The 72,089-nt window shown below is 42.2% G+C and overlaps 1 protein-coding gene across 1 annotated transcript; it reads left to right on the top strand.

Moving 5' to 3' along the window:
- The first annotated feature begins 13,042 nt into the window (after positions 1-13,042).
- Positions 13,043-63,673, top strand: Rab10 (RAB10, member RAS oncogene family). Its single transcript, XM_027424532.2, has 6 exons — positions 13,043-13,709; positions 46,781-46,841; positions 54,913-55,051; positions 57,419-57,508; positions 58,113-58,214; positions 61,282-63,673. Exons 1-6 carry the CDS (start codon positions 13,583-13,585, stop codon positions 61,363-61,365), a joined length of 603 nt encoding a protein of 200 aa, XP_027280333.1. The 5' UTR covers positions 13,043-13,582; the 3' UTR covers positions 61,366-63,673.
- Positions 63,674-72,089: the final 8,416 nt, after the last annotated feature.

Genomic DNA, 72,089 nt, shown 5'->3' with positions numbered 1-72,089 from the left:
TTCACTCTGGAAACAGCAATTGACAATCAGCCTAGAGAAATGCTGGGTCACACATTCTTTGCCCTGGGAAGTTGTACTTCAGAAGCCTAACGTGGATCCAAGAGCCCCTTGGTAAATATAGAGTTGGGCTAAATACCTTAAAAGATTGTGGTGCAACGCTGTGGCAGCCGGATGAGTCATGCATGAGGACAGATGTCACTTGCCAAACAGAATTCTGCCTTGCACAGCGCTGGCGTCTCTTCCCTGTCTCTGTGGGAGAAACACTGACAATTTGTCTTCTCCTGTCCAGTGCTCCTTATTGACCACAGAGCTTCAGTGACAGTGTCCAAAGGTCACATAGTGTCCCTTATGGTTACAGTTTCCCACCAGAGCTTCTCAGTGGCCTCATGTCAGTTTCACATATTCTAAAGACCAACTGTCCACTATCTGAGATGAAGAGCCTCTCTGCACTATACCTCAGCTTTGCTATCTTTAGAAAATTAAAAGGAGACAGAGAGAGAGAGAGAGAGAGAGAGAGAGAGAGAGAGAGAGAGAGAGAGAGAGAAGCTGGTGAGCTGGCTCAGCAGTTAGGAGCACTTGTTGCTTTTGCAGAGGACCTGAGTCCAGTTTTTAGCAGACACATGGTGGCCAGCAACCATCTCATCCCTGGTTTCAGGAAACCTGAAACCCTTTGCTAATCTCCACAGGCATGTGTGAGCGGTACATATACATACATGCTGGCAAAACACTCATACACATAAAATAACATAAATAAATCTAAAAAAAATGAAAAAGAAAGACCCTTTGCTTATATCCCAGTAGGTCAAGGAAAATAACAAAACCTGAAGAAAAGAAATATGAGAGGTTCAGACCAGAAGGTGTGGTACTGCACCGGGAGGCAGAGGCAGAGGCAGAGGCGGAGGCAGAGAGATCACAGCAAGTTCCAGGCCAGCCAGGGCTACACAATGAGTCCCTGTCTCAATTATACAAACAAACAAAACAACAGCAGGAATGGCTTAGAAGTTGTGATTTAGCGATAGGGGTGTGGCTCACTGGCAGAGGACATTCTTAGTATGTCTAAAGGCCTGAGTTCAATCACCAGCATCCAAAGCTAAAGTAGATGCTGAAGAGATGGCTCAGCAGTCAAGATCACTTGATGCTCTTGTGGAACACCCAGGTTTGGTTTCTAACATCTACATGGTGGCTCACAACCATCCATAACTCCAGTTCCAGGAGACCTGATGCCTTACTCTGATCTCTGATCTCACCAGGCATACATGTAATACACATATATACAGGCAGGCAAAACCTTCATACACATAAAATAAAACATAAAAATCTAAAAAATATTTAAACAAAAAATCCCCAAAATAAAACAGAAAAGGTATGACCTAACAAAGTTATATAATGGCTTTACTATGAACGAGCTATATTACATTAACTCATTTTATCAGATACCTAGACAAATACTGTGCTCTTTTCTTTATATTTTTTATGTGTATTTCTTGCACATAAGTCTATGCACTGTATGCATGCCTGGTACACTCAGAGGCCAGAAGAAAATACTGGATCCCCTGGAACTCAATTTACAGAAGGTTGTAAGTCAACAAATAGATGCTGGGAATTGAGCCTGGATCCTTTGGAAGAGTAGCCAGTTGTCTTAACCACTGAGCCATCTCTCAACCCCAGTATTTTGTTCTTAATAAGCATTCAGGATTCACCCATTAGTTTTGCGGGGGGTGGGGGTGGGGGCTGAATCCAGGGCTGGGATGCTAGGCAAGTATTGATGTATATTTCTCCAGAACTCTTTTTTTTTTGAAACTTTTTTTTTTGATACAAGATCAGGTATATGTGACTATACCTGTCTATAATTTGTATTTGGGATGTGGAAGCAGAAAGATTTAGAGTTCAAGGCCAGCCTTGGCTACATAGCAAACTTCAAGGTCAGCCTGGGCTACTTGTGATTGTCCAAGAGGAAGAAAAAAGAAGAAAAAAAGAAAAAGAAGAAAGAAAGGGAGCCTAGGCTGGTCTTGAACTCATTTTGTAACCCAGACTGGGCTTGAATTTACGATAGATCCTTCTGCCTTCACCTCCTTAGTGCTGGGATTATACAAATGTGTACCATGCCCAACAAGGCTTCATGTGCACCAGACGAGCACTCTCCCAACTGAGCCGCATCTCCGGCCCAAGAAATATTCATTATGGATATGGCCCTGTTACTATGGGATGAATATAGGTATCTCCCCTCCCCCCCCCCCCCCCCGTTTTCTAAGTAACATTTTGAAGAAAAACAGATGGTTTTCAGGCAAGCACTGGGCTTTTGTTGAATGTAATATATAATTTGAGAGCACAACTGAATAGACATAAACATGAATTTCAGAAGTTGGGGGTGTCCAGCTTCACTCCATTTGGATGTGGATATCCAGTTGTGTAATTTGTTGAAAACATTCTATCTTCCCATTGATCAGTAACTGCTTTTTGTTTATTTGCTTTTCCACCCGAGAAGAGGAATAGATAAAGAGAGGGGACCTTGGAAGAACAGGTCTATCTTGTCACATGGAGGGATCTAATTAAGTGTTGCTCCGTAGTATATGATGTAATCCTCCTTTCCATTTTCCCATGAAGCTTTAGTAAGCTTCCTCAGTCACAGCTATGTCTGTGTTTGAACATACGGGGTGAGGTGGAAGTGGTGTGCTCACTCTGGCTTGGAGGTGTTTGTGGGGAGGGAAAGCAAAGGCCAGTGGCCTTCTGCTAGAAACCAAGAGAGAACAATGAAGGGACAATGAAGGCTTTGAACAGAAGAAGCCCAGCAAGGATTTGGTGCTGGGGCTGGAGAGGTGGCTCAGTGAGTAAAAGCCATTTGCTGCCTGCCAATCCTGATGACCTGAGTGGGGTCCCCAGGACCGACAAGGTAGAACGAGAGACCTGACCCCTGCAAATTGTCCTCTCACTTCTACACGAACACTGTGGTTGGTGCAAGCGTGCACGAATACACATGCCAAATGTAATCTTTTTAAGATTATATTAAAAAATGTAATTTGATTCTCAGATTGCCCCAATCTTGGTCTCTTCTAGGATTCAACCTAGAGGTGGACTCTTTCTTTGTTAAACAGGATTACTCTCATTCTCCTTTTTAAATTTATCTGTTTGTTTACTTACTGTGTGTGTAAAAGTGTGTGGGGGTGCACACGTGTGAACATGTGTGTAGAAGCCAGAGGTCAACCTAGGCTATCACTCCTCAGGTACCATCTCCTTTGTTTTTTGAGACAGGGTTTCTCACTGGCCTGGAACATGCTGACTAAGTGGGCTAACTTACCCTCAAACCCCACGGCTCACCTATCTTGCTTTCCCAGTGTTGGAATTACAACTGTGCATGCCACCACATGAAGCTTTCAAAATGTGTGTTCTGTGGATCCATTCAAGTCCTCCTGTTTGCCTTGCACAACTGACCAATCTCCCCACCTGAAGGGTGTTTTACATTTACTTCTGGTATTCTTCTAAGCCAATTAATTCCACAGACAATCCAGAGAAGGGACAACTTGTCAAATGACAGGAGATACTGGTGTCTTGATTATTCTTTCCATCCAGGAACTGTTTTCAGAGGTCTGTGTCTCCAAAGACTTAGATGGTCATCTTCTTTTCTTTGTTTTTTCTTTCTTTCTTTCTTTCTTTCTTTCTTTCTTTCTTTCTTTCTTTCTCTCTCTCTTTCTTTCTCTTTCTCTCTTTTCTTTCTTTCTTTTTCTTTCTTTCTTTGTGTGTCTTCCTTCCTTCCTTCCTCTCTCCCTCTCTCCCTCCCTTCTCCCTCCCTCCTTCCCTCTCTTATATTTTTGGTTGTGAGCCTAACCTTTAACGGCTGAGCCATCTCTCCAGCCCCCCTCCTTCCCTCTCTCCCTCCTTCCCTACCTTTCCTCTCTCTCTCCTTCCCTCCTCTTCCTACTCCTCTTCCTCCTTTTTCTTTCTAAGACAAGGCTTCTCCATGTAGTCCTGGCTGTCCTGGAACTCACCATGTAGACCAGGCTGGCCTTGAACCCAGATATCTACCTTTCTCTGCCTCCTAAGTGCTGGGATTAAAGCTGTGCACCACCATGCCTGGCTTTGACTTGTCATCTTTTAGTTCAGTGAATCTCAAGCTTCCTAATGCTATTACCCTTTAATACAGTTCCTTGTGTTATGGCGACCCCCCAGCCATAAAATTATTTTATTGCTACTTCATAACTGTAATTTTGCTACTGTTGTGAATTGTAATATAAATATCTGATATGCAGGGTGTCTGATCTGTGACACCTGTTGGGATGGAGACCCACAGAGTGAGAACCACTGTTTTAGACCCTCTTCAGAGCTAAAACCCAAGACCAAGATTACGGCTCTGGATGACAAGAGGACAAGGATGGGAACCATAGGTCAGAATCACATAGCAGGTTCTGTCCACTGAGGAGGATGCTTAGAACTGGGCAGAGCCAGGCTGGCCCAACTTGTTCGACAGAGCCAGGAAAGGGCAAGTCAGCTCTGGCTCCCAGGGGAGGCTGGGAAGGGGTGTGGTGCTGACTCAGGCCTTGGCAGGTCTGGTGACAACTCAAGGACAGCTGTTGCCTGGGTGTTTTTAGAAAACTTTGGCTGCCAAGTACTGTGTTGGGCTGTGTCTGCACCTCTTCCAAGGCAGGCAGAAAAATCGAAAGTGTGCTCTTTATCACTGCTCTGGCCAGGGGTATTACTACCTGGATACTTATTTATAGTCAGAATTTCACTACAAAGCCTTGGCTGGCCTGAAAGTCACTACGTAGACCAGTCTAACTTCAGACTCATAGAGGTCTACCTACCTTTGCTTTCTGAGCGCTGGGATTGAAGAGTGCACCACCTACCTGGCTCCTTTCTGTTTGTTGTTTGAGACAGGCTTTCCCTGTGTAGCTCTGGCTGTCCCACAACTTGCTCTGTAGACCAGAGCTGTCCTGGAATTATTCTGTAGACCAGGCTGGCCTCTAAGTTACACTCAGAGAGAGATGTCTGCCTCTGCCTCACAAGTGCTGGGCTTAAAGATATGCACTACCACCACTGGTTTTTTTGTTTGTTTGTTTATGTTTGTGTGTCTGTGTGTAGGTATGTGAACATGTTAGTTCGATTCACCTGGAGTTGGAGTTAACAAGTGATTGTGAACCTTGGGATGTGGTGCTGGGGACAGGACTGAGGTCCTCTGCAAGAGCAGTTGGCACTCTTAAGTGCTGAGCCATCATCTCTCCAGTCCCTACCTATTGTTGACTGAGGAAAGGAAGAACAGAAATTAGTTAACAGGTTTTGGATTTCCGTTGATTTCTCTGAATATCGCTTACCAGTTCTACTTGGTTTTTTTTTTAGGGACCGTGCCAAAAACCCCATGGAGAAGTTGAGAGAGCAGACACTGAAGCTAGGAGCCTGAGACGGAGAACTCATATGATTTATTACTAGTTTGGCTTTATAAAGTTTAGTTTTGTTTGTTAATTAATTTTGTTTCCTGCTCCTGGGAATTTAACCATTGATCTCAGGCTTACTAGGCAAGAATTCTACCACTGCGCTACATCCCCAGCCCTGAAAATATTTTTAATAATTGAAAAGTTGAAATATAGACAAAAAATTTCATATAACATAATGACTTTCCATATGCCTATTATGTGTCTGGAAAGATTATCAGTCCATGGCTAATCCTGCTTCATCTCTACTCTGCTTTCCTTCCTTTTACTCATATATTATTTTTTAAATATTTAAAATTATTACTGTGTGTATATTGTATAATATGTGATATTATATACAATATATATACACATATATGTCTATCCATGCATTTTGTGTGTGTGTGTGTGCCTGAACGCGTGTGTGATATATCAGGAGTGTGGAGGACAGAGGACAACTTTGGGGCATTGGTTCTCTCCTGCTAAGTTGAGTTCTGGGGACTGAACTTAGGTCATCAGTTTTGTGAAGCTCTTTGACCTGTTGAGGCGTCTTTCACCCCCAGCCCCTTAAGTTCAAGGAGATCCCAGGCATCAATTCATTTTGTCCTTAACTTCTTTAAACCCTTGTTTCCTCATCTAAAAATGGAGAAATTACTATCTTCATCTTAAAGTATTTTAAGTAATCTTCTTTATACTTCATGTGTGAGTGGAAGAGGCCAGAAGAGGGTGATGGATTTCTTGTCACTAAAGTCACAGATATTGTGAGCTGAGTGGCATGGGTTCTGGAAACTGAACCCAGGTCTTCTGGGAAGAGCAGCTGGCACTTTTAACCCATGAGCCATCTCTCCAGCCCTACCCCAAAGCATTACTGTGAGTCATGCCTGTACAATGCCAGCACAATGTGGGAACGAAGTAACAAACTTGCATTATTAAAATGTAAAAATAAGAAGTTTCTACTTCCTGAGTCTCTGTGCCCCTTGCCTCTTAGTGACCCTGGGGAAAGTCTCCCCTGAGGCACTATGCTGAGATGTCAGGATGGGCTGAGGACACAAATGCCTGAGCCCAGATTGGGGTCAGAGGAAGCAGTGAGTGCAAGGAGGAGGATAGAGGCTACACTGGCCCTAGGGGAGGGTCTGGTAGATAGTTCCAGTGTAGGTGTAGCAGGTCCAAGTGGCAAGGTCAGCAAACCATGGGAAGGAGAATATGAGCACAATGCAAACGCCACGGAAAGTTCTATCAGAAACAAGTGAGCCAGTCAAGTTAGCCAGTCTTCATGGTAACACAAAAGGACTTTGGCATTTAGAAGTAACTCATACATTGATTGACAGGCTACTACTGAGAAGATCTTAGATTTATTGAAAAGCCAGAGGACTTAACTCTGGAACTGGGGATGGGGCAAGTCCGGAGAGCCAGCACGATGGCACAATTGACTAATCACAGTGCAAGCCTGATGGCCTAAGTTCAATTCCCAGAACCCACATAAAACTGAAAGGAGATAGCAGACTTTACAAAGTTGTCATATGATCTCTGTATGTTCCCTGTGGCATGGCTCCTCCCAACACTCTCTCTCTCTCTCTCACACACACACACACACACACACACACACACACACACACACATAGAGGGGGAATGTGAACGTGGTAAATGTCGGGAATGACATTGGTGGCAAAGAAATATTATCTCTATTTGGCTGTCCCTTTGTGGATAGCAGCAACCAGAGACTGGCAGAAGGCAATAGAACCCTGAGAGCACAAACAGAATCAAGAACTAACCTTGGGGGACTGGAGAGATGGCTCAGCAGTTAAGAGTACTGTATGCTCTTCCAGAGGACCTGGGTTCAATTCCCAGCTCCCACACAGAAGCTCATAGCTGTCTGTGACTCCAGTTCTAGGTTTCTGACACCCTCACACAGACATATATGCAGGCAAAAACACCAATGCACATAAAATAAAAATATATTTAAAAAAAAAAGAACTGGTCCGGGCTCTTTTGGGATATTTAAGACAATAACGATGACTGCTTTCAGATACTGTCTTGGCAGCGTCAGGCTCTCTTGGCATGTTACATGAGGAGTTTTGCTATTCTCTACTTCTCTGTCCCTGGCTCCAGGAAAGGGGTGGGGCAGCTGCAAATAACCCACTGCTTCTTTCAAAGAGCCCAGAGCAGACAGGGCAGGGCAAGAGCTGACAGCTGTCCACTGAACACCACACTTCAGGAACATACAGGTCCATGCAGTGTGGGCTCTCATGATCAAATAAATCTGTCCTGTTTAAGTTTTGTATAACTTTTGTTAGGTTATGTACTTGTTAGGCATAAAAGATATTTATGTCACCATAAACTGGCCAGGTTCTCTGGAACCAAGGAGATATGCTATAAGAGCTATAAGGCTCTGTCGCACTGGTCCATCCAGATATTGACTGTGCACAGTTTTGTGTTGCAGACCATGTTTGCAGTATCTTAGTGCTTTGCCTTGTCTAGGTGACAGAAACAGAGCAGTTACTGGACAACTTTCAGGGGTTAGTTTCTGGGGATCAAAGTTAGGTCATCAGACACAGTAGCAAGTACCTGATGTGCTGACTTGTCAGCTCAATAACTGTTTTTAATAATTAGCTGGTTAGGCATTACGGAGTATGCTTGTTATCTCTGTACTCAGGAGGTGAGGGTAGGTGGATCAGGAGGCCTAGGCTAACCTCAGCTACATAATGAATTGAGATCATTTTGAGATGTACTAGATAAAAACAGAGACAATGATGACGATAGCAACAAACCCCCAAATAGCGGTGTCCTTCTAGGTTACATTTTTCTAAGTCAACGATGCTAAAATAGAACTTTGTTTTTTGTTTGTTTGTTTGGTTTTGATTTTTTTTTTTTTTGAGGGCTGGAATATAGCTCAGTGGTAGAATTGTTGCCTAACATTACTGTGGCCTGGGGTTTAATCCTCAGCATGAAACAGACAAAAAAACCCAAACAAGAACAGTAACAGCATAAAAGCATTTCAGAGCAAAACACTGCATCTCATTTAATCCCCACACAATCCTGTGATTGTTTCATTCTCAGACAGAGAAAAAGGATTAGAGAGGTTGGGCTACTTACTCAAGGTCTCCTTTCAACAAAATGATCTAAAAATAGAAGCTTAGGTCTAGAAAACTCAGGGCCATGTTATTTGTGTGTGTTTGTTTTATGTGGACAAGAGCCTGCGTGTATATGGTATGTGTGACCATGACACACACATGTGGAAATTAGAAGGCAACTTTGTGGAGTCTGTTTATACAAGTTCTGAGGACTGGGCTCAGGTCATAAGGTTTTTGTATCAAGCAGTTACCTATGAACCACCTGGCTGGCCCAAGGCCCTGACATAAGCAAGGAGAGCTGGTGTTCAGCTGCTGAAGCCTGTGGTGTGGGTATTTTTATTGGGGGCTGGGAGGTTGCTGCCTTTAGCCATTGACTTTCCTCTGGTCTCATCAATCCTTTTAATATTAGTAAATCTTTGCAAACCAAGTCAGTTAAGTTTCTCTATTCTCTCTGTCCTCCTAACATTTCATTTCTGCCTTTTCTGACCATTTCAAAACCCTGTCTCGAAAAACCAAAACCAAACAAACAGAGAAACAAAACAAAAATGACTTTTTAATTTATGTGTATGGGTGTGTGCCTGGATAAGTTTGTGTGCACCATGGGCATGCAGGGGCCCATAGAGATCAGAGAGCATCACAATCTCTTGGAACTGAGTTACGGGCAGTTGTGAACCACCTGATGTAGGTGCTGGGAACCAAACCTTGGTCTTCTGCAAGAGAAGGAAGCACTCTCAACTGCTGAGCCATCTCTCCCCTCTCCTTCTCTCCCCAGCCCACATTTCTATTCTTTCCCCCGCCCCCTTTGGTTTTTTGAGACAGGGTTTCTCTGTGTAGCTTTGGAGCCTATCCTGGTACTTGCTCTATAGACCAGGCTGGCCTCGAACTCACAGACATACTACCTGCCTCTGCCTCTGGAGTTCTGGGATTAAAGGTTTGTATCAACGCCACCACCACTGGGCAGTAATTTTTGTTTTCTAATGTGTAACGTTTTTGCTTTTTTTTTTCTTATGGTATAACTCATTTCATCTTAATCTAACAGAAATAACTTATCTTTGCATACTTTTCTGGCTATACAAAGCATATTAGCAGGGATCATCTTATTTAATTTTGGAACCATCTTGTGAATACATGAGCGAGATAGGCTGAATGAGTCGTCCCTTATTACAGAGCTGGTCACTGCAAGCTAGTTCTGGAAGATGTATGTCTGGCTGCAAGCTCAGTGCATTCTGCTGAATCACAGTTGCCTGATTAGACAACACTGATCTTATTTACAGGATAAATAAACCTTTCAGGGGATTTCTTCATGTATATCCTAAAATTAATATTTTAAAAGATGGAAAAATTATTCCAAATGTGTTGTTTCTCCATTTGCTCTATAAATCCCTTAAAAACTTTTATTATAAAAATAAAATCTGAAAATAAGCCAGGCTGTGGTGGTACACACATTTGATCCCAGCACTCAGAAGGTAGAGGCAGGCAGCTCTCTGTGAGTTTAAGGCCAGCCTGGTCTAGAGTTCCGGAACAGCCAGAGCTGCTACACAGAGAAACCCTGTCTCAAAAAACCAAAAACTTTTTGTGACTCTTTTTTTTGGGATGGGGTGGAGTGGGGGGGCAGGGTCTCAGTATGTACCCTGGCTCACCTAGAACTGGCAGCAATCTGCTATCTTTAACCTCTTGAATGCTTCTGGCATTACAGGCATGAGCTTCCATGAAGTTTCTAAAATAAATATTTATTAATTGTGAAATTAATAAATTAAAATACATTTTTTCCTTGTTGTTTTTTGAAATAGGGTCTCACTATGCAGCCCTGGCTGGTCTCTATCTTGAACTTACCTTGATCTTCCTACCTTCTTATGCCTCCCAAGTGCTGGTGTTATATAGGCTACACTACCACACCCCACTGAGAAGTACTAAAAGAGTTAGGGGGAGACACAGCTACTCATAGTAGGAGTTGCTATGGTGAGGACATTTAAGCTCAAGGTTGAAGAGCTAGCAAGTGATTTGAGGTACATTTTACAAGAAGAGAGCTACATTAAATTAACCTTGAGATCTGGAAGATACAATAACTGTGGGAGAGAAAACTCTTCCTGCTTCCTAGAGAGGTGTAGGAGCTAGGGGAGTTCACTGGGCCTGCTGTCTCTTCAATGGCAAGTGCCAACTGGGAGTCAGGCAATGATGATAAGAACAGTGGTGGCCTCTTGGCAGTCAGGTCAGTCTAATGAAAACCTTCCCCAAGGAAGTCCCTGCAGGAGATTGTGGGTGTGAACACAGGAAATGGGCAGTAGTAAACAGGCAAAGTCCTAGAGACTGGAAGAGGCAGGTTTTACAGTTAGGTAATGACACATGGAGGCCTATGAACCTTTCAAGCAAAGATTCTACTCTAAGGAAGAATAAAGTGACCAAGGGGTGGAGCTTAGACCTAAGAACAAGAAATCAGGTAGAGAGGTTGAATCCTCCCCCTACTACGTACAAGGGTTAATTTCCAACGGGTAAAGAGTAACATCCTTTTTCAGTTTTGTGAGGACAGGGTGGGACAAGGTGAGTGAGACAGGGTCTACAGCTCAGTCATTGCCAGAGTCTGGCTTTGAACAGCTGATCCTTGTGCCTCAGCCTCCTAAACATTAGGATCACAGTCATTCGTACTACATCCTAACAAAATTACGATCTCAAAGATGGGGCAGCTCTAATAGTTCATGATCCTGATTTAAGAATAAAAACAAATATTAATAAATATAACCACACAACTTGCAAATTTTCAGACTATGGATTTTGAAAACAACCAGGATATAGAATGAGTCTTTTTTAAAAAATTAATTATTTTTAGCAGCCTGTTACTTCGCAAATTTGTGATGTCACTGCTTTTTTCTAGACAGGGTTTCTCTGTGTAGCTTTGGAGCCTATCCTGGAACTCGCTCTGGAGACCAGGCCCGAACTCAGAGATCTGCCTGCCTCTGCCTCCCGAGTGCAGGGAGATGGCACTGCTTTCTAAATTCAGCTACCACAAAAACAAACCCCCGGAACATTGAAGCAGGTGTGGTAGCACACAGTGCAAACTCAGAATGGGGAAGGGGGAAGCAGACTTGGAACCTGGAGCTTCATTTACACTAAGCAGTCATTCTACAAAGTGAGCTACATCCCCAGCTCCTTGAAGGTTTTCCTGGGGTGCTAGGGTTTACTTGCAATTCACATAATATTGTTGACTTCCGCTATGGTTAAGACATTCCCATTGGGAGGAAGAATGATTCGGACGATATGTCTTAATGATAAAACTAAGACCGATCAGTGAATCAACTGGAGGGAGATGGCTTAGAGAATGCCAACGTCTCCAAAGCTTTAGGGGTGCTTAGAAGGAAGAAAAATCTGTCTAAGAATATGAACACAACTGTGATGGTCACAAAAGAACATGACCAAAGGCTTAGGTTACACACGAAATGCAGATTTTGGTGATGGTGAGTTAAAATGAAGCTTTAACCTCTCTTAAAAAAAAATTTCTATATGGTTTAACCAGCTCACCAGTTTCAACCACTGTACCATCACATTCTGCATGTGCTGGAGTGATGGAACCTACTGAGAAAGGTAGGTTAGAAATGTAGCCATTTCAACTACAGAACGGAAGATGAGAAAAGGGAAGTATAAATAAAACACAGAGAGAGGAAAGAAGGGGGTAAGGCAGATGAGAAGACATGGCACGGGTTTGGCGGTGCAAACCCGCAAGAGAAGCACTCGGGAGCTGCAACTGGCAGATCATGAATTGGAGGCCACCATGGGGTACGTAGCCAGACTTTGTAACAAAATAACCAACCTACAAACAAGTGAAAAAGTTGGGATGGGACAAGCTTTCGGGTTTTCGATTTAGTGATACAACTTTGGCAAAAGTGACCCCGTCCGCCTTCTCTGTCTAGAGCGTTCCGGCTCCAGGGGATTCCAAGGGCTATTTAGGCCTGGAGCAGCGAAGCTTCCATTTGCAGGGAGGTTCTCCCCGCACCCGGTGTTCCTCAGGCCGATGACATCATCCCGATCCCAGGAGTGCTGCGATCTTTCAATTTGGAATTCCAGATCCTTCGAACTCTGGCTCCTTAAGAACACGGCGATGTCACGACCGGCCCACAAGCGAGGGCCCTTCTGGAGACGTCTAGTTTTAGTAAGGAGGTTCTTACTAAATGGCCCAGGACACTCCTTTCTCTCATCTACGAAACACACACCACACACACACACACACGCGCGCGTGGCCACCCACGCCCGTCGCTCAGCCAACTTCCTTCGCCCCACAACCAGAGACTGAGGGGGAACAGAAGATCCCAGCAATCAGCAGGGCGCCCCGGAAAAGGCGGGGGGGGGGGAGAGCAGGGCTTCAAGGCAGTAGTGCGCCGGCGCAGTTCCCAGGCCTCGCCCCCCCGTGGGGCGTGTTCGTCAAGCCACGCACCCAATCAGAAGGCCGCAGGGAGCGCGCCCGCGGCCTCGCCCTCTCTAGTCCCACCTCCGCGTGCCCTGCATGCCCTCCCGCGCGCGTGCGCAGAAGCCGGCCGCAGGGGCGAGGGCGCGAGAGAAGGGCGGGTGTACGTCCTTGCGTGCGTCTCAGGCAGCGCGCACGCCGGCGTGAGAGGGCACGGGGAAAAAGGTGGCTCTGGCCGGGGCGGCTCGGTTTCCTGGGGTTATGTAGCAGGGCTCGTCGGCTCGCGAGACCTCCTTCGCTGCCCTCGCCCGGGTCCTAGCGCGGAGTATCTGCTCCGGGCGGAGGCCGTGTTCAAGCCCGCCGCGCTCCCTCGACGTAGAGCTCGCTCGCTCGTCCGTGGGAGCGTCCCGGCCGAGCCGCGCTGAGGGGGGAGGGGAGGCCATTTTGTCCCGACCGACTCCCCGGAACCGGGCGGAGCGGCTGGGAGAGGCTGCGGAGCCGCGGGCGCCGCCCCTCGGAGGCACGGGCGCCGCCACCGTCGGGGCTTCCTCGACGAGGCCGTTCGGAAGGTCTCCCGCTCGGTCTCGAGAGTTGCTTTCTCCCTGGCATACGCTTCTCCGCTGCTGCGGCCCCAGAACGCCCGGGTGAGGAGTTGGCCGTAGTGAGCAGCACCGATCCCTTGGGGCTACCGGCGGCGAGCGCCCGAGCCGCTCCTCCCAATGGCGAAGAAGACGTACGACCTGCTTTTCAAGCTGCTCCTGATCGGGGACTCGGGAGTGGGCAAGACCTGCGTCCTTTTTCGTTTTTCGGATGATGCCTTCAATACCACCTTTATTTCCACCATAGGTAAGACCTGTGGGAAGATGATGTGGGGGGCTCTGTAGCCGCGAACCTTTTTCTTTTATTCCAGACATCTTGCTTCCCGGAATTTACGCCTTTGTTCCAGTGATTCCGATTCCAGACGACAGACCTGAGTTACTGTTGGAATCGGAATAGCGCTTACTGGGGCGGGGTCTTCCCATGCTTTCCATCCGGTCTTTGCTTTCAAGTCTCCTTCTCTGTTCGTTGCCTGCTGGCACAAAATATGCAGCATTTAGCAGCGTTCCAGAATCCTGTTTCTTTAAGTGACTTGAATGGCCTTTCCATAATCGAGTGAACTTACTTGATGTGATACTTGTAATAGGCATATTTTAGTGGTTGAGACTGAAGCATTACTGGCTATGTGGTAAAGGCCCAAATTTATATTTGGGGTCACAGAGAATATTCCGTCTGGCTGTAACTTGGAGTAAACTTGAGAGTTGCAGAATCATTAAAGAAAATGAGAGGGGCCGGGCCGGGGGGGGGGAGGTGAGTTGGCTGTCTTGACTAAACCATTGATGTGTCAAACAATTGGAGGCTCTTCGTGCTTGGGGTGGGAATCTGCCACGATTGGCTCACAGTGCCTTTACAAGACCTCAACAGAAATAATAGACTGAGGGAGATGTTCGGTTTCTGTCTTCCACACGATGGAATCAAGTCAAGCTCTCGTGTTTTACTTGACACTAGAATTTACAGGAAAATGTTTCGCCGGTCATGGCCCTAAGGACTTCTAATGTACTTTTACCACATATTTTGGAATTACTTGGTATAGAAGTAAAAGTTGAGGGGGTGGGGGTTGACCTTTTTAAATGGGTTTCCTGTTTCGGAAATGAAAAGGGAAGGTTCCAAGAAAGTCGTTTTGACTCTGGCACCAACATTAATTTTGTCAACAAACAAACAAACAAAAAGCTGTGCATGATACATCTCCCCCATCCTTGCCCCCAGTTTTTGAAAGTATCCTGTGTCTGTCAGTTTTGGACATCAGCTTCAGTATTAGGGCAGTGCAGGAAAACTTGCGATAAATGTAACAAATTTTATGATGAGATTATTTAGGGAAGCAGCCTTAGTGGTTTTTCAGCTCTTAAGAATTGTAAAAATCAAACTAATTTTAACCAATTTAGAGTATTATTGAAATCGGCTTGGATTTCTTTATGACACATATTTATCAATAACTTAAACTCATTTGTATAAAACAAGCTTACTGAAATTAAAGTGAACAAGTTTTTAGTTAAAATAGGTTGTTTTGTTTTATCTTACTGGTGGGAGGGATTGCCAGAATTTCATGAAACTTAAACTTGCCCTCTGCTTTGTGGGTTAGCACTGAGTTTGCTTTGAGGTGTAACTGGGTGAGTCAGGTGGTTAGATCAGCAAATATTTATTGAGCACCCAATGCTAGGCACTGCTAAAGGTATTGGGAATAAGTGGTGGATACAATAGACCCCTTGACCATTCTGAAGAAGACTGTCACAGTAGTGCGAAAAGCACTACAGTGAGGAGAGGGAGGAAAGGACTAGTCTGAATTATGGGGAATCTGAGTAGCTTTCCATGGATAGTTTAAAATGAAGCCTGAAAGACAAGTACTGGATCAGAGGGGAGACAGCCTTTCTGAAAGAGAATTTAATGTGTGGTCAGTTTTGTAAATCCTGCCATTGAGAAGGGTGAGGTGGAAAGTAGGAAGCAAAGTTTTTTCTCCCTGCCTCCCTCCCTTGTTCCCTCTCTCTCTCTCTCTCTCTCTCTCTCTCTCTCTCTCTCTCTCCCTCCCTCCCTCCTCCCTCCCTCCCTCCTCCCTCCCCTCTTTCTTTCTTTCTTGTGAAAGGTGACACTCAGCTCCCTAGCTACCTGTACTCAGGTAGTGGGAATCGACTAGCCTCATGCTTGGTAGGCAAGCTGCTGAGCTACATCTCCAGTCCTGATTCTGTAGTCTTTGTTGTTCTTTCACTTGGGAATGGGTTGTTTCTCATGTAGCCTGTTGTGTTGGAATCCGTGCTCCACAGGTTGCTAACTACAACTTTGGCTACAATGTATTAAATAGTATTAAACTGTGTACAAGTACTGTGTGTGGTGCTTGTGAGGATTTTATAGGTCTTTGAGAGCAAAGTCTTTAGCAATGGTGCCAGGTACTTAGTAGGAGTTGGTGTAGATTTGTACAGAATTTATGGCCTTTGTGCTGTTGGTGTATGACAGAATATGTTGCTTTATGGATTGAATGTGTCCTGTACATAATGACCACTTAAATATTTGTTGGCGCTCTGCTAAATAATTTCATTGTAACCTCTGACATTTACACATTTTGATATAAAGACATTTGCTGTTTTGATATGAGATGTTAAATAAAGTAGCCTGAGAAAAAGAACACAATGCTGACAGTTCTGAGTTTGACTCAAAAACGTGTATGTATTAGCTCTGTGCAGAGATTTTGAAGTCTTCTTCTGTCTTAAAAGAGTGCTGTCTGAAAGAAATGTGAGCTACCCATGTAATTAAACTTTGGTAGTCACAAAGGAAAAATTTAATAATATACTTTAACTCATCAAAGATGTACTTTTATGCAGCCTGTTTCAGAGATATTTTACATTGTTCTCTAGTGCGGGAGCTGGATGGGCCACTCACCTCAGTTTACATTAGGCATATTTAAATTGACTGTCAGATGTGGCTACTGGCTACTATATTGACAGTGTATGTCTAAACAACAGAAAAGTTGTCAATTGATATACAGATAACTAGAGTATTAAGTATTATCAGTGGGCCAGAGTCTTGTCTCCTCTTCTGGGTGGGTGTTCTACCACTGAGATACATGTTAAGCCTCAACACCTGCAATTATGAAGAAGTAATCACCTTACAAGTGTTCCAAAGGACCAAGCTACAAGTAAGGCAGCCACTCATATTCCAGCAGGGTCATTTTAGCTTTTTACTGGCTGACTCTGAAGGAAGGCTTTTTATAGGTTAAAGGTTGCTAGAGTGTTCACCAGGGAGGGCTGCTGTTCTTGCTTTTCTGTATACTTTCAATTCTTACATATTCATATTAGAAATTATGTAAGTTTTTATGATTAGAGTTATTGAATATTTACAAATATTTATAAAAATAAATTACTGGTATATTTCACATTTAACCAACTACAGAGTGAACCTAAAGTCACAGCTGGGTGTGATGGCTCATGTGTCTAATTCCAAAACTTGAGCGGCTGAGGCAGGAGGACCACGGGATCAAATAGCAAGACCATTCACAAACAACAACAAAAAAGTGAATCTAAGATCATTTGAAAAATAATTTATACGTTTTTGCCTGTAAGTGCTAAGCACCTAAAAGAGGTGGGCCATGAATAATGAACACAGGTGTGGGGGAGATAAGTACAATAAAATTCTCTTTATATAGAACATACTTTTCATTTGCTTTCTGAGTATTACAAAAATAAATTGGGATCAGATTTTACTTAATAATAAATACTAGCTGGTCGGATAATTGAGTAATGTGTGTGTGTGTGTGTGTGTGTGTGTGTGTGTGTAAGGGTGGTGAAGGCCAAAGATGAGGTCAGGTGTGAGCCTCTGTTGCCCTCGATGTACTTCTTGAGATGGGTTCTCTGACTGAACCCTGCCTGAGCTTGTCCATTGGTCAGAATGGCTGTCCAGCAAGCCCCAAAGATCCTCCTGTCTTATTTCCCAGCACTGGGATTCCTTGTGCCATGCTGGCTTTTTACTTGGACACTGGGAATCTGTATGCAAGTCCTTCTGCTTGTGCATCAAGTATTTAGAGCAAAACTGGTCTTAGAAGTTCCATGATCATATGGAAACTAATTAAGAAAGCTACTGGTTCTGGTTGTGCAAATTTCAGAAGTGGATTTGACTATAATCTTCTTGGCAGTATGAGCTCTGTAAAATACTACTTTATGATAGTGTAGTTGCATGAACTTGTTCTGATAGCACATATTCCTTTGGTTTGGTTTTGGTTTTTGTTGTTTTTTGTTTTTGTTTTTCAACATAGGGTCTCTATGTGTAGCCCTGGCTGTCCTGAAACTTTGTAGACCAGGATGACTTTGAACTCAGAGATCTATCTGCCTGCTTCTGCCTCCTGAGTAGTGAGATTAAAGGCATGCGCCACCATTGCCTGGCAACCCACACATTCTTAATGTATTGTTTTCACTGTATGTACTATCACTTGGTCCTTAATTCTCCCTTCACACATGTTTTTCCCCCTCTAAGGACAGTATCTTCACTGAATAATGTAGTCCCTGGCCTCCATGTAAGAACTTGAATTGACTTGCCACAGAGAGGTGTAATGAGTGTCTTTATTGTCTGAGTGCATTAGCTTAGCTTTGATAGAGTAAATCAAGACTTGTTGATTGGGCCAGCAAGAGGACTCAACAGTTAGGGTACTTGAATCAAGGCTGGGGACCTGAGTTTGATCCCTGGGACCCACTTGTTAAAAGGAGAGATCAGATCTCCAAGTCTTCCCCTGACCTCTGCATGTATGCTGTGATACTTAAGTGTGTGCATGAACGAACACACACACACACACACACACACACACACACACACACACACACACACAGAGTCAAATCAATCAATATGAATTATTATCTCCTAAGTATCAGTTGATTTAACTGGATGTAGTGGTGTATGCCTGTAATCCCAGCATTCAGAAGTCAGAGGATGTTAGTAAGATTGAGGCCATCCTGGTCTACATGGACGATTCCAGGCTGGCCAGGGATAAGCTGGATATGTTGGCACAATCCTGTAATGCCATCTCTCAGGAGAGAGGCAAGAGAATTATTGCAAATTGAAGCCAGCCTGGTTTATGTAGCATGTTCCAGGCTAGCCCATACTACAATGTAAGACATAGTCTTCCTAAATAAAAGGAAAACAGCAAGCCAAGCGATGATGGTGCACACTTTTAATCCCAGCACTTGAGAGGCAGAGGCAGGTGGATCTCTGTGAGTTCGAGGCCAGCCTGGTCTACAGCGGAGTTCCAGGATCCTAAGCAATACAGAAAAGCCTTGTCTCAAAAAACAAAAAACAAAACAAAAAAAAAGCTGGTGAAATTCAACAAACTCCATTTTATATAGTGTCTACTTTTTAAAGAAATGAGCCAAACCTTTGTCATGTAAAGCATGTAAGAGTTGTGCTGTGACAATACTCAGAGGCATGCTGAAGGAATGCTGGAATGCCTAAGGAATTCTTCTCATTGAAGCATATGCTTTTAGGATAGATTGAAACTGTAATTTGACTCCCCCCTTCCCCAGATGTGCAAATGGTTTATAAACACATGAAAAGATATTCAGTGTTATTAATAGTTAAATACAAGTCACTGGGCGGTGGTGGTGCGCCTTTAGTCCCAGCACTCAGGAGGCAGAGGCAGGCGGACCTCTGTGAGTTCGGGACCAGCCTGGTCTACAAGAGTTAGTTCCAGGACAGCCTCCAAAGCCATAGGGAAACTCTGTCTTGAAAAACAAAAACAAAAACAAAAAAACAACAAAAAAAGAAATGTAAGTCAAAGCAACAGTGAGATGTTATTTTAGTCATTAGAATGGCTATTCTTTATTAGACTACAGTGGCACAGGCCTGTAATGAAGCTGAGGCAAGAGGATTTCAAGTTCAAGGCCTGTCTAGTCTACAGAGCAAGAGCATCCTGACCAAGTTAGTGAGAACTTGTTCAAAATGAAAAGAAGGAAGACTGGGAACATAGGGAGCTTAGCCTCTGTGAGGCTCAGCAACATAATACACAGATGTGTGTACGTGAGAGAATAAATGACTGTTCTTACAGTACCCCACAGAAACAAAAGCAAGTGTTGAAGAAGTGGAGGGTTTGGAGCTCTGGCGTGTTGCTGGGACTTCAAATAGTAGAGCCACACTTTAGCATAGTTTTTCTAAAATTGAATACAAGTGAGCCTGGTGGTATGGCTTGTGACTGTAAACCTAGACTCATGAGGCTTCAGTAGGAGGATTGCTGTGTGTTCAAGGTCAGCCTGGGCTACATAGTGAATTCTATGCTAACCTGGACTACAGTAATACTCTTTGAAAAATTGCAGCAAAAAAAGGGGCTCTCAGTTGGTAGAACACTCCTCTAGCACAGAGGAGGCCCTGTGTTTAATCCCAGCACCTCATAAACTGAGTGTAGTGATGAACATCTGTAATCCCAGTGCTCAAAAGGAAGAGGCAAGGGGATCAGAAGTTCAAGGTCATTCTTGGCTACATGGGGAGCTTGAAACTAGCCTGGACTGTAGACCCTGTTTTTATTCTTATTATTTTATTTTATATATTTTTTTAGTTTTTTGAGACAGGGTTTCTCTGTGTAGCCCTGGCTGTCCAAGAACTCGCTTTGTAACCAGGCAGGCCTCTAACTCACAGAGATCTGCCTTTATCTACCTCATGAGTGCTGGGATTAAAGGCAAGCACCACCACTGCCTGGCTGTTTTTATTTTTTCAAAGGGCAACAAGAAGAATATTATCTGGTAAATATGCTTCTAAGTTATACCCAAGACAGTTAAAAGCAATTAAAAAAAAATTGTGCTAGACCTCTGAGCCCCAAGGCCTTGTGCATGCTAGGCGAGACCTATTCAAAGAGTGTGAAGTAGGGACTCACAGATGGTTGGTTGTATGCCAGTGTTCGTAGGAGAATTATTTACAATATCCAAAAAAGTATAAATAGCTCAAAATCCATTGATGGATGGATGATTAATAAAATATGTATGCATGCCATGGATTATTCATCCTTGAAAAATAATGAAGTTCTGTGAAGTGCTGTAACATAGATGGGTCTCAAAGACATAAAAATAGCCAGTGTGATGATTCACAACTTTAATACCAGCACTCCAGAGGCAGAGGCAGGTGGAACTCTGAGTTTAAGGCCATCCTGGCCTACATAGTGAGTTCCAGGACAGTCAGGACTATGGACTAGAGACACTGCTTCAAAACAAAACAAAACAAACAAAAAACCCAAAGAAGCATAAAGTTAAGTCAGATGTAGGAGGACATTAGGTACTTAGAGCAGACAGACTTGTAGAGAAAATGAAATAGTGATTACCAGGAGATCAGTGGCAAACACATGCAGAGTTAATGGTTGATGGGCATAGAATTTTTCATTTGAGATGTTGAGTAAGTGTTGGAAGTGATAGGGGTACTGTTGATCCTCCAGTCTCTGCCTCCCTTTCAGCTGAGATTACAGGATTGCAACACCAAGCCCAGCCTAAGTACAGTTTTTAAAAGTGACTAAAAATGATAAATTTTGTGACATGTGACACTCACTACCAAACAATCTACAAGACTGTCTAAACGAGCATTTGATCATAGAAAGCCCCTTCTGTTCCAGGCGATAGTTAATGCTCACAGTGGCTGGTGAGGAAAGAGGAACCTGTAAGTGGGTTTCACTTAGAATCCATAACTGTTCTTTTCAGGGCTCTGTTCAAGGCTATGCTTCTCCTTCTGAGAATTTCATTGTCACATTGTACCCCATCCCCCAAAGTACTGGTGGGGTACAATAGTTCTACTCATTAGTTTCAATCTGAAGAATGGGGTTACTTGGGAGGGGCAATGTTTTGACTTGGGTTATTTGTCCTTTTTGTGATAGAGTTGTCTGGAGCTTGATAGAGCAGAGGTGATAATGTCAGAGAGAGCTGTTCTCTTCAAGGATTATGGGATATAATGCTGTGTCAAGATTTGGAAGGGAGCTGCTGATACTTTGTTGTGACTTGGAGGAGGGAAAGAATGGGAGGGGAAATGCTGGAGATCTTTTCAACTTGAAACAGTACAAGGCTGCCCAGGCAGGGCCGTGGGAGGCGGCTGAGTCTTGAGTTACAAACGAAACTGGTCATTGAACACAAATTACAAATTTTGTTATTAGCTGTAGATGTCCTTGAGGAAACTACTTATGAAGATGGTTAAGTCTTGAAGGAGGCGTTTCAAAGAGTTAGGAAGGACACTGAGGTTGCGGCACTATGCTTGAACCTATACAACTGGTAGGGACAAGTCTTGTGATGAAGTTGCAAGTGGGGTTGGAAATGACTGTGCTCCTTTGGTAGACAGTGTGCTTGTCTAACATGCAGGGACCCTAGCACAACATAAAGGGCACGGCAGTGCTTGTGTTCCAACACTTAGGAGGTGGAAGTAGAAGACCCATTGAGAGGGAAATTAAGAGTGAGAAACGTTTTCTTTGAAAACATTGTTACGTATTTTGGGTTGCAAGCATGAGTAATTGGTGTTTATCCTTTCCAGTGATGAAAAATTATGTTTTCAATGAAAAGAGCTATTGGTGATAGAGTGCTGTGTTTCTAATATGATACAGAAACAGAACACCTCAAGGTTACAAAACCTTAGAAGGTAGAAGAGGTACAATATGTTAGACTCAGAACAGAAGATACTGTTGATTTGTTTATTTCATATCAGTAGCAATGTTTATACACTATTTATTTTGTTTTTTTGTTTTTCGAGACAGGATTTCTTTGTGTTGCTTTGTAGACCAGGCTGGCCTCAAATTCACAGAGATACATCTGCTTCTGCCTCCTGAATGCTGGGATTAAAGACCACCAACACCCAGCCATGTAGTCTTTTTTTAATGATTTGTTTTTATTTTATGTACATTAGTGTTTTGCCAACATGTGTATCTGTGTTGAGGGCGTTAGAGCCCCTGGAACCGGAGTTACAGACAGCTGTGAGCTGCCATGTGGGTGCTGGAAATTGAACCTGGTCCTCTGGAAGTGCAGCCATCTCTCCAGTCCATGAGTGTGCGTGCGTGCGTGCGTGCGTGCGTGCGTGCGTGCGTGCGTGCGTGCGTGCGAGAGAGAGAGAGAGAGAGAGAGAGAGAGAGAGAGAGAGAGAGAGAGATTTGCTTTGCTTTTTTTTTTTTTTGAGACAGCCCTGGCAGTTCTGGAATTCACTCTGTAGACTAGGCTGGCCGTGAAGAACTCACAGAGATATGCTTTCCTCTGCCTTCTATTTGAGTGCTGGGCTTAAAGGCCTGTGCCACCACATCTGGCTTAATTTTAATTAAAAAAGATTTATTTGTTTCATGTGTATGTGTACCCTGTATGTATGGGTACTACATATGTGCCTAGTGCCTGCATAAACCAGAAGAGGGTGTCAAGATCCCCAAGAACTAGAGTTACAGGTAGTCTGTGATCTACCATGTGAGTACTGGGAACTGAACCTGGTTCCACAGAGGCAACAAGTGCTTGTAACTTCTGAGCTATCTTTCCAGCTTCTTTAGTTGTAAGATCTGTTATTACTATTTTTAAATGTTTAATATTCTATGCATGTTTTTGAGTCAAATCCATCCCCCATATCCCTTCCTTCAATTCCTTCCCATCCCCCCTTCCAACTTTCCCCTCTCGACTTCATGTGTTAACCTCTTTTTTAATTCTACTGAGCTCATTAAGTGCTGTTTGTGCATTGGTGTACTGTATGTACTGGAACATCCCTGAAGAAAACTGAGTCTCCTCCCGCCAGCAGCTGTCACCTGCCAGTAGCTTCTAAGTGCCCACCTACCCCTCACCCACTCCCTCCAGGCTGGGATTTTTATCTGACTTGAATTTGTGCAAGTTTTTGGTTTGTATGTGTAGTCCCAGCATATGTACAGTTGTGCTGTCATGTCCATCATGTTTGGCAAATGTATTCTCTACAGAAATGTACTCCCTCTGATTCCTAAAATCTTGATAACCTTCTTTGCCTTTCTCTTGTAAATTAAAAAAAAATATTATTTGGACATGCATGGTGTGTGTGTGTGTGTGTGTGTGTGTGTGTGTGTGTGTGTGTGTGTGTGTGTGCTTGCGTGTGCATATTGAGGCCAGAAGACAACTTTGTGAAACCAGTGTTCTACTTCAACTTTTAGGTGGTTCCAGGGATTTAATTTAGGTTGTCAGGCTTGCCTAGCAAGCATGTTTATTCACAGGCCTATCTTGCACCCCCACCTTTATTTTTCTTCTTAGTTAAAAATTTTCCTTATTCGACTGGTGATGCATGGCTTAATCCCAGCACTCAGGAGGCAGAGGCAGGTGGATCCCTGTGAGTTCAAAGTCATCCCAGTCTACTGATCAAGTTCCAGGACAGCCTCCAAAACAATACAGAGAAACCCTGTCTCGGAAAAAAAAAGAAAAGAAAAAAAAAATCTCCTTATTCGGCTAATTACCTTTTATCTGTTTCTAGGCTTCCTATATCCCCAATAGCCTCTGTGTTTCCTCGCAGTCAAGCCAGCAGAGAGATAATCTTTTGGCTCTTATTGATTTCCTGGCTGTATCCAGTCTAGACCTTTTCTCCTCCCTCTTGTCACAGGCTGTTTATTAATTAGGCTTGTTACACAGCTGTGGCCTTGGAGATTCTCTAGGCCTTCTCCTGTGTGTGACAGTCTTGTCCTCCTCCTGTTTGTGACAGTCTTGTTTTTGCTGAATGTTCTAGCTTGAAGCCTGTCACCCTCTAGTAGCTTTTTGCAGGAAGGCTGTATATAAAAGGACTTTTGAGACATCTCGTGGTAGACAATTTTTTTAAGTGGTGCTGATGATGAGACCCAGGGCTTTTTAAATGTGCTGCACAGGGTCCACCATGGAGACACGCATGCCTCTATTCCATGACAGTCTTAGTTCTTCACTTGAGTGCTGGCTGGGAGTCTAGGTTGAAAACAGTTTTCTGTTTTCAGCTTTGGTTTCAGCACTTCTGATACCTTCTGTTAGTGACAGAGCTTGTTTTTGAAATCCTTGGGATTTAAGTATCCTTCAAGTTCCTAGTTAGAAGTTTCAGTTCTAGCTTGGTGGGCACTGTTTCTTTTAAAATCTATTGCTCTGGGTACATGGGTGCCTATTTAGGTTCTTCGCTGGGAATCTGTTGTCTTTTTAACTGGATACTGGACTCCATGGATTGTCTTAGTTTTTATTTTCCAATATTGTTAAATTGTTCTGTCACCTGGGCAATTTCCTCAACCATATCTTTTAGTCTCCTGCCTCCCTCCCTCTTTCCCTCCCTCCCTCCCTTCTTCCCTCTCCTCTCTTTCTTTTCCTCTTTCCTTAAACCTTAGCCTCCATATTACAGACTTGTGCCACTATACTCTGCTATCTTTAAACTTTTTTTCTATTAAATAGGTCTGGATCTGTGTCTGTCATTCTGTCTCATGCTCACTTGATTTCCATTTTTCTCTCTCTAGTACAGACTGGTCTTGAACAGGCTATGAAGTCCAGGGATGTTTTGAACTCCCAACCCTGTTTCTACCTCCCAAATGGTAGCATTACAGTCATGTCGTATTATGTCAAGCTTATATTTTCAACTTCAGTAACTCCTCTCCTGGCATTCCCTTTTTGTTTCCTTCCTTCTCTCCATCCTTCCCTTCTTTCCTTAACAGGGTCTTATGAAGCCTAGAATGGCCTTGAACTGATTGTCCTGTCTGCCTCCCAGTGATGGGATCCCACCTCAGTCGGTACTTGCTGTCAAGCCTGATGTCCCAAGTTGGTCTGTGGGACCTACATTGTGGAAAGAGAGAAGTGACTGCCACAATTGTTCTCTGACTTCACTTATGCATCATGAATGGCAAGTGTGCATATGCCCATAATAAGGCTTAAAAATTAACTTTTAAAAAGAATGCATTGTTTAAAAGATAACTTGCAGCTGGTGGTTCAGGCTTGTAATCTCAGCTATTCAGGAAGTTGAAGCAAGAGGATGACAAGTTTAAGGCCATCTCAGACAGCTTAGTGGCACTCTGCCTCAAGATAAAAGTAAAAAGGGTAGGCATGTCTTTTGATGATAGCAGTACTTGTTAAGCATTTTCAGCCCCAGGTTCAATTCCCAGTTAACTTCCTCCCTTCACCACCAGCAAAAATATTTGTCCATGGGACATGGTAGGGAACATCTTTTTTTTTTTTTTTTTTTTTTTTTTCCCGAGACAGGGTTTCTCTGTGACTTTGGAGGCTGTCCTGGAACTAGCTCTTGTAGACCAGCCTGGTCTCGAACTCACAGAGATCCACCTGCCTCTGCCTCCCGAGTGCTGGGATTAAAGGTGTGCACCACCAACGCCCGGCTCGTAGGGAACATCTTTAATTTCAAAAAACCAACCAAACAAAAAAGATGTGATTGTCAGTGAGAAGAAATTCCTTTATTTCTAGTCATCTCTGTAGAGAAAATGATGTGGTTTGGAAGCAACGAAAATGTTTTGGTACCTCAAGTGTAAGTGAGTGTTTGAAGTGGAGTAAAGCTTTTCTGTAAGATACAGCATAAATGATTTGTAAGATAAATGATTGCTTACTGTTGTAATTTTAAAAAGTGGCACGAGACAGTGAGGTTTTTTTTTTTTTTTTTTACTTAGGGAAAGGGATCATTAAAAGGGGGAAGAGAAAGGGGGAGACCAGCCTCTGGGGGAGAAAGGACAGAGGGGGGGGATGGGCAGGGCCCTTTTAAAAGGGTCCACAGTGAATGTGGCTTCAGCTGAGGGCACAACCTGTCAGAACCCCAAGGACAGGCCAGTACAGATGCCTGAATACTAACACCTATGTTAAAAGAAGGTAAAGTACTGTATGCATCAGTGGAAAAGTGAAGCCTGAGCTGAGTGTAATGTAAGCACATAGGAAGGAGCCTAGATAAAAGAAACTTAATACACTGAGCAGTGGTGGTGCACACCTTTAATCCCAGCACTGAGGAGTCAGAGGAAGGTGGATCTATGTGAGTTCAAGACCAGCCTGGTCTACAGATGGAGTTCCAAGACAGGCTCCAAAGTTACAGAGAAAGCCTGTCTCGGGGGGGGGGGGGGGGGCCCCGCACACCAAAGGGGGGGGGAAAGAAACTTAATACTTACTAATACTCAGGTATTAGGATTGTTGGAGAGTTACCTTTTGAAATGTAAGTGAACCAGTTTGGGGAATAAATACAAGGATTTTATTGAATAAATTCAAAGAAGTGAGTTCTGTATTAAGTGGATTCAAAAACTGTCTTCACAGGCATGTACATTTAATGTCACACATGTGACACGTCAAGAGCACTTTAGCAGACACCAGCTGCTCCCTAACCTCTAAAATGAGTGTCTGGGGAATCAGCCACACTCTGCCTTAGTAGTCCTCTTTGAGAGTAACCTGGGCATTTTGTGAGTCATGTGTCAGAGTTTGCAGACATTTGTGTCTGTTTTTTACAGTAAAATATTTTAATATTAAAAAGAACATTGTATGACATGAATAATTATGATAGCGTATGTGAGCTATCAGGTTATTGGTGGCTAAAGAATAGTGTGTGTTTAAGGGGATAAAAATAATTTCAGTATTAACCAGGTAAATCCAGTGTAACTAGCTTTTAGAGTATGACATGACACTCTGTCTTTAATTTTGTTGTAGCTTCTCTTCTGAAAAAACTTGTTTTCCTGGGCTAGGGATACAGCTCGGTGCAGGTGTGAGGACTGGAGTTAGGTGGGCCTGTAGCCTCCTGGACTGTGTTGAACTGGCTTTAAATTTTTCCTACGCTGTGCTCTGCTCTATTTGTATGTTTGTTTGTTTTTGAGGCAGGGTTTCTCTGTGTAGCCCTGGCTGTCCTGGAACATACAGAGATCTGCCTGCCTCTGCCTCCTGAGTACTGGGATTAAGACATGGGCCACCATGTGTGGCTGGGGTTTGTTTTGTTTGTTTATTTTTTTGAGCTAGGCTGTGCTTTTTTTTTTTTTTTTTTAAAGCAGATACTGTTCTAGATCATTGATGAAGAAATGCATGCAAATATGAATGCCCTTTTTCCCTCCATTGTAATCTATTTAATTACTATTTCTAATTCCATTTGTGATTTATTTAAAAAGTTTGTTCTTTTAACACTTTAAGATTTATTCATTTATTATGTATACATTGTTTTGCTTGCATGGCCAGAAGAGGCACCAGATCTCATTACAGAGATGTTGTGAGCCATTATATGGTTGCTGAGAATTGAACTCAGGACCTTTGGAAGAGAGCAGGCAGTGCTCTTAACCACTGAGCCATCTCTCCAGCCCCTATTTTTTGAGACAGGGTTTCTTTGTGTAACAGTCCTGGCTGTCCCGGAACTTGCTTTGTAGATCAGGCTGGTCTTGAACTCACTGAGATCGGCCTGCCTCTGCCTCCCAAGTGCTGGGATCAAAGGCATGTACCACTAGTGCCTGGTTCCTTTTAACACTTAATTCCATTCTATGTATCACCTCAACCCTTAGGTTAATTTGTATTTCCCTGTAAAAATGTTTCCTGTTTAGTGGGCTATTCAGATAATTTGCTTTTATTCTTATCTTCAGTTGGTTGTTAATTGGTTTAAAATAGTAAAGTTAGGAGTTGACATATGGCTCAGTGGTTAAGAGCCCTTGTTGCTCTGGCAGAGGACAGAAGTTAAGTTTCTAGCACCCACCTGGTGGCCTACAACTATCTGTAACTCTTAATTCCAGGGGATCTGATACCCTCTTCTGATCTCTTTGGGCAGCAAACATGCATGTGGTTCACATATATACATGCAGGCAGAATATTCATGCACATAAAGGTAAAACTGAAATTTTTTTTACATTGCTAAGTCCAAACCTGTTATGTTTGGCACACAACTGGATAGAGTACTGTCATTCCAGAGGCTGAAATGGGACAATTGCCGTGAGCTCTAGGCCAGCCTGAGTGAGAATCTGTCTCAAGAAAAGGGATTAAAGGTGTGTGCCACCAACATCCGGCGATTAGGGGAGTTTTAAACATTAAAATTTTATTCATTTTTAAAAAGATAAGTATATATTTATAAGGTTTATTGTGATATTTTTATTTATAGACACTTTGTAAACTGATTTAATAGAGTGTATTAGCATCTGTTCCCTGAGTAACTATGTGTGTAGAACATAGTCTAGATTTGTAGCAGTTCTGCTATACCTAATAAATACGTTATTACTACAGTTACCATGCAGTACAGTGGATTACTAAAATTTACACATCCATTCTATACAGAACTCTTTCAATGACATCTTTTTCTAAATCCATTTCTTCCTTCCCTTCATTAATATTAACCACTCTTCTGCTCTTGAAATTCTGTGAGGTTGACTTTTAAGATTATTTCAAGACATGGTTTCTCTGTTTATCCCTGTCCTGGAACTCTCTCTCTGTAGACCAGGCTGGCCTCAAACTCAGAGAGATCTGCCTGTCTCTGCCTCCCAAGTGCTGGGACTAAAGGTGAATGCTACCGCTGCCTGACATCATGAAGCCTAATGTCTTCTCCTTGAGTTCTGTTCATATTGCCATACATGACAGAATAATTCTTTTAAAATGGTGTATGGCAGTGGTTCTTAACCTTCCTAATGCTGAAACCCTTTAATACAGTTCTTTATGGTTACTCCCAACCATAAAATTATTTTTGTTGCTACTTCACAACTGTAATTTTGCTGTTATGAATTGTAATGTGAATATCTGTTTTTCAATAGTCTTAAGCAACCCCTGTGAAAGGATTGTCTGATCCTCCATGGGTTGTGACTCACAAGTTGAGAACCACTGGTGTATGGTGTTCGTTTATACATCACATTTTCTTTTATTCATTTATTGGTGAATATTTAGGTTGCTTACTTATCTTGACTATTACCACTAATGCTGAAGTGAACTTGGGGAGGCAGATATGTCCTTGACGAATTGGTCAGTTCTTTGGACATACATGAAGTGAAATTGCTGGAACTTAAATATTATTTTTCTTTTAATGATGCATATAGTTGGAGTTTATTAAGAAAACGTAGTTTTCCCATCACTTGGGAGGCAGTGGCAGGCAGATCCAAGGGTGGTCTACATGGAAACTTCCGGGACAGACAGGGCTACATAGAGAACCCTGTCTCAAAACAATGACAAAAAAAGTATTGCATCTTTGTTGTTATTGTTGTTTGTTTTGTTTTTTGGATTTGTAACCTAGGATGACCTTGAACTCCAGATCCTCCTGCCTTCATCTGGATTATGGGCAGAGGCCACCAAGCTGAGTTTAGTTTTGTTTAAGACAATGCCTTGCTGTGTAGCCCAGGCAGGTTATGAACTCAGTCTTAACTCTTGCCAGCCTTTGAACTCACAGTGATCCTTCTTTTTCAGCCTCTTTAGTGCTGGGATTATAGGTTTGGAGCCATATACTCAGGATGAGAAAGGTTTTTTTTTTTTTTTTTTTTTTTTTTTTTTGGATTTATTTGTATCTATTATGTTCAGTGTTCTACCTGTAGGTGCAGGCCAGAAGAGGGCACCAGATCTCATAACGGATGGCTGTGAGCTACCATCTGGTTGCTGGGAATTGAACTCAGGACCTTTGGAAGAGCAGGCAGTGCTCTTAACCACTGAGCCATCTCTCAGCCCTCCCCCAGAAAGTTTTTAATCACTGATGTAAACATAGGCATTAGGGGAAGAGGGTCAGTAGAAAGTCTAAAGTGTTTAAGCTTTGAGACACTGGCCTCAACGGAAAAAAATTAAAGCTAACTGTATGAATGAACAATAAAAACAGTGTTAATTTGTCCTATCTTTTTTGTAAGGAGGCATGGATGCTGGAGCTTTGACTCTTTAGAAAACATAGTTTCCTGAAAGCAGTGGTGTGGTTTGCCTGATTGGCATTTGTAGAATTTGAAACCCTCCCAGGAATAATATTACAGGTTGCCTCATGTCCTTGAATTTTGTCAGCTATTTTTTATTGCACATTATAGCATTATTGCTGTAATCTGGTTTGGTTGATGATTTGCTTTTAGGCAGCATTTGGCCTTCTCAAACCATTTAATCATTTTTTGGGGTGGGGTGTGGGATGTTGGGGAAACAATCTCATGTAGCTTGGTTGGTCTGAAATTCTTGATAGTTCTGCCTCCACCTCAAAACCTGGGATTATAGCATGTAACACCATGCCTGTTTTTATACCTCTCGTCTTCATGTTCCACCAACATGAAACCTAGGGTCCTGTACATGAAAGACAAGCAGTCTGCCATTGAGCCAAATCTCTAGCCCCAATCTTTATTATTAATCGTGAAAAAGATAGGTTTTTGTTTGTTTGTTTGTTTGTTTTGATATTCAGAGTGAACTGGTGGAGTGGATCTTAAAAGCAAATATAAAACAAGATGTGCCTTTACCAACACAGCAGCATTTTGTAGATGGTATGGGAAATGTACATTATCCTCAGATTCCTTCTTGTGCCATCTAGCCCAGCTAATTTTAAACAGATCCCTCTGTTGGTTGTTCCCCTCTCCTTTTCAAAACAGGGTCTCAGTAGCTCCAGTTGTCCTCAAACCCATGATGATCTGTCTGCCCTACTGTTTCCAGTGCTGGGTGAGCCAGCATGCTTTACTATCTATTAGACACACCTTCTCTGTTTAACCCAGGTTGGCCTTAAACTCTATTTTTGTGTTACTCAGCCTCCTGAGTGCTGGAATTACAAGCATGAGCCACCAACCATCCTTGTTTGTTTGTTTGTTTGTTTGTTTGTTTTTAATAAACACAGGAAAAATTTTTATTTAAGATTCTGGAACCTTGGCCGGGCATTGGTGGTACATGCCTTTAATCCCAGCACTCAGGAGGCAGAGGCAGGAGGATCTCTGAGTTTGAGGCCAGCCTGGTCTACAAGAGCTAGTTCTAGGACAGCCTCCAAAGCCACAGAGAAACCCTCTGTGTGTGTGTGTGGGGGGGGATTCTGAAAACTTGTTGTATGCAACTGACATACAGGCTATAACATCTTGATTGCTGGACATGTGACTAGGTACTAGCATAGGATCTGCCCTAGCATGCAGAGAAAGGGCTACAAGCACCTGTTGTATTTCTTATATCAGAACATATCTGAACACTTCTGATACCAACGTAGTCTAATGATCTAGTATGAATGTCCTATAAGTCCCCCTTCTCCTTGCAAGGACATTATGTGGGAAGCACAGGGAGAAAGTAGTAAGTTCTGCCTGGATGTAGAAGAAGACTCATTTGAGTCCTAAAGCATGATGGATAAGGTTCTGGGGGTTGGATGGCATCTTTGCATAGAGAAATGTGCCTGTAGGCATATGACATGTGTGGAGATTGCAGGGAGTAAGAGGTGGCTGGAGTGGGGGGTGGGGTGGCCAGTAGTGAGCTGGGGAGAGTGTAGACAGCTATGAAAGTCTTACTAAGGAGTCTGGGTTTCTAAGAAGTTAGAATTTTGGTGTAGAAGGATGATTCCAGACTGGCCTGGGACTCAGGGTCCTAGAGCCTTTGCTTCCCAAGTGCTGGGGTTTCATAGTTAATGTATGAGTTTTTAATCTCCTTTTATAAAAGATGTTTTTAGTACCATCATGCATGTAGAGAAGAACATGAAAACTCATATACCAAACTGTTAACTTGAAAATTAATGGAGGAAGAGAGGAAAATGAGCTAAATGCTGCCATTGGAGTTAGAAAGGTGAGAATTTGGGACAATAAAGCGGTAAACTTGACTTAGTGTAATTAAATGTTGGGAACAAGATTGAGTGCAAGAAGAGTAGCTGCTTCCAGGATTGTGCAAACTAGTAACACATTTTACACTATATTTACTGTGTATATTTCTACACTATAACTCATTTGGTAGAAAGAACATCATAGTCTTTTGCATGTATTTTTATTCCAGTTTTTAAATTAAAATTTAAAATCACATTTATTTATTTATTTATTTCCTTTGTGCGCACGTGTGTGTGTGTGTGTGTGTGTGTGTGTGTGTGTGTGTGTGTGTGTGTGTGTTATGGTGCAGTATAGGGGTCAAAGGACAGACAGCTTGTGGGAGTAGATTCCTTTTCCACCATGTGAATTCTACCGATTGAACTCTGGTCCTCAGACTTGGAGGTGGCAAGCTCCTTTAGCCTCAGTCATCTTCCTGCCGTAGTTAAGTTTTTTACTTAATAGTGTGTCTGTCTGTGTGAATGTATGGAAATCAGAGGACAATTAGTTCTCTCTCCTTCACTCAGTTGCCAGGCTTGTTGGCAAAGTATATGCCTGCTGAACCATCTTGAAGGCCCTTTTCCTCATAAATTTTGCTTATTTTTACAACTTAGTTCAAGTAGTCCTTTCAACCATTTGTATTTTCATCATCTCTAAAACAAATTACATCTTCAGCCTTTCTTTTCTAAGAAGTAAGGCAAAGCACAGAAAAGAGAAGACATTCTAGACAGAGGAGATAGTGAAATAACCATGTAAAAAGGTCCAAGGGAGGACCCTGCCTTGTCCTCTGCAGTCCTGACTGGGAAGAAGTAATCTGAGTCTATTGATGTTGAGGAAACTGGTGTGTGGGCTAGATCATGTAGAGCCTGGTAATTATGGTAAGGGTTTTAATTCTGTCAAAGGTTTGAAGGGGGAGGGGGGATGCAATGATTAGGTTCAATTTACAAAAGAAATAACTGTAAGATAAGGTGCAGAATAGATTGCAATTGGAATTTCCTCGTTAGAGACTTAGCAAAGATGTCTTTAAACTTCTAGAGATACACTGGCTTAACCTATAAGGTACACGGATGACTATATATGTGAAAATTACTATCTGTAATATCAGTGATGGCCTCTAAGTGCTAAATACATTTAGCAAAATACTGAACCTGAGGCCAGATTCTGTTTGTAGTTAATTTGCTCTTAAACTTGATCAAGTCTTTTAAGTTGTGAGCTTCTTTATCTGTAAATTTAAGAAACATGTGTTTAACTTAATTGTGTTAATCGCTTAACTCTAGTTCACATATGGGCTGAGTCTTGCTGAGTCATTTTCTCAGACTGTGTGGGTGAGGCTTAATTAAAACCAGCTAAGAAAACTTAATGATACTCCATTCCTCTTCTGTAAAAGTGTTATTTCATGTATGTTTTATTTTTTGTGCCTCTGCCCCCATCTCCAGTTTTTCAAGAATCTCACTTGCTCTGTAGTCCAGTTGACTTGGAACATGCAGTCTACATGCCTAGCCTCCTTGGTGCTAGATTTGCAAATGTCTTTATACTTTCTGCAGCTGAACCATCTAAGGGTCTCTTTGGCAGTAGTAGCAGGCCCTAGCTAGTTGCATCAAATCTTTCTCTTTCAGTATTTTTAGAAATTATTTTATGTGTATGAATTTTTTGCCTGCATGTATGTTTGTGTCCCAAGTGTATGCCCGATGCTCATGGAGGCCAGAAGCCCTGGAACTAGAGTTGTAGATGGTTGTGAGCTGCATATATAGATCTGGAGGGTGGTGTGTGTGTGTGTGTGTCTGTGTGTGTGTGTGTTTGTGCGCGAGTATAACCCTGGGTGACCTAGAACTCCCTATAGTAGACCGTACTGGCCTTAAACTCAGAAATCCAACTGCTTCTGCTTTCCAAGTTCTGGGATTAAAGGCATGTATCGCCATGCCAAGCTGATTTCTTCCTTTTTAATTCATATATATATTCATATATATAATTAATTATATATAAATATATATATATATATATATATATATGATTTATTAGTGCCTGTGAACATGTGTACATAGCCCCTGGAGCTGAATTTACAGGCAGTTCTGAGCCATCTGCCATGACTGCAGGGAACTGTACTGAACAGGTCCTCTGCAAGAACATGCACCTAATGGTTGAGCCATATCTCTAGCCCTAATTTTATTTGTAATTATATGTGTGTGTCAGGGGTTCCTGTGTGCCTATGTATGAATATGTGCAGGTGCTTGTGGAGGCCAGAGGCATTGGATACTTTGGGTCTGAAATGAGAGGAGAAGGTTGTGAACTGCACAGTGTAACTGCCTGATGTGGGTGCTGGGAACTGAGCTGGAGTTGAGTTCTCTGTAAAAACAGTATATACTCTAACCTCTGAACCTCTCCAGCCCCTACAGAATTAAAAAATAATAATAATAATATAAGACTTTTGAGCATAGCTAGAGAATAGTAGCAAGGCATTCAAAAAATCTTAACTATCCAGTCCTAGTTGCAGATACCTTTAATCCTGGCTACTTGGAAAGTTGGAACTAGATGGTCCCAAGTCCAAGGTCTGTCTGGGCTATATATCACTTCAGTGCCTGTTGGAGCAACTCAGGGAGATCTGTCTCAAAAGGAAGCAATAAAATAGGCTGGAGATAGAGAAATTATTTTGTCCAGCTTGTCCAGCTTGTGTATGGCTCTGGGATCACTTTCCAGTCTGCCAGCAACAATAATTTCTGTTTCCAGTTTTTGAGATGGTCTCATGTAACCCAGGCTGTCCTCAAATTCATCCTTCTACTTCCATCTCTCAAGTGCAGGGATCAAAGTCGAGTACCTCCATACCTGACTTTATTTTGGGGTTTTGAGACTAGGTCTCTTTAGCCTGGAACTCGTACATGTGACTTAGGTCTTGGCCTCCTCAATGAGTGCTGTGGTTACAAATTACAGGCATGAGCCACCATACTTAGCATGGTCAGATATTTTTGATAACAGTCTTGTTTTGGGAAAGCTGTATGTCATTCTTTACATTGTCTATTACATTGAGCTAAACTGGACAGCTATATATTTTTATTTTGGAACTCTTTGGACTTGAAATTATGCATCCTTGGCTTTATCATAGGACCAGCCTGCATGGTCTCCTGGATTTTTAACAATGCACAGAAGATGCACTTTTGCTCTCCTACAATGAGAGTTTGCTGCAGGATGCTAGGTTTTCAAGTGCAATAGAGAATGGTGCAGCAAGGATCAGATACTAGATGAAGAAGAAATCTAATTTTATTTAGGTTTGGCCACTTTCTAAATAGGCATATAAACTTTTATAATCATGTAGTAAAGTTTGTATTATGTTGAGCCTCAGTTTCTTTTGGATTTGGTTTTGTTTCTTTAGGAATACTTAGAAATTTCTGGATTGCTTTTTCTTTCTGTGGTCCTTTCACATAGTAATGAAGATGGCAAAATATAGCCATTGCCATTGTACCAGGTATAAGAGGCGGCTTGGTGGCACGTGTTGATAATGTGACAAGTGCACCATAGTTAGGTCTTGACTGTGGTGATAGAAAGCTTTGGGACTAGAGACATTTAGAGGCTGGCTCCACCTAAATTTCATTATCTATACTGCTCTGCACCCAAAAAAATGTCCATAAGATGGACTGGTGGCAAATGCCTGTAATTCCAGCACCTTAGAGACTGAAGCAGGGAGAGACCATTGTGAGTTCAAGGCCAACCACCAACCAACCTGTCTTACATGACAAGTACTAGGTAGGCCAGTGCTAAGTAACAAAACCGGCTGTCCCTTAAAACAAACCCCAGAAAAAAAAGGGGGGGAGGGTTGTGGTAAGCCCTGACCTTTGTGTGCCTGTTTTTGTGTGAGTACACTGGAGTCATCGTGAAACAGCTGCCTCATTGTGAGAGTGGAGAACTTCTTCCAAAGAAAAGCACCTTTGAGACAGTTGGAATTAACCTTTTTTTTTTTTTTTTTTTTTTTTTTTTTTGTGATAACAGTGTTTATTCAGACTTGAGGACTTAGCTGATGCTTTCTCAAATGAATCAAGTGACAGTATTTGCTGCTGCTGATAAAAATTCATGCTTTACAGTTGTGGAAATCTTGTGTGATCCTCTGGGGCACATTTCCTCTAGACTTGAATTTTCTCCTTCCAAGCATGGTGGCTCATGCCTGTAATCTAACACTTGGTGAAGGGGGAGGGGTGCTGGAGGACCGATATGCGTTAAAGACTGGCTTAGACTATAGAGTGAGACACTTGTCTAAAACAAAACAAAAATTAAAAATCTGGTAAGTTCCACAGTGATAATAAACATGCCCCCCCCCATACTGTAATAAAATGTTGTCAGCATTTTAAGGAACTTGTAACTCAGACTTGTAATTCCAGATGGCCAGTACATGATGTTGAGAATCATATATGGCAAGAAGACCCATTGAAAGTATGAAGTGACTAATGAGTTTTAGTGTAGTAATACGTGAAAAGTTCAGCAATAGGGCTTCAGATTCCAGATTAACTATCTTTAAGAAATGACCACTAAGGATAGTGGTTGTGACACACACTTTAATCTCAGAACCTTGGAGGCAGAGACAGGTGGATCTCTGAGTTCTATGCCAGGTCTACAAGTTGAGTTCCCAGATATCCAGGGCTGTTAAACAGAGAAACCCTAAGAAGAAGAGAAAGAAAAAAAAAAGAAAGAAATGACCACTGGGCGTGGTGGTGCAGTACTCAGTAGGCTGGGGCTGTACCACTAGAATTAGAATCCTAGAAGCCAGACTGGTCTGTTTTGTTGTGCTAAGAAAAATAGAATTATCTAAATGCAAAACTCTTCCCTTTCCAGATACATATCTGTGCACAACTAGACTTTGTGACTTTATATTCTTTATGCTTCAGCCAAGCATACATTCTGTAGCAAACTGAACAAAGAAGTACCTAAACCTCACTGCTGTCTGTCAGGGTAAACATCAGAGTTACAGAACTTTAACATCATGCTACCTTTCTCACAAAGTTTATTTTTGTTTTGGATAATGTTATTTTTTAATAAAAATGTCATTTATGTTAATATGCAGTATGTTTATTATTTTCAGACATGCTAGTCAGGTGCTTAAAGTCTTCTTAGTTTTAGTTTTTAGCATGGTAAATACAAATTGGCATAAACCACAGGCAAAAGCTTAACTGGGTCCTCAGTAATTTGAGGGTGTAAAGGACAGAACAAAAATTATGGGAGTTTACATGCCTCTTTTCTTTACTTCTGTATACACGTTGAAGTCATGAAATGTTCCTGAGAAACAGATTTGTGCTGTCTGTGTCCCATCAGAAAACAAACATCACTCTAGGAAAAAAGGTTGGGCGTGGCAACACAGGCCTACTATCTCAGCATTCTGGAGGTAGAAGTAGAATGACTATTCCAAGTTTGGTATACACAGCAGGTTCCAGACTAGCCAGACTTTAATGAGATCCTGACTCAAAAAACTGAAAAAGAAAAGCCTGATCTACAGATAGAGCTCCAAAACAGCCAAAGCTACACACAGAGGAAACCCTTTCCCAAAACAACAGCAACAAAAAGACAAAAACAAAAACAACAACAAAAAAACTAATAAGAAAAGAGGAATTATTTTTTCTTCTTTTTTTTTTTTTTTAAAGATTTTATTTATTTATTATATATACAGTCTTCTGCCTGCATGCCAGTAGAGGGCACCAGATCTCATTCAAGGTGGTTGTGAGCCACCATGTGGTTTCTGGGAATTGAACTCAGGACCTCTGGAAGAACAGTCAGTGCTCTTAATTGCTGAGCCATCTTTCCAGCCCCGAAAAGAGGAATTAATAGTGGGTTAAGAGTGAGATTGTTTCAAAATTGGTGGGAAGCCTGGGGTGGAAGAACAAGTGGACCCACCCTCTGTGGCTGCAGCTCTTAAGCATGTACTTAATTAACCTCTTGTTGAGCTGTTGGAGGCATCCTTTCTATTCAGCTAGGCATGGGAGGCTCAAACCTGTAGACTGAGCTTGTGAGTTCAAGACCAACCTGGACAAGGCTTCATCTTAAAACAGACATTTTTTTTTTTTTCATTGCTGTGACTGATGTACTGTTGAAACAATGCCGTGTGCTGGACTACCCACTACTGTTGCCTATAAGTAAAGGCAGAGCCACTGGGTCTGTTGTAGACCCAGAATCAGATGCTTGCTTTTTTTTTTTTTTTTTTTTTTTTTGTTTCATTTCCTTGCTATCCAGAACCAGGCTTTCAGAGTTGGTACTGTAGATGATACTAAAAGCTTCATACAGTTAACAGGTAAAGTGGGTTTTCAGGTTTTTTTTCTTGTGTGTGTGTGTGTGTGTGTGTGTGTGTGTGTGTGTGTGTGCCTGCCTGCGTGCGTGCGTGCACACCCTTGCAAGCACATGTGTATTTGGGCACACATGCCCGTGTTTGTATATACATGGAGGCCAGAGGAAGATGTCAGATATCCTACCAGCTCTGCCTTACTCCCTTGAGACAGAGTCTCTCACTGGACCTGGAGCTTGCCATTTTTCATCTAAACTGGCTGACCAGTAAGCTCTGGGGCTCTCCTTGTCCCTCTCCACTCAGTGAGGGCTTTACAAGCTACAGCCAGCTTTTATGTAGACATTGGGAATCCAGACTCAGGTCCTCAAGCTTGTACAGAAAGCACTCCTACCCATTTACCCATCTTCCCAACTCGATAGTTTTTTTTTTTTTTAAACAATTGATTAAGTGACTGAAGCAATGGCATAGTGGTTAAGAGCACTTGCTGCCCTTCCAGAGGACCCGACTAACTTCTGTTCCCAGCACTCATGTCGGACGGTTCACAGCTGTGTTGTAACTCACGATGCCTTCTGCACCTGCACTCACACATGCACATATGCGCGTGTAGATACACATACCTATCCATAATTAAAAACAGCACAAAGAAATATTCTTAGGAAAACCAACGATTAAATCAATTCATTAAAATAGCTGTCTAGGCTTCTTCAGTGACGACTTCAAGCTCTATTCCTGACTCAGTACAGATAGAAGTAATCTTAACAATCAATCACTTGCTGGGCGGTGGTGGCACACACCTTTAAACCCAGCACTCAGGAGGCAGAGTCAGATGGATCTCTGTGAGTTCGGGGCCAGCCTGGTCTACAAGAGCTAGTACCAGGACAGCCTCTAAAGCCACAGAGAAACCCTGTGTCAAAAAAACAAACAAAAAACTTAATAAAAAATAAATAGAAAAAGAGAGAGCTATGAAAAATGGCATTGGGATTTGGATTTTATCTGGTAGAAGTTTAAGAGCAAGAATGACATGATGAGAAAGAACAGCATTAGAAGACCAGATGGTGGGAAATGGGGGCATGAAACAAGAGGACACCAGGAGACTGCTTTGGAGGCTGTTAGTTTGAGCATGGGATGATGGGATGACAGGAAAGACATTCTAAAGAGTGTTTTTATTGTTATTGTTATTTTAAGACTTTGGATTGTGAGTGGGGATTGAAAGCAAATCAGGTGACTCAAGATTTTAAAACTCATTTATAGTGAATTTGTGTAGTTGGGATTGGAAACAGATGATTGTTTCCAATTGTTCTAGAATCTAGAAAGGGTGAGAAATGTGCTTTCAGAAGTATTGAATTTGATGGAGAATTAATGGCAAGGCTTAGGGTGGTTTTCTTCATGGGTGTATTCTATATTTTTCTTCTACAAGTGATAATATTTTTCACTCTAAGACAGGCTCTCACAATAAAGCTCAGGCAGGCCTCAAATACACTATACACTGACACTTTCATACTCTAACCAAAGAAATAATGCAAGAGGATACATGACATTCATTGGGCTCTCATTGAGAAAGTGTTCCCCCAAAAGGGTAAAAGACTGCTTAGCATTGATTTTTCTTTTTGTTTTTAAATTTATGTGCATGCGTGTTTTACCTGCACGTGTGTCTGGCACCATGTGTATGCAGTGCCTGCGAAGGCTAGAAGAGGGGGTGTTGAATCTCCTGGGACTAGAGTTACAGAGTTGTGAGCTGTCATGTGGGTGGGTGCCGGGAATCGAACCTTGGCTTCCTCCTTATTCACCTAGCCGTCTCACTACCCCCAACTGCTTAACTTTTAAAAGCAAAAAGGTTTGGGGACTTCCAGTTCTGATCAATACAAAGTAACTAGTACACAACCATTGTTCTAGCCATAAATAGCTAGGAAAATGGACAAAGCATACGAAACAACTGCTCCCTGTGAAAAGGAAGAAAAAATAAATAAATTAGGCCCTGTAATCTCCTCAGGTTTCTGTCTGAAACTGTATTCCAGTGCACAGTTCAAGCAGAGAAAGGCAGTCTTCTCAGGCCAAGGGAATAAAAACAAAGTACAGGCTGGATGGAAGGCAGGAATTTGTAGGGCTGACTACCATAAAAGATAAAGAGTGAGTTAGAAATCTCCAGAAGAGCCTTCTGTCTGGCTGACTTTGGGTGAGGCTTATGGGCTGGGGAGGTAACTATGAAGAACTTGGTAGGCATTATTAGCCCCTACAGGTTGGGAGACAATCTAGTTTATAATATGCTAAGGAGATCCTTATCATTAAGTATAAAGTAACCCAAGAAAAGACCATTTTAGCCCTGCCCTAACGGTGAATGGGAAGGGTAGAAAAAAGAAAAGGGGGCCTATAAGCCTTCAAAAGATCAAGGTCGGGTTGAGGAGTAGTTGAGTGGTAAAGGACTTGCATACCATGCAGGATTCTGTTCCCAGGGTCACATTGTAAGCAAAAAAGATTAAGCCAGTTCACAATTATCTGCCACAAGGGAAAAAAACCCAATGTTGAAAACAGTCTGTATACCATTATAATCAGGTGTGGTGGTGCACACCTGCATTTGGGAGGTGCAGAAAGATCAAGAATTCAAAGCCAGCCTTGGCTTTGTTGTTAGAGAGTTCAAGGCCAGCCTTGGCTACGTGAGAGTCTGGGACAAGAATCTAAAGGGTTAAGGCTAACATGGGCTTCTCTACTTAGTACGTTCAAGGCCAGCCTGCATTGTTGAGATCATTTCTAAAATTAAAGGTCATGCCAGGCGGTGATGGCAGTGATGCACACCTTTAATCTCAGTACTTGGGAGGCAGAGGCAGGGGGATCTCTGTGAGTTTGAGACCAGCCTGGTCTACAATAGTTCCAGGATAGGCTCCAAAGCCTCAGAACCCTGTCTCGAAAAACAACGACGACAACAACAACAAAAAACAAAATAAAAATAAAATTAAAGGTCATTAACAAACTATATAAAGTAAGCCCATATTAATAAAGAAATATGAAAATATAACCTTTGGCTAGAGAAAAATTAGTTGGTGGATCCAGAAATGAAAAAGATGATAGGTTTAGAAGAACAGTTTAGTGAAATATGAAATACTTAAAGGAAAGCCTGATCAGGACATTACTGAAAGGGGAAAGAAAAAAAGACCCAGTGGAACTTCTAAACTGAAAGATTCGGGATTTGAAATGAAAAGTTCAGTCAAGATTCTCTAGCAAATTATACATTCTTGAAGAAAAAGAAAGAAAAGTTAATAGAAACTATTTACAGGTCAACAAACAAAAATCAAGCAGTGTTGTCTGGGACAATGTCACTGGTCTAATACACATGTCATAGGAATCCAGGAAAAAGGTGGTTTGATAAATAATGGCTGAAGAATTTTCAAATACAATAAATGCCTATAGGCGCTACTGGACCGTGGTAGGATGAATACAAAGAAAAGAGCACCAATACACATCCTATTGAAATTATTGAAAACCAAAGTTTTAAAAGGTATGGTATAGGGCTGGAGAGATTGTACTGTGTTTTAGAGTACTTGTTGCACTTACAGAGGACCCCCATTCTATTTCTAGCATCCACCCATGTTTATTTGGTTTTTTGAGACAGGGCTTCTCGCTGTTAACAGCTCTAGCCGTCCTGGAACTAGGTCTGTAGACCAGGCTGGCCTTGAACTCACATAGATCCTCCTGCATCTGCCTCCCAAGTGCTGGATTAAAGGCTCGTGCCTCCACTACCTGGTATTTCCCCCTTTAAAATAGTAGAACTGAAACAAGGGCTGTACATTGTGCATGTAGTCTACAACTGAATTATGCCTCCCAACTCTTTCCTTTAGAGTGTGGGAATAATAATGTGGAGTAGGGTTGTTTAGAGCATTTAGTGGTAGTCCAGGCAGAGATTCTTGGAGCAGTGCTAAGCACACCGTGAAATTTTGACTAAGCTATTGTTAATATATGAAAGGTTCCTTATTCTTTGATATACTATCAAGACACTTGTTTGCATGCACATACAGGTTAAAAACAAAAAAAGAATGTCCATATTTGAAAGTGGCCTTTTTGAAATACTGTTAGTGTGCTATTTGTGAAAAAACCGAGGCTAGAACCGGCTTTCTTAAATTCTAGACCAGGAGACATACAAAGGTGACTGTATTTGATATTTAATCCCTCTCAGAGACACTTGATTTTACTTGAAAGAAACCATAAATGTTGACAATTAGTCTGTAAACTGATACACTTCAGCTTGCTGAAGCTATTGCACAGGTGCCTGCGCTGATTATTGCACAGCACAGTGGCTGGAGAGTGCACTTAGTCTTCCTGCCACTGGATGGTGCTTGTGTGACATTGAAGTCGGATAGGGTTGCTGGCCTTGAATGTTCAATGCCTCTGAGTCCCTAGCAATGCTATCATGGGCATGGGCTACCATATGCAGCTAAAGTATGTTTTCTGATGTTGTTTCTGTCTTGAGCAGCTGAATATTGACACACGTTTACTGTAGTAAATGAAATACTCTTTTAAACTGAATCTCAGAATGAACAGGAAGTAAAAATTCTGTTTTTACATAAGCATAACCTGGGGGGGGCATTTCTCATTGGATCTAATCCTGTATTTGTTTCAGCAGATGACAAGATTTGCAGTATAATCTGGTTATTCCTCTTGACATAATCTTAGAGGGTTATTGGAATGTTTTCCTGTCTTCTCTAGGCAGCTGAGCTGGTTATTTATTTTTGCTCTGGTCCCTAAATTTAAAAAAAAAAAAAAGGTGATTTATTATTTTATATGCATGTGTGTTTTTGACTGCATGCATGTATGTCATCACATGTGTGCTTAGTGTCCACAGATGTCAGAAGAACTCATTGGGTCCTCTGGAACTGGAGTTACAGACTGTCATGAGCTGCCATGTGGGTTGTTGGGAATCAAACCCCCATCCTTCTTAACTGCTAGGCAATTCTGAGTCTTGATCCTTCAATTTTATCCTAAGCTTTTCTCCTTAATTTTTCATGCTAAGCTATATATTGGGCATAAAAGGGAATATAAAAACTACATGCTGGTATAGCAAAAGTATTTACTTAGGAAAAAGTTAAGAACTATAAAGTTGTCTTTGTAAGCTGTTTGTGGTGGCATACACCATAATCCTTGCACTTGGAAGAGGATAGAGAGTTTGAGATCAGTGTGAGCTTTACATAACCAGACCGTATGTCAAAACAAAATAGATTGTGACTATAGGAGGAAAACTGGAGTGGCCCTGCTAAGAAACATGAGTGTCTTTGTTTAAAGCATGCACCACCACTGCCTAGCTTGGATATCCTTGTTTATACACAGTGATGATCCAGTTGACATTTTACATGTGGTAGAGAAGGTATACTTGGAAATATGCCTCCTTGGTTAACCTAATTTTTATTTCTGTTGATGTAGCAGGTACAACAACAAATCCTTACCCCCGTGCCCAACTTGTTTTGCCTTTCTCAGACATTTTTGGCTTTTTCTGTTACTAGACTTTATTTCTCTAACCTAAAAAACAAAAATTTCAGGAACCCATTCTGTTATGGAACATAAGTATTCAGTACCACAAAGTGGTCCTGGTACCTTATTGTTCCCTTGTCAAATAATAACAAATGTATGCCAGGTGATGACACACACCTTTAATCCCAGTACTCCAGAGGCAGAGGTAGGCAGATCTCTGAGTTCAACAGAGTGAACTCTGGTCTACAGAGTGAGTTCCAGGACAGCCAGGCTGTTATACAGAGAAACCCTGTCTCAAAAAACCAACACACACACACACACAAAAAAAAACCAAAAACCAACCAACCAAACAAACAAACAAAAAAATGTTTTGGTCAAGTGCTTAACCAAGTAGTGCACTGTAGTTGCATTTTCTTTCTTGGATACCTTTAGTTTATTGTCCCTTCTTTTTTTACAGACACTTAGATTTTCAGGTACTCTCCTGGTTTTTGTAGATTGTATTGCTATTTCCTCTTCCATAATCTACTCCTAGGCCCAGTGGACATCCCCCCACCCCCCCAGATCTCTTGTAGCTCTGACTGACCTTGAACTTGCTATTTGGCTAAGGCTCTGCTGCCTCCTGAGTGCAGTGTGTCTGCCTCAGATTCTGGGCTTGATAGTGTGGAGCACCCTTCTTGAAAATGATTTACTTCTCATTGTTCTCCAGGCCAGTTTGATCTGTCCTTTTCATCACTGATAGCAACTTCCTATCTTCCTCTTTCTTGGTTTGGTAAAACTATCTCCTTGTAGCTGTCTCTGCAGGATGCATATGTATAGAAATTCTCACTGCCTCAGAATGCTTGTAATCAAGTAGAAGGAAACCTAAAGATAAACAGAAGAAAGTGTATAAAGATTGATGTGCACATGTATGCCAGAGCCACAGAAAAATAGGAAATTTAAAGAACGGTCAGATGATTGAACTATAATGTCCTTCGGAGAAAGGGAGAGGAATAGTCGTCGGAGATTTAGGATTAGAAAATGATTTTTACCATAAATGGCTGGTCTTGAGTAGAGATACTCGGTTTTGAGAAGGTTCCTGCCTGGTGTTGGTTACATGTCAGAGAAAGCGAAGAGTCAGCTCTGTTCCAAGCAGGCTGTCTCTTGCTGGTAAACTCCTGGGTGTGGATCATCTTCTTTTGAGTAGGTGTCCATCTGTCCTGCAGGCCAGGAGACCTGTAGCTTGAGGTTTCCCACCTGTGCTTGAACAGCTTTCCTGATTATTTGCTATCATTGCTCTGGGTGGAGCTAGGCTGAATTTCTTTTGGAAAAATGTTAGAGAGTTCTCAATTCTCAGACTTTCTGCAGCTCATCCTGTTGTGGTGCCATTCTCTGAGGACCCCAATTATTTGCTATCTCATGTCTGAGAATAGCTTTGATTTAGTATTGGTGGGACATTGAAAATACTTGGTGTGTCTGTGTTCATCTGTGTACATGTGGTGTCCAGAGACCTAATTTTTTGGGACAGCATCTTTTACTAACCTTGAGTCCCTGACCCAACTAGTGCCAGGGCAACAAACATGTATTGCCACATTTGGCATTTTGAGTCCTTGAATCTGAACTCAGGGCCTCATGCTTGGACAATGTGGTGGTTAGCTTTAATTGTCAATTTGACACAACCTAGAGTCAGCTGGAAAGACAGTCTGAATCAGGGACTGTCCTGTGTACGTGTCACTCCATTTATTGACACAGGAAGACCGGCCCTGTGGGAAGCACTGTTCTCTAAGCAGAGGATTCTGGGCTCTGTAAAACCAGAGAAAGGGAGCTAAGATGAGCGAGCAAGTGGGGTGTGCAAACATGTCTCCCCACTTTGGACTGTGGATGTGATGGGACAGCTGCTTTAAGCTTCTGCCACTGGGACTCTGTTCTGGTCGACATCACCTAGAATTGTGAGCTAAAGTAAGCCATTCTCCTGCTTTTCGTCAGGCATTTGTCAACACAGCAAGCCATTTACTCACCAAGCTTGCTGACTCTCGTACTGCTTTGGAGATGTTTAAATTGTGCTTTAAGTGACTTTTTTTGTTGTTGTTGTTCTCTGCAAGCACAAGCTTTCTCCTGGTGTTTTCTGTAATGTGTCTTCGTATAAGTCATACTTTATTCATGTACTTGATGAGTCTTAAGTTTTAGAGAGCTAGTGGTACATGTTGACTAAATGTGGTCCTGAAAGAAATTCAAGCAGTTTAGGGTGGTGTTTCTTTTTAACTTTTTAAAATTTAGTTTTATTTATGTGTATAAGTTTTTTACCTTATTCCCCCCACCCCCATGCCATATCTATGCAGTGCCTGAGGAGGCCAGAAGAGAGCACCAGATACCCTGGATCTGGAATTAGATAGTTGTGAGCCACCATATGGGTGCTTGGAATTAAAGTGGGTCCTCTGGAGGAGCAGCCAGTCTCTTCGGCCCACAGGGTGATGTTTTTCTCTTTGACCAATTTGACTCATGAATTTCTGAATGTTTTAAAATTTTTCCAGGTTCCTTTTTGTTAGTGACTTCCAGTTGAATTTATAGAATCAGAACACAAACATTGTATAATTTCAGTACATGTAAATATATTTTATTGTGATACCTGTTCATTGTGTGCTGTAAGTAAGAGTGTGGAATCCTGGCACTTAGAAGGCAAAGGCAGGTAGAGCTCTGTGAGTCTATATAGTCAGAGTATTGTCTCAGACAAACAAAAAACATGTGTGGGGATGAGAATGAGTAGGGATTTTTCTATCTATATTATTAAAAATGATTTTGTTAAATAAATAGGCATTCAAATTTCAAACAAAAGTATTAAGTATTTGAATTTTTTCTTATTTCCTAGCTTGCAGAAGCTATTTCTGTATAGTTATTGTTCCTATCAGGCTGGATCTAATATTCCTCAATTCAGGTTGTGGACACATGTATTCATGGACATTTATTCTTAGTGTATGTGACAAGCAAACAGGTTTCAAAAGTATAAGCATTTGTCTTCAGAAAATTTTATTGTTGCCAAGTATAAAGCAGCAATTACAATTTACCTTCTTTGTGTTACAGGAATAGACTTTAAGATCAAAACAGTTGAACTACAAGGAAAGAAGATCAAGCTACAGATATGGTAAGTGTCAAGCTTACTTCATGTGTTGGTGTCAGTTGCTTAAGGTTTCTGGAGAGATTCCCCTTTGCCATTTGTTTAGTGTCTTCTAGACTGCCCTCCTGAAACAAGTAACCAGTGACTTACAGGAAGTAAAACATTGCCTTTGCCATCACAGTCCATGCACTGTCTGTGCCTAGACTGTCTAACCTGAGTAGTGCCAAGAGCACACAGCTCAGCCAGCCCCACATGTGGGGCTGAGAGGGAAGGAGCTGCTTTGTAGCACTCCTTTCATGATGTGTCATTGGGAATAATAGTATTTTATAACATTCTCTCCTCTGTGCATCTTTTATTTTATGCAGGAAAATTCTGATACTGGCTCATAATTTAAGAACTTCAATCATAAAAAGAAAATAATTTTTCAGATATTTAACATCAGTTTTGTTTATGGGGCTGAACCTACAGCACTGGATTAGACTTGGACTTGTGTGTCTGTGAGAGGTTCTAACTTCATCAGCAGATAGGCAGCTCTAGCCTAGAGGTAGTGAGGCAAGAAGCCTTTTCTCTTGGTTTGAAGTAGGTTGTTGGAGAGATGGCTCAGTGGTTAAAACACAAACTCTGCAGAGGATCCAAGTTCAGTTCCCAGCACCTACATTAGGCAGCTCATAAGCCACCTGTAACTCTAGCTCTGGGGAATTTTGATACCTTCGGCCTCTGCAGGTACACACACACACACACACACACACACACACACACACACACACACACACACACACGAAAATTAAATAAAAAATAAAACACATGGTGGAGGCTGGGTAATGCAATGAGAATCCATGTGTCCATTTGTGGAACTCAGGATAGCATAGGTAGAGGAACCCAGGTTGAACCCAGCATGGTATCTGTAATCCCAGTTTGGGAGAAGTGGAGACAAGATGATCAGGAATTCAAGGCTACATACCAGGTTCCAGGAGAGCCCTGGCTACATGCTACCATATTTTTAAAAACAAACAAGGGAGCCTGGTCATTTTGGTAAGTGAAAAGTGTAAATGTATGAAGTATACAAATTAAACTGGGGCACAAAAAACTTTAAAAAATTAACTTGGGTTATGGGAGGCCATAATTTAGCCCTTTTCATCTGTAAATTCCTACCCTCTTCCCTTCTTGGAACACTGTTTCCTGTATAATGATTTGACTATTTCCCTAACTCTCTATGAAGGTTTTTTTTTTGTTTTGTTTTTCGAAACAGGGTTTCGAAACAGGTAGCTTTGGAGCCTATCCTGGCACTCACTTTGTAGACCAGGCTGGCCTCGAACTCACAGAGATCTGCCTGCCTCTGCCTCCCAGTGTTGGGATTAAAGGGGTGAGCCACCAACGCCCGGCCCTAACTCTCTATGATTGATCACCCCATTATTTAAAATTTTACCTTCTTGTTTTGATCTGTTATCAGCTTCTAATCCAGCTCTCATAACAGAGAAGTTTGTTTTTCTTATATAAAAATACTTTGGCACTAGGCCGTGGTGGCGCAAGCCTTTAATCCCAGCAGTGGGGAGGCAGAGGCAGGCGGAGCTCTGTGATTTCGAGGCCAGCCTGGTCTCCAGAGTGAGTTCCAGGACAGGCTACAAAGCTACACAGGGAAACCCTGTCTCGGGAAAACCAACCAACCAAACAGAAAAAAAAAACTCTGAGGTAGCTACTGGTGCAGCCCTAGTCTTCTGTTAGAGACTTTGGTGTGAATTTTCACAGTGGTCAGTGTAATTCCAAGAGGGAGATTCTGGTCAGTCCCTGGGGCAGGAGTGGAGGATGTCAATGAAGTGGCTGTGGGTCTTGGAAATAGTGTCTCAAGTGACCTTGGCAAAGTTGGTGGGTGACAGTGTTGTGTTCATCTGTCCTACAAAATGGTCTTTGATACATACTGTTAGAAGGAATTTCTTGGACACAGGCTGAGATGAGGCCATGCCAGTGCAGAGTTTCAGTGACCAAATACCTCGAAAAAGACTCTAGGCACCTCTGGATGATGGAAATGTTGACCAGGAAAATGGCTTTATGGTTGACAGTGGCTAAAGAAGCATTCAGAACCCTGGTAAGCATAATTGTTGCAATTCCTCATGGCCAAAAAAAAAAAAAAAAGAATCCTTGAACCTGGCCTGTTTGCTATCATGAGTCTGTTCCTGCACTGGCGCCCCTAGGGGCTGAGGAGCTGGCTCAGTGGTTAAGATTTTGCTATACAAACAAGAGGACCAGCGTTAAGGACTCCAGAATGCACATGAACAAGGATGGTGGCAGCGTTGGCCTCTAACTCCAGTCTGGAAAGGTGGAGATTGGCAAGCCTGGGTCTGCTTCAGTGACCCTGTCTCCATGAATCCTGTGGAAGATCAGTCAAGGCTGATGCCCGCCATCAACCCTGGGCCTCCACACATATTCATGCACACCACAGACACACAAAAACAGGAAAAGGGGGGGGGGGACCCTCTCCAGGACATCCCTGTTTCCCCCAGGAAAAAAACTGATGGGTTTCTTGAGGGATAAGGAGAAGGGATCCATCTCCTCCAGGACCTTGATAGCCGTGGTCTTGGTCTTGTCTCCATGTGTTCTGTAGCCAGTCACTGCTGCTGACTCCTCAGTCCCTCCTCAGTCTCTTGGAAGAGCCCCAGTCTCTCTGGCCCTTCATTTTTTCTTCATTGACACTTGTTGATTGTCATTTACCAGTCATACTCTGGCATTCCATGTGGTTTAAATTTTAAATTATGTGTATGTATGTCTATGTGTGGGTATGTGCATGAGAGTGCATGAGAGGCGCCGTCCTCCTGGACCTACAGATGGTTGAGCCACACAACAGGAACCGACCTTAGGTTCTGTGCATGCTCTTTAACTGCTAAGCCATTTCTGCAGCTCCTGCCATGCCTTGCTTTAAAGTTTTTTAAATATAGGGTTTTAAACCTGTAGTTTTGGTTTGTTTTATAGTGGATTTATTAGACATAATTCACATGCCATTTTGCCAATTAAGGTGTCTAATTCAGTGGTTTTTAGTTTAGTCACAGGATTGTATAGTCATCATTACAATTTTATAATACTCACTCTCAAAAGAAACTCCGCACTTTCACACCTCGTTCTTCTAAACCCTATTAGTTTGCAGTTTGTCTCTTGGCTTTTCCTACTCTAGACATTTCTTATATATAGGATTGTGTAATATCTGATAGTTTGTGACTAGCTGTTTTTCTTAGTTAACAAAATTCATATATTTTATACATGTATACATGAACCATTGTCTTTCCACTTCTGGGCTATTATGAAGAGAGAGTGTGTGTGTGTGTGTGTGTGTGTCTGTCTGTCTGTCTGTCTGTCTGTCTGTCTGTCTGTCTGTCTGTCTGTCTGTCTGTCCCAAGGAGGTGAGAAGGTGGCATCTTGGATGGAGTTACAGACAGTCACTTGTGAGTCACCTGATGTAGGTGCAGGAAACACTCAACTTTTGAGCCATTTCTCCAGTCACGTGTTTAATGTTTAATGAACAAAGGCCAGACTTACCTAAAATGTCTGAATAATTCTACATTGCTACCAGTAACAAGTGAGGGTTCCAGTTTCTGTAGGTCCTTACCAGCATGCCTTTTCTATTATAGCCATCCTAGAGGAGTTGAAGTGGTATAATTGTGGTTTTGGTTTACATTTCATTTCTGCTTGATGATGATGTTGGACCTCTTAAATATTTATTGACCATGCAAGCATATATTTTTGTAAAAATGCATTAATATCTTTTGCTTATTTTTAAAATTTATTTATGTATTTTATGTATATAGGTGCTTTGTTTGCATGCATGTCACACCAGAAGAGGGCATCCGGTCACATTATAGGCAATTGTGAGCTGCCATGTAAGGTCTGGGAACTGAACTCAAGACCTCTGAAGAGCAGCATATGCTCTTGACCACTAAGCCATCTATCTAGCCTTTCCACCACCCCTTTTTGCTTATTTTTAAGTTTGTTCATTTGTCCTTTTGTTGTTTGAAGATAAGACCGATTTTTACTATTTAGCATGCACAAAGTCCTGTGTAAACACATTTTTCTATTATGTGGGCTGTCTTTTCTTCATGGTGTCCATTGGTAAGAAATTAAGATATGATGGTATATACTTGATCCCTGCACTCCGGAGACTGAATCAGGAGGATGCTGATTCCGAGCCAGCTTGGGCTACATAGCAAGCACCTCTCTCTAACAAAAATGGAGGGGTAAGGAAACAAGGGCAGAATTGTATCTCTAGCACCATAAAACAAAAATGGAAAAGTGAGGTTTTCATTTTTTTTTTTAAGATTTTATTTATTTTGTATACAACATTCTGCTTCCATGTATATCTGCACACAGAAGAGGGCACCAGATCTCATTACAGATGGTTGTGAGCCACCATGTGGTTGCTGGGAATTGAACTCAGGACCTCTGGAAGAGCAGTCAGTGCTCTTAACCTCTGAGCCATCTCTCCAGCCCGAGGTTTTCATTTTTTATGAAGTCTCATTTACTTAAATTTTGTTGCTTATGCTTTGGTTACATAGCTAAGAGGGAAAAAAAAAAGGTATATCCTCTTTTATTAAGAGATTTTTGTTCGTTTGTTTTCTTGTGTTGTGATGTTCAGTGCTGAGAATTAAACCCAGGCCTCATGTGCACTGGTCAAGTGTTCTGCCTCTGAACTACATGTTTCCAGACTAAATACTTGTTGGAGTGTTAGTTTGTAGAGCTGAATTTAGTTAGTTTTGTATGAATTAGGGGTTCAGCTTTGCTGTTTTGCATGGCAAAAGTAAAGTTCCAACATATTGTTGGAAACTTATTCTGCATTTAAGTGACTGGAAAATTGAAGTAGAGCAGCATGAACTTGAAGATCACTTTTAGAAGGCATACCTATAATTGCAGCATTTGGGAGCTTGAGACAGGATTGTGGGTTTGAGGCTAGCTTAAGCTTTAAAGCCAGTTCTCTGAAATCCTAGATGACAGGGTCAGTTGTTTGAAATTCTGCTTAGTGATTAAGATACAGAGAAAAGAATGGCGATCGAATTGACAAGAAAGTTACTGGAGGTCTTTTCAAATTGACAAAGTTACTGGAGGTCTTTTGAAACACAGACTCTCTGGATATAATAAAAGGAATGTGACTAGAGTTGGCTGAGTGGACATGGAACTGTGTAGGTCAGTGCTGAGAGAATGTGCTTAGCCAAGTGGGAGATCCTACCTAGGTCAACCCCCAGCAAACACACCCCTGCCCCCTCCCAGGAATTAACCGACAAAGGTATGTGAAAAAACAATAACTACAGATAGTCTTTATAGATGTTTGCTGAGGGGAGGAGTAGGTTGGATGTATCTCAATGGTAGCTCTCCTGTTAGGGATACTTAAAGCCATGAGTTCAGTTTTTAACACTGCAAACAAAGAAGTTTGCTAGAAGGTTTGGTTACTATTTTTTTTTCTTAGATTTGTTTATTTATCACATATACAATGAAATGTTCTGCATGCTTGCCTGCATGCCAGAAGAGGGCACCAGATCTCATTACAGATGGTTGTTGTGAGTCACTATGTGGTTGCTGGGAATTGAACTCAGGACCTCTGGAAGAGCAGCCAGTGCTCTTAACCACTAAGACATCTCTCCAGCCTGCAGGTTTGGTTTTATTTTAAACATAAAAAAGCCTCTTCTAAAATTATGTAGACTAGTATAGATAAATAGTTTTGACAAAGTGCACTAAGAATAATCAGTCACAAAAAAAAAAAAGAATCAGTCACATGATTTTAACACTACCCACCCCACCTCCCCACCCCCCAACACACACACAGAGTTTCTCTGTGGCAGCTCTGGCTGTCCTAGAACTCTCTGTAGACCAGGCTAGCCTCAAACTTAGAGAGATCCACCTGCCTCTGCCTCCCCAGTACTGGGATTAAAGGTGTGGCTACCACACTTGTCTTGCCCAGTGATTTTAGAGCATTTCAATTAGCAACAGTAAAGTAAGACAGTGTGGTAAAGAGGAAGGCATAGACACATAGAATACTAAAACAGGGTACAGGCAGCCAGGAAGCTGGTTCAGGGAATAAAGGTGCTTGCCATCAAGTTACAGCTGAGTTTGATCCCATGACCCACAAGGTGAAAGGGAAGTATCCTCTCCTGAAAGTTGTCTTGTGACCTCCACACATATGCCATGGTATATACATGCTCATATAATACATACATCTAATAAGTAAATATAATTTTTTAGATTAAAAATGGATATTTTCCTTTGGGGGTGTGCTTCCTGTTTGTATACCATGTGCATGCCTGGTGCTGTAGAAGTTAGAAGAGGGTGTCAGATCTCCTAGAACTGGAGTCACAGGTGGTTGTGTGCCATGTGATATGGACTGGGAACAGAACCTGGGTCCTCTGCAAGAGCAACAAGTACTCTTAACTGCTGACCCATATTGCCAGCCCTGACATGTAGTAACTGTGCAGAAAACTACTTACACAAGTAAGTGAAAGGCAAGAGTGAAATCTGAATTCTGTCTTAGATAATACTAATGTCAAGTTCTGGTTTTGCTTCTACGCTACAGTTGATACTTTTGGATTACTTTTATGGGCCAGGCATAGTGGTGCATACTTTAATCCCAGTAATTGGAAGGCAGAGGCAGAAGAATCTCTTGAGTTTGAGGCCAAACTAGTCTATATAGCAAGAGCCAGGCCAGTCAGGGCTAAGTAGTGAAGCCTTGTTTCAGAAGGCATGAGGTAGGGGCGGGCAGATAGATCTGCTATGTCAGGGCACTTGCTGCAGAGGGCCTAGGCTCAGTTCTTAGCACCCACATGGCTTAATAACTGTTCTTAACTCTAGTTCCAGGGGATCTGGTCCCCTCTTTTGGCTTCTACAAGCACTAGGCACATGCATACGTTGCATATACATGAATGCCAGCAAAACATTCAAACACAAGATAAAAATAAACGATTTTTAAAAATACTTTCACACACCCCCCCCCCCAAAAAAAAATGTAGGCACTGGATCTCAGGCCCTCTTCTGGTCTCTTAAAGGCACCAGGCAAGCATGTGGTGTGTTGCATTCATGCAAACAAAAGTTTTACCCTTTTATGTAAAACAAAATAAAGATACATAAAGAGGGATGAGAAAGGGCCCTAGAGAGATGGCTTAGTGACTGAGAGCACTGACTTCTTACTTTGGAGGACCCAGGTTCAATTCCCAGCATCCTTGTGGCAGTTCATAACTGTCTGTAACTCAAGGCCAAGGGGATCTAATGCCCTCTTCTGGCTTCCATGGGCACAAGGCACAGATGTAGTACACAGACACACATGCAGGCAAAACACTCACACACAGAAAGATAAAAATAATTTTTAAAAAGTTGGTAAAATGAGGTTGGAAAAGGGAGGTGTGATTGGTGTAGCACAGTGATGATAAATTCTTGGCTCGCATGTGCAAGACCCTCAGCGAGGCTGCAGTGAGCAAGTTAGTGAACAGTTATCTTTACCGTCTTTGTAAATGAGTCGTCTTCAAAGGGTCTAAGAATCTCACAAGCTGAATAAGGACTGGAGAGATGGCTCAGAGGTTAAGAGCACTGACTGCTCTTCAGAGGTTCTGAGTTCAATTCCCAGCAGCCACATGGTGGCTCACAACCATCCCTTAAGAGATCTGGTGCCCTCTTCTGGTGTGCAGATATACATGGAAGCAGAATGTTGTATACATAATAAATAAATAAAATCTTTAAAAAAAGATACTGAATAAAAGGGATCCAGGAGTTTTTATATGGCTTATGGCTATTTACTAAATAATTTCAAAACATTTTTTGTCACTTGCTACTTTTTTTTCCCTCAGCTCAGTAAGGGAGGTCATGAATTGCCTCCAACTATGAAGTGTGGAGCTGAGCATTACTCTGATGCCACCAGCGTTTTGGAGGCTGAGGCAAGAGATAGTTCAAGCCTTCTTTGGCTACCTAGCAAGTTTGGGGCCAGTCTGTCTTATTTAAGAGTTAAATGAGTGCTTTTGTTTTTCCTTTGTGGTTAATAGGAAATTTTAATCTATATTTTTGTTGCTATTATATTTTGTCCTTAATTGATGTGTAGTAATATTAAAATGCTTAATACAATATTGATTGTATATTTCAGGGACACAGCAGGCCAGGAACGATTTCACACCATCACAACCTCCTACTACAGAGGAGCAATGGGCATCATGCTAGTGTATGACATCACCAATGGTAAAAGTTTTGAAAACATCAGCAAGTGGCTTAGAAACATAGATGAGGTAAGACCTAGGGGGTGCATAAACCTTCCCTCCTTAACCATCTGAGTAGTTTTTCTTAAAATTTTGTTTAATAATTCTATATGTACAAGATAATAAGAACTACCAGTGTTGTGTATGATGCTTTTCTCTAAGTTAATTGTTTCTTACTGAATCTTTATTTTAAAGGTTTAGTTTAAATTTTTTTAATTATTAAGTTATGGAAATGTTTTATTGTTTCCAGACATTTTGAAATGTTTAGGTATAAAGACAATACATCTAACCAAAAGGAAATAATGCCAAGTGCATATGAAGTTAACAATTGTTTTGTAAGCTGAAGTTATGTATCAAAGTGTATCTATTTCAATTGCTACAGCTTTGAGGCTTCCTGTTGGAATTGTAGTCATGCCATGTTGCTGCCCTCTAACATTGACATTTTACTAAATGTCACTAAAAGAGGGGGTGGAAACAGGTGAAAGGTCCCTTAGAACAAAGTAATTTAAAAACCATCAAAAAATCCCAGTGGTGATTCATACCTTTAATCCCAGCACTTGGGAGGCAGAAGCAGGCGGATCTCTGAGTTTGAGGCTACCAAAGCTACATAGTGAGACCTTGTCTTAAAAAAAGCCACGAGTCTGGGCTGGAGAGATGACTCAGAGGTTAAGAGCACTGACTGCTCTTCTAGAGGTCCTGAGTTCAATTCCCAGCAACCACATGGTGGCTCACAATCATCCGTTATGAGATCTGGTGCCCTCTTCTGTGTGCAGATATACATGGAAGCAGAATGTTGTATACATAATAAATAAATAAATAAAATCTTAAAAAAAAAAAAAAGCCACAAGTCATAGGTATAATGGTTGCTAAGTTTTTAAATGTGACTCTTGAAATCATGCCCACAGTTGACTGTGCACAGTTAATTTCCCCAAGTACCTCATTTTCTATTAACTTCCGTGCTTAGATGTATGTTAAAAATCTCTTAATAAACTTCAGCTCTTTCACACTGACTTGTCCTGGGGCATTTTAGCAATGATTTTTACTTATAGGGATGTACCTGTATGAATAAATACAGTGTGTATGTGTGTGCGTGCTATCCCAGAAGAGCATATCAGATATCCTGAAGCTAGAGTTACAAGTGGTTGTGACTGAGCTGGTGTGGGTGCTGGGAACCAAACTTGTGTTGTCTGGAAGAGCAGACTCTTAGCTGCTGAGTCATCTCTCCATCCCAAAGATGAGACACTTTTTTGCCAGATTATGCTTAAATTCTTTTCTGCAGTGAAATTAAAGCTTCATCTTAAGCCAATTTGAGGTCTCTGAAAAGAACTGTTCAGGCAGCAGGAAGCTTTGTCTGTAGCTCCTACTTCTTAAAGCTACCACCTGGTTGAACAAAAGTTTTGGTTTGAGTCTTTAAATTGGGGTCTCACATAGCCTGGGCTAGCCTCAACTCCCTATGACCTTAAATCCATGATCTTCTCATCTCTACCTCCCAAGTGCTAGGATTACAGGCATGCTCCACCAGTCCTTCTTCTTCTTTTTTTTAATGTCTGTGAATGTTTTGCCTACACATTTGTATGTGTGCCATTTGCATGCATTGTGCCATGGAAGGAAAAAAGAGGGTCTCAGATACCCTGAACCTAGAATTACAGATGTGTGTGAGCCACCATGTGGGTGCTGGGAATCAACCCTGCTCCTCTGTAAGACTAGCAAGTGTTCTTGACTGCTGAGCCAGCTCTCCCACCCTGGCTTAGATTTAATTTAATGAGTGAAGAAGTTTTGGTTTTTACTCATTATGTATATAGTGTTCTGCCTGCTTGTGTGCCTGCACTCCAGAAGGCACCATATCTCATTTTGGATGGTTGTGAGCCACCATGTGATAGCTGGGAATTGAACTCAGGACCTCGGAAGAGCAGCCATCGGTCTTCACCTCTGAGCCATCTCTCCAGCCTGAATGAAGAATTTTTAATGCTGTTTTGACTTGTAAGAATTGGAGTAGGGGGGTTACTGAGAAGCAGGTATTAGGTACCTTTCTTTTTCTTAGCTTTGCTATAGATACATCTTCTTATAAAAGGATGGTAATTAGGAAGGAAGCCTGAGCCAAGATCATAACTGCAAAGGTTTCTCACACCGTTAGGAATATATATGTTTTACTAAATAAGCAGTGTGTCCCTGCTGGGCATTGCCACTGTTGGTCTTTTCTGTAGCATTTTAAAGCACACGGGCACAGAGTGGGGAGACGGTCCAGGCACAAGCTCTTTCCTTCCCTTCCCTATCCCTGCACTTACACATGCACAGATACATGGAAAGGGACATGAGCTTAAGAAACATAATTGTGTTTAGAAAATATTAAGTCATAATCATGTCATTTTACAAAAGTGTAATCTTATCCCGTTTCAGCATGCCAATGAAGATGTGGAAAGAATGTTACTAGGAAACAAGTGTGACATGGATGATAAGAGAGTTGTACCTAAAAGCAAAGGGGAGCAGGTAAGAGTGAGTTGTGGTGGTGACAGAGCTCTCGCTGCTGTGGCTACAGTGCTGGTGCGGTGCACTGAGCGGGTCTTAATGGAAACAGCAGCTTACAATGCTTTCCACTGTGAGACAGTGCTTTCCACTGTGTAACTGACATGGGGCAGAACCGCATATGTGCCTCATATTTGTTAGCTATGTTAGCTCTGTGTAAGCTATACAGAAAAACATGTCAGTAATTGTTTTTGTTGCTGTTGTTTTAATCTTAGAATTTAATGAAATGTGTCACTTATTAAGTTTCTGAAGTTTCACAACTGAAAGACTGTGGCAAGTGGAAATTAGATATATCACAAGGAGCTTTTTTTTTTTCCTTATGGATATCAAATGGTACATTATTTTATTGTTAATTTGGACGAGGAGCTTCTAATATAAGGATGTAATACCTGATTTAGAATATCTGTAATAGAGCTCTTGAGGTGCAGGGGATTGTTTTTATTATCCTCCTCTTTTTTTAAGGTCTTAACTCATTAAAATGGTCTGTGTATTTCTTCTAACATGTTACTCACACCAGTTGTAAGCTCATATTTGGTAGTTGCATAATGGTATTTTGCTTTTATTTTAGATTGCAAGGGAGCATGGTATTAGGTTTTTTGAGACTAGTGCAAAAGCAAATATAAACATCGAAAAGGCGTTTCTCACATTAGCTGAAGACATCCTCCGAAAGGTAAGTTCCTTTATTATGCAGTGACACTTTTGAATTATTTTGTCTTGTTAGTGGTGGTAGCGGTAGTACTTTTTTCTTTTGTTTGTGACAGGGTCTTACATGTACCTCAGGCTGGCCTGTAACTCTTGTTCCTCCTGTCTTAGCCTTTTGAATGCTGGGATTACCCCACCACCTTCTATTCTTTGTCTCCTTAAATATTGTATTCACATAGAAAGTTTGAGTTTTGGTGCTATTGTTCCTAAAAGATCACCCATTACCAATATCTGATCCTCCAGAGTGAAGGAACTTGGAGCTAGATATCTAGAAAACATAAGGCAACATGAAAGAGGTAGTCAGTGGGCAGCTGTTGGTATTTGCTGTCTAGTCTCAGCTCCCCCTGCAACTCCTTGTATGTCGGTGATGAAACTACAAAAAGAAGTGAAAGTGGGGCTGCAGGTGTACATCAGTGGTTCCCAACCTGTGGGTTATAACCCTTTGGCAAACCTCTATCTCTAAAATATTTACATTATGATTCATACCAGTAGCAAAATTACCATTATGAAGTAGCAGTGAAAATAGTTTTATGGTTGGAGGGGTCACCACAGAATGAGGAACTGTATTAAAGAGTCACAGCATTGCGAAGGTTGAGAACCACTGGTGTAGATCATTTGTGCAATGATTGATTGCTTAGTATGTGGGAGGCCTAAATTCAATCTCTGGTATTCAGAGAACGAGGGAAGTTTAGGATAGGTAAATATATGATGGCTATTTTGCAAGGTATTGAGCGATAAAAAGCATGTTAAGAGTCAAGCATGATGGCTCCTGTCTAATCCCAGCACTTAGGAAGATGAAGCAGGTTGCTCATATGTTGAGGTCAGCCTGGGTTATAAAGACAGACCCTGTCTCAAATTTTAAAAAAGGTCAAGTGAAAGATTATGGTCTCATTTAAAAGGATTATGATAACCAAACAGATAGATGTATTTTGTGTTTTGTTTCTTAAGCAGTAGTTGTTTCGGCTGGGAAAGCAGCTCAGTGTTGGAGCACTTCTTTGGCATGCTGAGGCTCTGGGCTCTATGCTGTCTCAGTATGCATAGTTCCAGGCTAACCAGGGATATGCAGTAAGATACCTTATCTCAGAAAAGAAAGGGAATGATAGCTCTTTTATACATGAAAATGCCATGGAAATCTACTTTGTAAGCTAAGCTATTTAAAAGATGAAAAAGAATATGTTAAAGCCAAGTGCATGACATACAATTTTGATCCAGCATTTGGTGGCTGAGGCAGAATTGCATAGTGCATTCAAGGCTAGGCTGAGTACCACAGTGAGATCCTTTCCTTAAAAAACAAAAACAAAAATCTGCTGGGCATAGTGATGCATGCTTTTAATCCCAGCACTTGGTAGAGGCAGGTGGATCTCTGTGAAAGGGCAGCCTGGGCTACCTACATAGTGAGACCCTGTCGTTAATAATAATAATAATAATATCTCAATAACAACAACAACAATAGTAATCTCCCCAAATTTATATTTTTGGTTATGAGCCTAGCCTTTAACAGCTGAGCTATCTCTCCAGCCCTAATCTCCCCAAATCTTGTTAATTCTTCTGTTGAGTTAGACCCCTTTTCCTGGCTGAGAGCCAGCTGAAAGTCCTCTTCATAAATGAATTCATATTGAGACTCTGAAGTGTTTTACCGAGAGATGCTCCTTTGTCCAGACCTACACGGATCTTAGAAAAAGCCAGACTGAGATGCTGTGATAACCCCGAATCTCACTTCCCCTGGAACAAAGTTCCTGGGAAAGTGAACTCCTGTGCAGTTGTGTTTTCTTGGTGTGGGCCTGTTTGAGCTGTCTCTTTACTCATAGGTTTGAGGACCAGTCTTGTTATTTGGCAATTTGTTTCCCTGCCGTGTACAGGGATGAGTCCATCTTGAGGCAGTGGAGTAAATCAAACAGGAGTCTCACTTTAGGTTTTATACTGGGCTTCCTGAGGGCTGACTGGGTTTTAGAACATTTAATAAACTTTTAAGTTGTTTTATGAAAGCTAAGTTCTCAGGCACACCTTAGTCTTTAAAGTTCTGTTTGTGATAGTCTAAGAATCATGTTCAGGATGTTGGAGAAATGAAGAATGATATAAAGGAGAAGCCCCCCCCCCCCCGAAGAATTTAACAGTTAACATTTTGGTGTGTCCTTGGAGCTTATTCTAAGTCCTGCCCACCCAAATTTTGTAACTGCATTTTGTCCCCTCCTCTTCTACTTTCTCATGATTGAGATTGCCATTTTGTTTGTTTTTTGAGACAAGTTTCTTTGTGTAGCCCTGGAGGCTGTCCTGCAACTTGTTTTGTAAGTCAGGCTGGCCTCGAACTCACAGAGATCTGCCCGCCTCTGCCTCCTTGAGTGCTGAGATTAAAGGGTTGTGCCACAACTACCTGTGAAGATTGCTCTTTTAAAGTACTGGTGCAGTAATACAAACCTGTCCTAAAGGCAAATAACTGAACAGAGAAAGGCTTTTGATGTCTCTAATGTTTGACATGACCTAACAGTGGTTCTTGTGAGTTATAAATTATGTATTTTTTTTGTGGAGGCAGGGTTTGCCCAGGTTCCACAATGCCCTTAGCTCAGAGACAACTGCAGGAGTTGACTGTTCTGTTGTGCGATCCCAAGGATCAAACTTAGTTATGGGGCTTAGCAACAGGTAGTTAGTTACACACTGAACTATCTCACCTGCCCTTCAAAACAAAACTCAGGTCTTGCTATGTAGCTCAGGCTGACCTAGAATCCATTTTCTGTCTTCTGAGTTCTGGGATTATGAGCATGTGCCACCAGGCCTGGCTTAATGATGCTAAGTAATGAGAGATGAGGGCTAAGAGATGACAAACCTGTTTAGAAGAGTTAGGCAGGGATGGTCTGAGATACTTTCATAAGTGTTACAGGTAATGTCTGTCCCATGTCAGACAACTAGAAACAGTTTCCAAGTGGAGACTGCAGGGGGACTGCTTTTTATTGTGTAGCTGATACTGATGTGATTCTTCCTGTTGAGTGTTTTATCCATACCAGTGTTTCCTCATGGGTTGCTTCCTTGTGTTGTTGCAGACCCCTGTAAAAGAACCCAACAGTGAAAATGTAGACATCAGCAGTGGAGGAGGCGTGACGGGCTGGAAGAGCAAATGCTGCTGAGTGCTCTCCTGTCCATCTGTTGCCATCCACCATCCGTTTCTCTTCTTGCTGCAAACGAAAACACTCTGTCCATTTTTAACTCTAAACAGATATTTTGTTCCTCATCTTAACTATTCAGTCCATCTATTTTATTTGTTCTTTCATCTGTGACTGCTTGCGGACTATTATAATTTTCTTCAAAAAAAATGTATAGAAAAATCATGTCTGTGACTTCCATTTTCAGATGTACTTGCTCAGCTCACCACTGCACTTCAGTTGTATTATAGTCCAATTCTTATCAACATTAAACTATAGCAATCATTTCAACTCTATTCTGCAAAATTGTATAAGAATAAAAGTTAGAATTAACAATTTTATTTTGTACAACAGTGGGATTTTCTGTCATGAATAATGTGCTTGAGTCCCTATAATCTATAGACATGATAGCAAAGAAACAAAGCCAGGAAAACACTCATTCGCCTTGAATCTGTACGTGGGTTAATTTTGTCCTGTGCCTTATGTGGAAAGGAACTTCTTTGGTTTTTCTTTTTTTGTTGGTGGAAGCATGTGCAGGAGACATTTCATCCCAACATAAACCCGTTCAGATGCTCGAAGTTTGCTCGGCTATAACTTTCACAGTAGTTAACTGAGGACAAAGGGTAATGCAGAAGTGATACTTGATTTTCAGTCTTGTTTCCAGTGGCCTTGATATTTAAACCGATTTCTGCCACCAGGTCCCTTGGCCACTCTGTCCCTTCTCATCTTCCTGCATGCTGCTTTGTTTGCCCCCACTACTCCTGGTATGAGTTATCTAGAGATGAAAGGTTTGTCAAGTTTAACATAAAGCACTGATTTACCTTGCTAAGTAAATGGAAAGATAAATTCTAACTGCCTACTATCAGATGTCAGTTAATCGGTGTCAGCCCCTCATTTACTCTCTCTCCTAAAACCTTTCCCACCCACTGTCTGGCTTCTGTTCCTCTCCCTCCCCCTTTCCCTTCCTGTCTATCCATTGAGTTTATGAAATGGAAGAGTTAATTGCATGCACTAGTGTTTGGAGGGTGTTGTGGTTTGTCTTTCTAATTAGGTATATATCCTATTCACTTTCCTAGAATAAACTACTTAACCTGAATTTGCATAGTCTCCATTCTGGAGCTCCTCCAGCAGTTCGGTAGACCAGGAAAGACTGGTTTTGAAATGAACTTTAAGAGCAGGAAGGAGGAGTGGATCTTAGTAACGTTTGCCAAATGTATTGAGATTTGGCCTCTGAAGAACACTTCAGTGTTAAGTTGTCTTTACTGTAAGATTTAGAAGTACATTTATAATATTATTAATTTCAAGTCCTATCTTTACTTCCTCTTGGAAAACTATTACCGTGAATTTTTAGAGAATACAAAGGACAGCGAAAGGCTTCTCGTGTAAAGCTGAGATCTCTGGCTTTCTGACCCTCTCCTCACTTCCTCTTTCTAGTTTGGCTTCATTGCTTCTCATTAGGACAGGGTAGGCTAAGTTCCCTATGCTGCTAGCATCCTAAGATGATACCTTTGTGGAAATAATTGTGAATAGCATGATTCATTTCGAGCAGAGGCTGAGTTTAGGACAGCAGCTTCCATTGACAAGATTTCTGTGACGTGCATTTTAATGACCTCTTGGCTCCCATACACAGTATAGCGACATATCTACTAAGAGAACCCATGAATTTTTTCAGATAGTGCCCTAAAGACAATTTTATATGCCTCACTGGTGGCTCTTAGTCCCCACACCCCCTTGACTTTATCATTGTTTACTAGTAAAAAGCAGCATTGCCAAATAATTCCCGATTTTCCACTCTGAAAAATGCAATGTTTAAGCTTTTGAAGTTGTAGGTTAAACCTGCTGTCGTTAGTCCTTGCTGTTTGTGTTGCTTCCCTTTATCTGGAATGTGGCAGTTGCCGCTTTACTTTAAACCCTCTTGAATCCTTAATTCAGTGACTTAAGGTTTGGAGCTACATGCTGGGATTTTGGCTAACAGACTGACAGTTTTGTTGTTTGCATAATTATAATTGGCATTGTACAGAGAAAGGATATGGCTACCTTTTGTTAAATCTGCACTTTCTGAATGAATATCAAAAAAAGGGAAATGGAGTATAAATCAATTTTTGTATAATCTGTTTGAAACCTGAGTTTTATTTGCTAACTATTAGGGCTTTGTCCCCTTTCTGTAAGTCTCTTGGGATCCTGTGTAGAAGCTGTTCTCATCAAACACCAACATTCAGTCCATTCTCTGGTACTAGCTACAAATTCGGTTTCATACTCTACTTAACAATTTAAATAAACTGAAATATTTCTAGATGGTCTACTTCTGTTCATATAAAAACAAAACTTGATTTCCAACTGTGTGGTTTGGTTTTCATTTATTTTTGGAGTTGAAGGGTTGCTTCTGAAAACAACACAGGAGGGCATCCTGTTAAGTGTGGTATAGATAGAAGAGAAACTATTTTATCAGCATATGGAAAAAAACTGTGTAGCAAACTGTATTTTAAACCCACAAGACGCTCTAGGACATTAAACAGAGTCATCCTCATAATAGGAAGACTGCCAAGGGCCAAGTGACACCCACTGGTGACCCAGGACGCCCAGGTAGGTTCTCAGTTCTGAGGATGGTGAGGCCTGTTAGACACAGTGGCTGTCCTCTTACTTGAAAACGGTTTTTCCATGAACCACAACTTGGCCTTACCCAGTAATGACAAAAGCAGTGCTTAATCCCATGTTAAGGCCTGGTCAGGAAAAGAGTATAGCGGCTTGTCTCTGCTGAAGAATTGTGCTGAGCGAGGTGTTTCATATGTAGTTTCTTTTTTGTGTGTGTTTTTGGGGCTGGGGAGTTCAAGACAGGGTTTCTCTGTGGCTTTGGAGGCTATCCTGGAACTAGCTCTTGTTGACCAGGCTAGTCTTGAACTCACAGAGATCCGCCTGCCTCTGCCTCCCAAGTACTGGGACTAAAGGTGTGTGCCACCACCACCTGGCTCATATGTAGTTTCTAAGAGTCATCTGAGTGTTTTCAATGCTGCCCTGACCCTGCCCTGACCCAGACATATTCCTGTCGACATCTAGGGTGAAACCTATGAAACCCTTTGAAATTGGTGTAAGAAAAAAGAAATTCAAGGCTAGCCTCATTTTTATAGCAAGTTTAGGGCAGCCTGGGCTATACAAGACCCACTGTCAATAAGTGATTGTTGTTGGGCAGTGGTGGCATACACCTTTGATGCTAGCACTGGGGAGGCAGAATCAGGCAGATCTCTTTGAGTTCAAGGCCAGCCTGGTCTACAGAGGAAATTCCAGTACAGCTAGGACTACTCAGAGAAACCCTGTCTTGCAAAACCTAAAAAAAGTAATTTTTTACTGGATATTGAGTTGTACCTTTAATCCTATTGAGGCAGAGGCAGGTGGGCCTCTGAATTTGAGGTCAGCCTGCTCTACATAGCAAGTTCAAGCCTACATGTGAGACCCAGTCTCAAAACTTTTTCTCTTAACAACTAGGAGTTTATGCAAGAGCCAGATAGCTAAGTTCTAGATTTTAAGTACTGAGTTAATAGAAGGACAAGTTCAGAGGCAATCCTTGATAGTTTTCTCAGGGAGTATATACATTGGGTCTTAATATATGTAGACAGAGGTGGCCATTGTGAAAGAACATGGTCTTGGTTTTTATGAGACACCAGAAGTCCAACCAGATGGAATGGTAAACAGTCGGGGAATTACAGTGGTCAGAGCAGTGTGTTTGAGGAAAGCGTGTCTAAACCTGGCATGGTGACTCACACCTGTAATCCCAGCAGCTGTGATGCTGAGGCAGGGGATCTTAAATTGGAGGCCAGCCTGGAAACAATCCCTCAATGAGCAATTGTGGCATATGCCTTTAATCCCAGCAGGCCGATCTCTGTGAGGCCAGCCTGGTCTACAAATGGGAGTACCAGGAGTACACAGAGAAACCTGTGAATGGAATCTGCCTAAAATGGTTGCAGAGGGTACTGGATTAGTGAAGAGGGTGTTGTGAACCTACTTAGGTGTGGGAACCTCCAGTGCCTGTCACCCAATCTTACTGGGGTTTGTTCTTGTTTGTCTAAGTCATCTTGTGGTAGAAAGTAAACTTGTCGGTTTTCAAGTCATTTTCTTTTTTTTTTTTTTTAAAGATTTTATTTGTATTATATATACAGTCTTCTGCCTGCATGCCAGCAGACGGCACCAGATCTCATTCAAGGTAGTTGTGAGCCACCATGTGGTTGCTGGGAATTGAACTCAGGACCTCTGGAAGAACAGTCAGTGCTCTTAACCGCTGAGCCATCTCTCCAGTCCTCAAGTCATTTTCAAGGCAGGGTTTCCATGTAAAGCTCTGGGTGCCCTGAGGCTCACTTTGTAGTCCAGGCTAGCTTCAAACTTAGAGGTTCCTCTGCCTCCCAAGTGCTGGGATTAAAGGCGTGTGCTGCCATAACAACCTCCAGGAGTCTTTTAATGGGTTTCTAAAATTGGTAGTGTCTAGATCACTAGTACTAGTAAAATTGGCCTGAAAAAGTGAAGGGACTCGGCTCATGCCAGCTTCTTAGGTGGACTAAAGGCATTTGTAACTGACTAGCAGTCCATTGTGACTATAGGGGAGTAAGATGCAAGCAAGAGTCCTTTGCTGGGGACCGATGTCAGGGGTGCTGTCTCTAGCCAACATCCTAAAAGGAGACCATGTCTACCTGTTACAGTTATTTAACAAGTGGAGGAGCAGTTAACTAAGGAAGGGAAATCATGTAAGACTCAGGAACTCTGTGGGTCTTGAGGACTGGAGTCTCAGGTCTCTCATACATAGCTTAGGCAGGAATGAGTCCTGCCTGCAGCTACTGATCCCAGTTGCACTGCCTGTCAGGGAAGAAACCTTAAGCAGAGGGAGCCCAATCTGTCTCCCAACAACTCCCTGCCCATAACCTGGGCCTTCTCATCTTACTGAATTTTGCTGGAAGCCTCTGGAGAGGGCCTAATTTATTCAGACCAGCTAGCTTCTGATTGGAAGAATGTGAGCACACAAATAAGGTGAGACTTGGGGGGGCGGGGTCAGGGAAAACACTGTCAAACCAGACTTCCTGCTGGCTGTCTCAGGGTGGGAGGGGTTGCTTGTTCCTTAGTTGCTGCTGCTGTGTTGACAGCTGTCACGGAACCCCCACACGGGCAGGAAATTGCATCAGACACCCCCTTCTATATCTACCCTGAGATTATACACAAAAGCCACAGCAGCTGTGTTTTGTTTTTGTTAATTTGTGTGGATCTGTGTGTGCACATGCGTGTGTGTGCCTGAAGAAGCCACAAGAGAACATCAGATCTGGAGTTGCCGTTACAGGAGGCTGTGAGTGTGTGTGCTGGGAACTGAACGAGGATCCTCTGCAGGAGCAACAAGCAGCCTTAACTCCTTTTTGTTTGTTCTTGTAATGCAGTACTGGGATCAAACCCATTTCATGTAAGATAGCCAAGCACTTTACCAGCTGAACTATATCCCCAGTCCCTACAGTAAATTTAAAAAGTTTTTCTCCTGTGTATTACATCCTGACCTCCATTTCCTCTCCCTCATCTCCTCCCAGTCTCTCCCATCTCCCCTCTCCCCCAGATCAATCCTCCTCCCTTTCCCTTTAGAAAAGGGCAGGCCTTCCAGGGATATCAACCAAAGGCCATATCAAATTACAATACGACTGGGCACTCACCCTCATATTAAGGCTGCACAAGGCAACCTAGGAGGAGGAAAAAGGTCCCAAAAGCTGGCAAAAGAGTCAAACAGCCCCCATTCCCACTGTTAAGAGTCCCACAAGAACACCATTTGTAACATACGCAGAGGATCTAGGTCAGCCCCATACAGGCTTCTTGATGGTTCAGTCTCTATGAGCCCTGCCTGGTTGATTCTGTGGGCTGTGTTCTTGTGGTGCCCTTGACCCCTCTGGCTCCTACAATCCTTCCTCCCCCTCTTGGGCAGTACAATAAATAACTTTTTAAAAAATGTCATTTCATTTCATTTATTTGTGTGAGCATGCCAATAAGTACTTCTTAAAAAAGTGTTACATTTGTGTGTGTGTACATCCCCGAGAAACTCCCATCTCTAGGAACATAGAACATAGTAATTGGTCTGCTTTGGCTCATAGTCACTGTGTCAGATACCAAGCCTCGAGGATGGCTACTGCCCCTCTGAGAGCTATGTGGCTGCCACCAGAACCCAAGCCCTGTCCTGTGTGGCCTACATTTCTTTCTTGCTGTGGTTCTGGTTCAAGAGTCCCATGGTTATATTGGTTGATAAAACTCAAATTATGAGCCCAGGTGCCAGGGAAGCAGGACTTCCAAGCAATGGAACGTTATGTCAGCAGGACATTGTCTTTAAAAATCCACCCCTGGGGGACAGTGAAATGGCTTGGCTGGTTGCACAAGCCTAGTGACTTTTGTGTGGTCCTTTGAAGCCATGGTGGAAGGAGAGCTGACTCCTGAAAGTTGCTCTGACTGCCACACATGTTTGGCAGGAATTTTGTCTTTCTCCCTGTGGTGGTTTGAATGAAGATGGCTCTGTAGACTTAAACAACTGAATATTTGGTCCCCAGTTGGTAGAACTTTGGGGGAAGGACTAGGAGTTGTGTTATTTAGGGTGTCCCTTGAGGTTCCAAAAGCCCACACCATTCTCAGCTAGCACTCTACCTCATGCTTGTGGATCAAATACAGAAACTCGGCTACTGCCCTAGGGCCATGCCTGCTTTCCTGCTGCCACTGTCTCCACCGTGATATGATTGATGGTCTGGAGATGTAAGTCCCAGATTAAACACTTTTTTTTTATAAGTTGCCTTGGCCATGGTGTTTTTGTACAGCAATAGAAAAGTAACTGAGACACTCCCTGGTAAATTAAATTAAAATCAACTTAATGCCCATCCCTGACCAGTGATGCAGCTTGGTAGAGTGCTTACCTACCATGCACAAGGCCCTGAACTCACTCTCCAGTGCACCATAAACCAAGTGTGATGGTGAATACCTGTAATACATGGTCAAGATCATCCTTAGCTGCAGAGCCAGTTCAAGGACAGCCTGGGCTACCTGAGACACTGTCTCAAAACCAGCCAAACAACAAAGCACACAGAGATAGAAGCACACACACCACCATTGTACCCAGCCCACCCGAAGAATAATGCTGGGTTGAGACTCATGTGTTAGTAGTTTGGATTTTCATTGTTTTAATTTCTTTGTGAGTCCCTGGGAAGCCAAGTTCATGAGCTGGCAGCTACACCCCTAATGCTAAATGTGCCTTGCCTTGGGATCTCCCAGGACCTTGTTAGAAATGTACCCTTGCTTTTGAGTCTGCCCTCTCCCAGCTCTATAGAGCCCACGCCCATTCTGGAGAATGCAGTGTTGTGCGATGTTTTACTCTTGGCTTTTTTTGAGGGGCCCACCACCTAGCTCCCAAAGAATTCACTTATGAAGGCTTATTCTTAGGAATACCTTAGCTTGGCTTGTTTCTTGCCAGCTTTTTAAAACTTAAGTTATCCCGTCTATCTTTTGCCTCTGGGCATTTTCCTTTTCTTCTTACTCGTGGCTTCTGGGTGACTGGATCCTGTCCTCCTAGCCTTGTTCTCCCGTTGCTCCTCCTCTTCCTTGGGTCTCCCATTTATCCTCTCTGTCTGCCAGCCCCACCTATCCTTGCTCCTGCCTCGCCATTAGCTGTTCAGATCTTTATTAGGGCCATCGGGTGTTTAGACAGGCAAGAATCACAGCTGCACAGAGTTAAACAAATGCAGCATTAACAAAAGTCACGAACCTGAAAATATATTCTACCATGATGCAGTTTCTTCTTCAATAAACGGTCTATCTCCATCACAAAAGGAAAGAAAGAGGGAAAGAAAATATAACCTTAGGGCTATGGGAGCTTGAAGGTCCCAGGCTTGATTTTAGCATCCCCCCCCTCAAAGGGTGGTAGTGGTGAAATACAGAGTCTTAGCACAACTAGAACTAAACAACAGCCCAAGTGAGTGTGACCTGTATTACAGTTCGGGGAGGGCTGGCTTGGGCTGTTTCTCCATGGCATCCCACACCCCACCATCAGGGAATGGGGCTTCTGGCCCTCCCACTAAGGAAAGCATATTTGTTACCTGGCAGGCCCTGTGTACTTACTCCATTTGAGTTAATTGTCCTTTGAAAGCTTTGTGTCCTTACCATTCCTAATTGCAGTCCTTCACTGAGGGGAAGTCAGGGCAGAAACGGCCAGCAACTACTCACATATGTCCACAGTCAAGGGCAAAGAGAAATGAGTATATCCATGCTGCCCGCTGACTACGTTTTAATTCTCATCTAGCTTCTGTTTTATGTGGTTCAGGATCCCTTGCCTAGGGAATGGTTTCACCCACAATGGGCTTTGTCCATATGTCCCTCACTAATCAAGACAACTCCCACAAACACCTCCCTAGACCAACCTAACATTAAGATGCTCTTTGCAGGTAACTCTAGGTTTTGTCAAGTTGTCAATAAAAACCAGCACAGCTTATATTGTTGTTTTTTTTTGAGAGAGTATCATATGTAGCCCAGGCTGGCCTTGAACTCACTGTGTAGCCAAGGGCAACCTTGAATTCCTGATTCTCCCTACTCCAACTCATGCATGGTGAGATTACAGGTGTGCACCACCTTGTCGGGCTTTTTAAAAATGTTTTACTTTGAGATGAAGCATTACTGTGCTGCCCAGATTGGCCTTGGACTCTTAAACTCAAATAAATAGTTCTTCTACTTCAGCCTCCCAAATAGCTGAAACTGTAAGCATGACTCACTGCACCCAGCCTGTATTTCTTTCTAATGGCAGCTTTAATTCTAACTCTAATGGAACTTTAAAATCCAAGCCACAGTCTGGTCAAACTAACTATTGCCAGTTTCTGGATAAATTAGTTGACTCCTGTAGATCCTCAATTCCTTATCCCTAAAGGGGCCAGTGAGGCAGCTCAGGAGGTAGGGGCACTTGCTGCCTTGCCTTACGGCCCTGGGATTCTCAAGCTGAAGGAAAATAACTCCTGAAGTTTGCCCTCTGAACTAGGCATTTTTGTGCATTCGTATATGCATGCACTCAAGATAAATGTAAAATTAAATGTGGGTTAGAAAGTCCCTCCAGACTCAATCTAATAGAAATATTATTCAGTTCCGAGGACTCCTTGTTTGACACACAAGACTCATAACACCCCAACTCTTCTGGGCTTGCCACTGTGGGGGATGCGAACTATAAAATTAACCATAGAGCCACTATGCCACCTGGTGATCATTTTGGGAACTGCATTCCCAATGCAATTCCCAGTGAAACATTTCACCTTAAACCAGTGGTTCTCAGCCTTTCTAATGCTTTAATACAGTGTGCCCCTCCCATATGTTGTGGTGACCCCCTAGGCATAAAGTTATTTTCATTGCTACTTCATAACTGTAATTTTGCTATTGTTATGAACCATAATGTAGATAACCTGTATTTTCTGATGGTCTTAGGTGATTTCTGTGAAAGGGTCGATTGACCCCCAGCTTGAGAACTGCTGCCTTAAACACACTGAGGAGAGGGCTAGAGAGAGGCGCGGGGGGGGGTGCTGGAGAGGTGGCTCAGTGGTTAAGAGCACTGGTTGCTCTCCCAGAGAACTTCAATTTCCCAGGATCCACAACTGTCTGAAACTCCATTTCCAGGGGGATCTGACACCTTCACACTCATGCACATAAAATAAAGTTAGATAACTTATATTTTAAAAGCCACTTTGAGGATTTAGGGTATGTGTGTCAAGCTAGACAAACACTCTACCAGCTGAGCACGCCTGCTCCCACCCCACAATTGTTGGGATGACCGGCATGCACCGCCCCCCATCCTAGTCAGTTCTTCATGCCAATGCAAAGGAGTGAGAAAAACTAACAGGCAGAAACAAGGGCAACGGGAGTAGAGAAAACCAAAGGAAAGTGAGCGAGTGCTACACGGGTGAACTGGATAAAGATGTCTGCACCAAGCCTGGAAACCTGAGTTTGATCCCCGGGACTCATGTGGTGGAAGAAGAGATCCTCCACACGAAAGCCATGATATGTGTATTCACACATGTAGATACACCATAAATACATACATGTGATTTTAAGGAAGAAAGCAATGATGAATTCAAAGGTTAAAATTTGAGTAACTAGAGCCAGGCATGGTGGGCGCGCCTTTAATCCTAGTACTCGGGAGACAGAGGCAGAGGCAGGCAGATCTCAAGGCCAGCCTGATCTACAGAGCTAGTTCCAGGCCAGCAGAGAAACCTTGGAACACACACAGACAAATGAGTAGCTGAAAATAGAGAGGAAAGCAGACAGTGTGCTATGGCTGAGGTTAAGAGGCAGGCTCATTAAGAGAGGGTATTTAGACTGTGGGAGCTGACCTCATAAGTGGATTAGGGACCTTACAAGAGGGATGAGGTTGAAGAGAACTTTCTTTTGCCCTTCTGCTTTCTACCACTTGAGGAAACAGCTAGACAGTTCACCCTGAACTTGGCGCTCCCAGCCTCCAAAAGTAAGAGTACATTTCTGTTCTATATAATTTACCCAGTCTGTGGTATTCTGTGACAGCAACATAAAACAGAAAGAGTTGAGGGATATTAGTCTTAAGAAAGACATGCACACACACACACACCAACTTAGAAGATTACATATTCCAAGAACTATATGGCATTTCAGAACTACAAGAAAAAGAGTTATGTTACTGTTTTGTTGGAATGTTTTTGCATTTTATTTAGTCT

The sequence above is a fragment of the Cricetulus griseus genome, chromosome 7 (assembly GCF_003668045.3).
Source record: "Cricetulus griseus strain 17A/GY chromosome 7, alternate assembly CriGri-PICRH-1.0, whole genome shotgun sequence".
In the NCBI taxonomy this organism is placed as follows: domain Eukaryota; kingdom Metazoa; phylum Chordata; class Mammalia; order Rodentia; family Cricetidae; genus Cricetulus; species Cricetulus griseus.
The sequence above is the reverse complement of the archived record's forward strand: the minus strand, read 5'-3'. Positions and strand labels throughout refer to the sequence as shown.

Coding starts and splice junctions, on each gene's coding strand:
- Rab10 (XM_027424532.2), top strand. CDS start 13,583: ATGGCGAAGAAGACGTACGACCTGCTTTTCAAGCTGCTCCTGATCGGG. Junction 46,842..54,912: donor AAGATCAAGCTACAGATATG/GTAAGTGTCAAG, acceptor TGTATATTTCAG/GGACACAGCAGGCCAGGAAC. Junction 57,509..58,112: donor CTAAAAGCAAAGGGGAGCAG/GTAAGAGTGAGT, acceptor CTTTTATTTTAG/ATTGCAAGGGAGCATGGTAT.